Source organism: Ursus arctos, unplaced genomic scaffold (genome assembly GCF_023065955.2).
Source record: "Ursus arctos isolate Adak ecotype North America unplaced genomic scaffold, UrsArc2.0 scaffold_8, whole genome shotgun sequence".
In the NCBI taxonomy this organism is placed as follows: domain Eukaryota; kingdom Metazoa; phylum Chordata; class Mammalia; order Carnivora; family Ursidae; genus Ursus; species Ursus arctos.
Window position 1 is genome coordinate 49591832 of NW_026623100.1, and position 71540 is coordinate 49663371.

Genomic DNA, 71540 nt, shown 5'->3' on the forward strand with positions numbered 1-71540 from the left:
AAGTTTATTCATAAATATTTTACTCTTTTTGATGCTATTGTAAATGGAACTGTTTTAATTTCTCTTTCTGATAGTTGTTAGTATATAGAAATGCAACTGATTTATATATATTGATGTTTTATGCTGCAAATTTACTGAATTCATCACTGTTTCTAACAGCTTTTTTGGTAGAGTCTTTAGAGTTTTCTATATATAATACCATGTCATCTGCAAATAGAGACAATTTTATTTCTTCCTTTCTGACATGAATGCCTTTTATTTATGCCTAATTGCTCTGGCTAGGACTTCTGATACAATGTTGAATAAAAATGATGAGGGTAGGCATCCTTGTCTTGTTCCTGATATTAGAGGAAAAGCTTTCAGCTTTTCACTACTGAGTATGATGTTAGTTGTGGGCTTGTCATTTATAGCCTTTATAATGTTGAGCTACATTACCTCTATACCCAGTTTGTTAAGAGATTTTAACATTAATGGATATTGAATTTTGTCAAATGCTTTTTCTGCATCTATTGAGATGATATGAGTTTTATACTTCTTTGTTACTGTAGTGTATCACATTGATTAATTTGAAGATGTTGAACCATCCTTGCATTCCTGAAATAAATCCCACTTGATCGTGGTGTATGATCTTTTTAATGTAGTGCTGAAATCAGGTTGCTGGGGCGCCTGGGTGGCACAGCGGTTAAGCGTCTGCCTTCGGCTCAGGGCGTGATCCCGGCGTTCTGGGATCGAGCCCCACATCAGGCTCCTCCGCTATGAGCCTGCTTCTTCCTCTCCCACTCCCCCTGCTTGTGTTCCCTCTCTCGCTGGCTGTCTCTATCTCTGTCAAATAAATAAATAAAATCTTTAAAAAAAAAAAAAAGAAATCAGGTTGCTAATATTTTGGGGGGATTTTTGCATCTGTGTTCATCAGGGATATTGACCTGTAATTCTGTTTTCTTACAGTGCCCTTGTCTGGTTTTGGTATCAGGGTAGTGCTGGCCTCATAAAATGAGTTTGTAAGTGTTCCATCCTCATCTACTTCCTGGAAGAGTTTGAGAAGGATTAGTATTAATTTGTCTTTAAATGTTTGGTAGAATTCACCAGTGAAGCCATCTAGTCTTAGATTTTCTTTTGTTGGGGGGGTAGGGGGAGTGACAAGTGTTGAAAATATATGTCCACAATAAAAACTTGTACATGGATGTTCATAGCAGCATTATACTTAATAATGGAAACAACCCAAATGTCTAACAACTAATGAATGGGTAAATAAAATACAGTATGTTCGTACAATGGAATGTTAACCAGTTATAAAAAGGAATGAAGTACTGACACATGCTACAACATGCCTTGAAGATATTATACTAAATGAAAGACGTCCATCATAAACCACATACTGTAGAATTTCATGTATATGAAATGTCTAGAACAAGCAAATCTATAGAGATAGGAAGTAGACTAGTGTTTTCCAGGGACTAGGAAGAGGGAAGAATGATGGGGAGTGACTCCTAACAGGTATGCAGTTTCTTTAGGGGGTGATGAAAATGTTCTAAAATTGAATTGCATACTCAAAGTGGATGAATTATATGGTATATGAATATCTTAACAAAGCTATTATAGTAACAATAAGAAGAAGGAGAAACTAGGGAAAAAGGGGAGGAAGAGTTCAGTTCCCAGAAAGGAAAGTATGGAAATGAAATGAAGAAAAAAAGCAGTGTGACTGAACTACAGTGAGCAAGGGGAGAGTAGGATGAACTGAAGCTGAAGAAGTAGACAAAGGTCAGGCCCTGCAGGGATTTGTAGGACTTTAGCCCGAGAGCAATAAGAAGCCATTAAAGCAATAAGGAGAGCTACTGTGGATACATTACTTGATGAGCTGAAAATTGTTAAACCTACCTAGCTTTCTTTCTATACTTTGTGTCCCACAAAATAGTCCCTCAACTATCCAAAGAATGTAGAAAAGGGTGCAGAACTGGCCTATGTTGCTCAAATTGGGACCAATGAGCAAGAGGCTTATCTGAGCACATTTTAAAGAAAGTTTCATAATAATCAGGGCTTTCTAATAAGGTAAGGCAATTCCCTGATACCAGCAGTATTCCTACAAAGATGCAATACCTAATGGGATCTGTAGAATACTCTAGCACTGGGTGGGAGATCAGGAAAGATAATTTCTAAAACTGAAACCCATTCAATCACTAAGATTCTGTAAAGACGAACAGAACTCACTTTCCTTTTCTGAAACTGTCTGTAAAGGAGCCCCTTTCTTACTCATTAACCAAAAAGGCTCTTGCCCAGCTGCTAGTGTTAACCATTAAGAAGACTCATTGTCCTAGACAAAGAGTCCAAAATTTTCATTAAAATAATTATCAATTGTCATATTTTAAGCATATCTGTATACAATTAATGTAAATGTCGAAATGCATAAATCCAGAAACCCCAGTATGACTCCCTACTAAACTCCCCACTTGAGGCCAAAGTGAAGAGCTGCTATACTAGCTTCATGCCTAGCTGAGTACTCAACTGGTGAAGCAAACGTGGCAAACAGGGACCCAGACATAACTGTCCCTCTCTACCTACCTCCCCAGCATCCAGGAGAGAGGAACCCTGACATGCAGAATACCAGAAACATTTCCCAGACCTCTCCATGAAAACAGAGAATAGTCAAAACAGGGGCAAACTTCGAAGGAAAAAGTTTTCAGGCTGAAGTAAGAGGAATGGGGTGTGTCTAATGACTCAGGAAGACTGGGCTGGCCCCTCATCATCCCTTTCTCAGGTCAGCATATACCCAGGTGATAAGGTCAAAGAAAAAATATGCATTAAAAGGAGCCACCCCAGGGGCACCTGGGGGCTCAGTCAGTTAATCAGCTGCCATCCGCCCAGGTCATGATCCCAGGGTCCTGGGGTGGAGCCCCACATCGGGCTCCTTGCTCAGCCGGAGCCTGCTTCTCCCTTTCCCTCTGCTTGCCATTGCCCCTGCTTGTTCTCTCTCTCTCCCTCTCTCTGCCAAATAAATAAATAAAATCTTAAAAAAAAAAAAAAAAAAAAAAAAAAAAGGAGCCACCCTCAAAGCATGGTACTTCCTCCAAAAATTAAAAACAGAAATACCATATACTCCAACAATACTACTTCTCTATATACACCCCCAAAGAATCGAAAGCAGAGATTCCAACAGGTAGCTGTACACCCATGTTCATAGCAGCGTTATTCACAACAGCTAAAAGGTGGAAGTAACCCAAATGTCCATCCAGAGATGAATGGATAAAGGTGGTACAAGCATACAACGGAATATCATTCATTCAGCCTTAGAAAGGAGGAAATCCCGCCACATGCTGCAACATGGATGAAGCTTGAGGCCTTAATGCTAGGTGAAATAAGCCAGTCACGAAAAGACACGATTCCATTTAAATGCGGGGTCCTAGAGTAATCAAAATCACACATAGAAAGTGAAGTGGTGCTTCCCCAGGCGTGAGGGGAGGAGGTAAGGGGGAGTTCCCCTTTCATGGGGATAAAGTTTCTATTTGGAACCATGAACAAGTTCGGGATTTGGATGGTGGTGAGGGTTGTACAACATTGTGAATGTACGGAATGCCACTGGACTATACACGTAAAACTGATTAAAATGGTAACTTGTCTTACGTATATTTTACCTCAGTGAAAAACAAAAAGAGCAGCCAGACTGCAATACTAAGAACTTAGAGCTTTTAGATTCACAAGAACCTTCACAAGTAGAGCTAATATGCTGGCGAGGTGCCCCGAATTCATCAGCTTTGGGGTTTACCTTACTTTTTCAGAGCTCCTGTGACCTTTAGGGTGTGAGAGGAGTAAGGCGACCCTGCCTATGCGGCCGAGCGAGTTTCCGTAACCGACTCCACTACCGGCCATGCACACGTTCTCGGAAGATACCAACCGGATTCTCCCGCGGACGCGGTCGGAAGTCCCAGCCGCCGGTTTTTATGCCGGGGAGCTGCACGTTCTTCCAATCAAAGGGTCCCCGCGGAGGGTTCGAAGGGCAGAGCCAACCGGAAGGCGCTTATTTTCTTTTGTCCCGCCCTCCCCTGCTTCCTACTGGCGCGTTTCAAACCACAGGAGCCAATGAGAGCGAGCGGACGCGTTGTGCCCCTGCCTTAGCTTCAGGCGCGGACTTTGAAGAAAAACTGTCGCGGAGGCGTCATGGTGCCACCGGGACCGGCCGCAGCCGCGGGTGAGTATGACCGTGAGTCTCTGCCTCCTGCAGGCGCTCCAGCAACGGCGGGGAATAACGGAAGCCACCGAGTCAGTTCTTTTCGCGGAAGGTGCCCGTCCGCTCCCCTGCCTGCCTCGTTCTTCCCCTGGGCGTTTGCAGTCCAGGGAGCGCTGACGGGGAACCCAGGCCCTGGCGCTGGTTGAGACGTCTGACTCTGGGTAGAGGAGAGTAGATGCGGGGCCAGATCCCTCACAGGCATCTTCCCCGTAATTCCTGCAGCAGCTCTGCAAAGAGATGTGATTGTCACCTCGTTTAGGGAGAGAACCTGAGTCCCCTTGCCCGGGTAGCACACCCAGAAGGAAGCCAAGCGTTCCCTAACCCAGATTTTGCTCTAGGCGGAGCCTGGGCGTGGTCCTCTATGCTGCCGTCTGATCTTTGCTGCCAAGAGGCGGGATCTGACCCCAAGGGGGGTAGGGGAATGAAGGGGGGGGGCGTGGGCGCTGGAAGTTGATGGTTAAATCTGCACCCAGAACTGAGGGTCCTGGGTTCCCTGATCTCTTGAATGTACCTGGAGCCCTTAGCTGCCTTTCAAAATACAGCTCAGATGCCGCCAGCTTCCAAATGCACACAGTGTTTTGACAGTTGACTATCTGCTAGGTCCTGGGCACTGTCCTAGGCGCTTTACATAACAGCCCTTAAAGATGGGCATTTCTGTCTCCTTTTTATAGGTTCAGCAGCAGCGAGGTTTGCTAACTTGCTAGAAGCCACAGCGCTGGGATTCTAACCCGGTCTCTCAACCGGTGCTCTCTACACTGCCTGGCATGGCCTAAAATGCATAATCCTCAAAGCTGTCTCCTAGAGATGCATCAGAGCCAGATAGCAAAACACACAGCAACTTTTTTTTTTTTTTTGCCATTATTGAATTTTAGCCTTTTCCAACCACCTATTCCTCTCACTCATTCGCTGCCTCTGAACTCCCATAATTCTTTCTTTGACCCTTTCTAATGATACCTAGATTTTGCCTTATATTGTAATTATTTTATCTTCACTACTAGATTGAAACTTCCTGAAGACAGACATACAGAATTTTCATTCCCTCACAAATGCTTAGAAAGTCACCATGTAATAGATGTTTGCCATGGACCCCCTAACCTGGCCTGTTTTGTCCTTAGGTCCAAAGGAAGCCATGTAAGGGTTTGTTGCAAAAATCATCATCCCTGTCAGAAAAAAACATAATAAGACCAGAGCAAGGGGCGTCTGGGAGTCTCAGTAGGCTAGGCATCGGACTCTTGATTTCAGCTCAGGTCTTGATCTCAGGGTCATGAGTTCAAACCTCATGTTGGGATCCACGCTGGGCATGGAATGTACTTTAAAAATTTTTTAAATTAAAAAAACAAAAACAAAAAACCAGGACTGGTTCACCAGCTCAGATGAGCCAGTAACAGATTTCTTTGTGCAAAGCATAATATGGTGGTTGTGAGAAAGGACTCTAGGGGTTGGATAAACCTGGTTTCAAATCCTAGCTTTGCTACATATTAGCTAGATAACTTGGGCATACCATTTACCCTCTTTAGATTTCAGACTATAAAATACCTCATAGGATTGTTGTGGGATTAAAGAAAATAATGTAAGTATGAAGAGCTTAATATAGGACGTAGCATACAAATGATATCGTTGATATAAACATTAACTTGGAGGCAAATTTGTGGGTTAGGGACTTTATAACATGTGGTCCAAAGCCAAAATTATTACAGAAAAGTGCTATCTTTTAGAATATTAGTTAAAATCTCCAGCTAAAGTTCTGTTGTTTGTTTGCCTGCCTATTTTGCAGAAGAGCGGCAGAGAAAGCTCCAGGAGTACCTAGCAGCCAAGGGAAAACTGAAGTGCCAAAACACCAAGTGAGTTTGTCTCACCCAATTATGCAAGTTTTGCTGCCCTCACTGGTACTAGCAATTTAAAGCCTTTCAAAACATAGCCCTTTTGGGGCACCTGGGTGGCTCAGTTGGTTAAGCATCTGCCTTCGGCTCAGGTCATGATCCCAGCGTCCTGGGATGGAGCCCCGTATTGGGTTCCCTGCTCAGTGGAGAGCCTGCTTCTCCCTCTCCCGCTCCCCGTTTGTGCTCTCTTTCTCTCTCTGTCAAATAAATAAATAAAATATTTTTTTAAAAAGGACATACTCTTTAAAAACAACAACAACAACAAAACATAGCCCTTTTGTTTGCAGTCTACTCGGACTGCGTTGAGATCTTATGATAACTCAGAAAAGGGTATATTGGTTCAGACATGACAAAAAAAACCCGGAGCAGTTTAAGCACTATTATTGTGACAGCCTCTAAAGGAAGGGGGAGAAGGTCCACAGTATTATCTACAATGCTGGAAGCTTTTCCTATCCCTGCTTTTTTTCCTGGGAAAGTGATTCTTGTGAAAGCTAGAAAAGGTCAAGGAGTTGAATGACCCTGGTTCTGTTGTTCCTTGCTAAAATAGGAGAGCCAGTTATAGTCAGTCCTCATAGCTGCACACCAGCATCCTCCAGCCTGACAGTGCTCTTTGGCTATTCTCTTAGCACTTACTCCCAACTTAGACAGAATATGACTGTTTCACTTTTATCTTTTGTCAACATCTTGCCATTGTAATGGTGTTATTAGTCCCTCTTGCTTAACATTGATATATTTTCTCCCCAAAGAAGAGGAACTGAATTTTTACAAAGTTAGTTTATTCTAGTTTCCTTTTACTTTGGGGTTTTACTCAACTCTTTTTTCTTGATTAAATAAATCTAATTAATTTATTCAACAAATATTTAATACCTATAATATATCAGTCACTCTTGGTTCTGGAAATATGGTACTTAAGACAGAGAGGTCCCTGTCCCTCCAGAGTTTATGTTCAAGATGGGGGAAACTAACAGCAAGTCATGATCGAAGTCCTTCTTAGTCTGGCAATTGTTTTTGATCCATGCAGATTGACTCCTTCTAAATTCTCCTCTATTTTCCCATCCTTTTCTGCATTTTCTGCTCACTGGCTAGATTTCATATGTGCTCCTGTTTTTTTAATTATATCTCTCACCCCCGAATATTCATTATCTGAAGATACTTAAAACAAAGAAATTTTTCAAAGAAGCTGTTAATTACCTTACTTGACATTGTATCTCTAGTGCCTGGCATATTGTGGTGTTCAAGGAATGATGTTTGGATGAACAACACTATGTAAATATGAAGAAAACATATGTCATTAATCTCGTTAGAATGCTGTATTTATGCATAGAACATGTCTGAAAGGGTCACAAAAAATGGGTAAGAGTGATGTGGTCACTGAGGAGTAGAATAGCAGGACTAAGAATGGGATAATAAGGGGACTTTATTGAATATAATTTTGAATTATTTTACTATATACAGAAATTCCAATGATTTAAAATTCTAATCTTAATAAATTGTAATCACTATACTTCCCAAGCCTTGCTGATCCTTCTGTACTAAGAATTAATCTTATCTTGTCTTTTATAGGCCCTATCTAAAAGCCAAGAGTAATTGTCTGAATCCTCCACCTTCTAAATCTGTAAGTAGAAATTAGTCTTTTATAAAATAATCATTTGGGGGGTGCCTGTTAGCTTAGTTGGTTAAGCGGCTGACTCCTGATTTCAACTCAGGTCATGATCTCAGGGTCATGAGATCGAGCCCCATGTTGGTCTCTGGAGTTTGCTTGAGATCCTCTGCCTCTGCCCCTCCCCCTGCTCATGCACACTCTCTTTGTCTCTAAAATTAATAAACAAAATAAATCTTTAAAAAATAATAATCATCATTTTGGGGGCACCTGAGTGACTCAGGCAGTTGAGCAACTGACTCTTGATTTTGGTTCAGGTCATGAGAGTGAGAGCCTGTGGTCTTAACCACTTCGGTATGCTGCCATGGAGTTAAATGGCTCAGTAGTCATTAAAAGGGAACACGTATATTGAATCTTCCAAGCTACTTAACAAGATATGCTTCCTAAACAGTTCAGTTCAGCTAGATTATGGATAGAGTGATAAAGGATCCTCACATTTTCAAGGTTTAAATGGAAGAAATTAGCCTTCTGAAAGGCTACACACAACATCATTAGACACTGTGAAGGATAGAAAATGTATATAAGGCAAAATTGGTACATCATGATGTGAACAGTTGGGAATCACTAGGTCAGACTTCTACTTCGAGCAGATCGAACTAGTGTAGCATGCAAGCCTTAAAGGAAAAATCTGCTGGGAAGAAAGTGTCCTCATTCAGAGTTCCCAGAGTTCATTCGGAGTTCCCAGCTTCTCTAGAAGCTGACAATACTGATTTCACTAAGTCATCTCTTAAATGAGGTGATGCCTACCTCTTTTTTACCCAGTTGTGAAGATAAAAATTAAGTGGGAAAACCAAGTATGGAATAGGAGGAACTAAGAAGACTAGGCAAGTAATAGTCATCATTATAATTGTATAATGCCTTACAACTTATAAAAAGTTTATAAAACATTTTCATACCTAATTATAATAGCTAACATTTGAGTATCATCCGGATACTGGCCAAGACACTTTATACACAATATCTCAATTAACATTCAAAACAACCCTGTAAGAAAGGTGGCCTTACAATTTAATGTCGAGATACCTTTGTGAATAAAAGGAGGTACTGTTATGTTGGGCCAACAGCCATAAATAAAAACTATCTTGTGAAAAACAGGACATTATGACACCCTTCCTAGAAGATAGATGTTATTATTGTTATTCCCATTTTACAAATGAGAGGACTGAGGCTCAAGGAGATTATGTACTTTACCAAAATTACATAGCCAGTAAGGGTCAGACCCAGGACTTGAACAAAGGTCTTCTGGCATACTCTTACGAATTATAAACTTTAAAATGGTGAAGTCTATGTGATGCAAATTATATCTCAATTTTATTTTATTTTTTTTTTAAGATTATTTATTTATTTATTTGACAGAGATAGACAGCCAGCGAGAGAGGGAACACAAGCAGGGGGAGTGGGAGAGGAAGAAGCAGGCTCCCAGCGGAGGAGCCCGATGTGGGACTCGATCCCAGATCGCCGGGATCACGCCCTGAGCCGGAGGCAGACGCCTAATGACTGCACTACCCAGGCGCCCCCTATATCTCAATTTTAAAAAAAAGAACAATTAGGGATGCCTGGGTGGCTCAGTGGGTTAAGCGTCTGCCTTCGGCCTAGGTCATGATCACGGGGTCCTGGGATCGAGTCCTGCATGGGGCTCCTTGCTCGGCAGAGAGCCTGCTTCTCCCTCTGTCTGCTGCTCCCCCTGCTTGTGCACTCTCACTCTCTCTCTCTCTCTCCCTCTGACAAATAAATAAATAAAATCTTAAAAAAAAAAAAAAAAAAGAAACAACTAAGGAATAGCACGTTTGGAAACTTTGATACCACCATCCCTGCCTCTTCAGTAAGCAATAATGTGATGATCAGAGGTAGATGTAAATGTCGGGGCTCAAGGAGTAACCCAGCTATAGCCATGTGGGTATCCATCCATCTCCCTGCCTCCCACTTCCAACCCTCCCTTATTCCACCCCCAGCAACACCACCTTACACATACCATTCTAGAGCGGACATCTCTTTGCCCTTAATGCCAAGTGGTCTTGGTTACAGACTTTCTTTACACATTCACTAAGTTTACATAGTAATTCTCAATAATATTACCATATCAAAAGTAAAGAGTGGTAACTCTAGCACTCCCATATCTTCCCCTGGAGACATATAATCTACAAATCTCTGCCCAATTCTCTCTTCTGAATACTTGCTTTTAGTGCAAATGCCCCAGAATCCACAGTGACCTGCTCCAATTATTTACCATACCAATTCTAAACTCCCATCCCTAGTTTGTTAAGTTCTTTATAACCTAGCCCTACCTTCCTTATCCAAGATTAAATCACATGACTGAAACATTTACTTGTTAATAATGTAGAATCTAACCTTAAAACCCTGTCCTGATTAACTTTCTACTGAGATGTTAGATTGTATTGAAAACTGTTCCAAAGTATCTCAGGCCTCCCAGCATCTACCACCTATTCTTGCCACTGATCTCCAGGGACGAGACGAAGGTTCTTGAGTGACACTGTGACCTTTACAAAAGCAGTGTTGTTTAAAAAAAAAAAAATTAGTATAGCAATTTACAGTACTACTAGGAGGAACTTGAGAAGTACCCTAGCATAAGTTTATTATGTATATATCTTTTCAGAGTCCCTAGAAGGACACTTCATTTGGGATATAATGGGCATTCAACAAGTACTTGTTCAACTGAGGCAAATTTATTTTTTTTTTTTAAGATTTTATTTATTCATTCGACAGAGATAGAGACAGCCAGTGAGAGAGGAACACAAGCAAGGGGAGTGGGAGAGGAAGAAGCAGGCTCATAGCAGAGGAGCCTGATGTGGGGCTCGATCCCATAACGCTGGGATCACGCCCTGAGCCGAAGGCAGACGCTTAACCGCTGTGCCACCCAGGTGCCCCAAATTTATTTTTTAAACAACAATTTTTGTATGTTCACTGCATCTCTGCTTAATTCCATCAAGCTAAAATATTATAGTATATTTCTGATAAGAGCTCAAGTTATAAAGATCTTTTAGGGACACCAGGTGGCTCAGTTGGTTGAGCATCCTGACTCTTGGTTTCAGCTTAGGTTATGATCTCAGGGTCATGAGGTCAAGGCCCGCATCAAGCTGCATGTCAAACCCCTCATTGGTCTCCAAGCTCTGTGCTTAGCAGGGAGTCTGCTTGAGATTCTCTCCCTCTGCCTCTCCCCCCACTCACATGCTCTCCCTCTCTCTCTCTAAATTAAATAAATAAATCGTTTCTTAAAAAGGTCTATTAGTGAGCCTTTATTTTCTCAGATTCAGCTTTATTAAGTGAAATTCTAAATAAAATAACTAATTTTTAAATTTTTTTATTTTCTATTTTAAAAACTGAGCTATTGTTATGAATTTACTTTTTTGATATTTTTCTTTATCTTTTTAGCATACTATACCCAAAAAGGATGTTACCAATCGTGTTGCTTTGCCTACCAAAGCTACAAGACCCATCAGCATTAAACTCCAACCCAGACCTGCCAATATCACAGGACTGCAGAAGCCAAAGTTGGAGGCACCAAAACTTCTGGGCAAAAGGCTGACTTCAGGATGTGTTTCTTCTAACTCAAACTGTAAGCCTTCCAGCAATAGTCAACAACAGCATAAAGCTGGATCATCCACTACTGGAGAACTAGCTAGAAAAACTTTGGGGTCACTTAGCATACAAGAATTGAAAACTGCAAAGCAGCAAGTAGCAGATCAAGGAAATACTAAATGTGCAGACTCTGCGGACAATAACCATATTGAAAATGAACACTTGGATAGCTGTCTAAAAGAGATAAACAAAGAGAACTTGCCCCAAACCTTACCAGACTATGAAAGGAAGTCAAATCCTGAATTACGGACAGTATGTAAGCCAAAGACTAACTCTTATAATCAAGTCAAGAGCAGTTTGGCTCCTAAACAAGCCTTGGGCAAAAGTTCAGGGAATGGAGCTGCTCTGAAAGACAGAGTTAATAAACCATTTGTTGGAAAAACACAAATTAGGATCCTACCAGTAGAGTCACAGCAACTATCTAGAGGAACGAGTCTTGCGAGACCAGGAGAAAAACTCCCAACGACAGTTCCCTCTCACAACGTTCAGACCCTTAGTAGGACTCAGGCACCAAAGAAACCAGTGGTCAAGGACATAAAGGATATACAGGTTAATAGGGATAAATATGAAAGACCAAATGCAACTAAGTTACAGTCACACAGTGTTACTGAACAGAAAGTAAAACAAACCAAACCCTGGACATGCCCCAATGTGCTTCAGGGAGACTTTAAAAACAGACGTCCAGACATTAAGCAAGATCAGAAATCCACTCAACCTTGTTTTAGAACTCGGACATCATGTGCATTGCAAAAATCAAAAGCCATAAGCCAAAGGCCTAATTTGGCAGTTGGCAGTTTTAATTCAGTCATTCCTAGCACTCCTAACATAACAGTAAATAGAACCAATGGGAATAAATGCAGCAACAACTATCAACGAAAAGCACAGACTTTGGACTCCAAGTTGAAAAAGACTCTTTCCCAGAACCATTTTCTGAATAAGACAGCTCCCAAACCTCAAGCTGGTAACAAAACCATAAATGGAAGAAGAGTCCCAAATGGGGCCCAGACTAACCCAAATATTAAGAAGATCACAGCAGAGGATCGAAGGTATTTGCTTAATTCCATAATTTTGCAATTTAAGATTAGGCAAATTGACCATCAGGAATACTCAGGCCATAAATAATGGCTTCTGAGTAATTTTTAGCTACAGCCCTGAAAAAAAAAGACTGGAAGCAAATATAACAAATATCGACTTGATAGAGCTGGGTGGGACATACATGTGTTATAAATTATTCTCTGTAATTTGCTGTATGCTTGAAATAATTTCTTTTTTAAAAAGATAGTTAGAAAGAAACAGAATGCTTGAGTAAGAAATAGGGGTTGTAGGTGTAGACCACTCGGTCAGGAAGTACCCTGCAGGGACTGAAAAGCGATAAAAAAGGGCCAGGTGGGAGGAGTCAGAGTAGTGAATTTACATAGCTAGGAAATGGGGAGTTGGTAGTCCCTTGTTAAGCAGACCAGTGGTTAAATCCAGAAAGAAGGAACAGGAAACTTCCATGAGTGTGGGCAGGCCAAGTTTTGAAAAGTAAGCTAAGACAAAGAGAAGCAATGAGTTCACATCCAGAGTTCAGACAGTAGAACTCGGGATCTCAGGGTGCTGAAGGTTCACATTAACATGCATGTAGCTGGAAACCAAGCCAAAGGATTTCACACCCTCTGCACAGGACTAGATAGTCTCACAATGCGGTGACCCTCCAAGGAGAAGCATCTGTGTACACTTGGGTGGGGTAGAAAATAAGGAGATTCCTGACAAGGGTGAAAGAAACATGTAAAATCAGATCGTAGCTAAAAGGTATAGCAGGATGAAGTGAGGGCAGGATCGATTCTCCGAATACAGCCCTGAACACCACCGACAAGCTCTCTGCTCTCCTGAAGAGACAGAAAACAAACCGCTTAATTTAGGGCGATGTGATCGAGAGAGTGAGACTGGGCTGACTTCTTTAGATAGAAGGATCAGGGAGGTACTTTCAACAGTGACATCTGGTCTAGGAATAGGATAGAGACAAAAAGAAGAATGAGCCTTCTGAGCAAAAAGAAAACTGAGTACAAAGACTCCGAGCTGGTGAATGAATTCAGGGTCCCTCCCCTGGTGCTCACAGTCTAGACCAGATAACGGCTGATGGGTCTTTGAGACAGTGTGTGGAGTGCTGACCATGTTTGATTACGGTCAAGAGGAATCTGTGGAGAGGGACAGATCACTCACTCATTGCTCGAGTGTTCCTTCAGCACCTACAGTGTGCTGGGCGCTGGGAGATACAGTGGTGAGCACACAGTCACAGTCTACCTTAACTGATGTCTATATGGAAAGTACTAGAATAATAAAAATCATAGCATTGGGGTCCTGGGAATAGGTTGACTTTAGAAAAAGGTAAAAGTTTCCTCTGGTGTCTATATGGAAAGTACTAGAATAATAAAAATCATAGCATTGGGGTCCTGGGAATAGGCTGACTTTAGAAAAAGGTAAAAGTTTCCTCTTCATTTATGATTGGAAGGAAGGCTGACAGAAGAAGAATGCCAGCAACATAGAGGAAACATGCCAGACATCTCAGCCTCTGCCGTAAAGCCGGTGGTTAGCGTGAAGGTGAAGGGGTCGGGCAGTTGGGGCTGAAATAAGTGCTATGGATTGTGCTCTGGAGTCAAGGAGGGAAACAAGGGTTAATTAGTTAACTGACATTCTGGAAAAAGAAACACCATAAGGTCAGAAAACAGATCGGTGATCACCAGGAGCCGGGAATAAGGAGCAAGGTTGACTACCAAGAAGCATGAGGGAATTTTTGAAAGGAGTATATCTTGATTATAGTTGTGGTGACATGACTTTAGGCATTTGTCAAAACTCGAAGAACTGTACACCAAAAAAAGGTGAATTTTGCTGTATGTTACTGAACATTTGTGGGTTCTAGACACTGAGCTAGGCACTGGGACATTCAAGGTTTCTGCCTTCACAGAACTTGCATTCTAGTGGAGAAGACAGAAAAATCAACATCTTGATGAAATAAAATAGTTACACATAATTACCCCTTCAAAGAGGTATCATTTGAACAGAGGACTGAATGAAGACTCAAGACCCTGAGACAGGAATGAGTGGGGGTCAAGTAACTGAAGGGATACCAAAGCTCCTGGAGGGGAGAGAGTAAGAGGGAAAGTGGTAAGACACGAGGTCGGAGAGGCAGGCAGGAGCCTAATTACACTGCCTTTCTGCTGTGGAAAACATGCTTAATTTTATCCCAAGAGCCATGGGAAGTTTCTGGCAGTGACACGGTCTGCTTTACACTTTAAACACCACTCTGGCTCCTCGGCACAGGATGAACTTGATGAAGGTGAGAGTGGAGCAAGGACATGAGTTAGGAAGGAGGTTGCTACGGCACTTCGGGCAGAAGGTGACAGTGATATGGACCCGGATGGTGGTAAAGAGGTAGAAGCCTATAGTCTGTACAGTGGTGTGTCAGATGTGAGAGAAAGAAAGAACTACATGAAGACAACTCTTAGTTCTAGGTCCTAGCGACTGGATAGATTGGGGTACTATTCATTGATATACGATAAGCTATTTGGGAACCGATTTGAAGATGAAAATCAAGACCTTTGTTTCAGACAGTATTAAATTTGAAGTGACTGCCAGACATCAAATAAAAAATACCAACGAGGCAGTGGGTTTTACAGAGTTTGGGACTCTAGGGGAAAATCTGGCCTGAAATGTACATCTGTGAGTTATAAACATGTAGTAATTTAAAGAAGCTGAAGAGCCGACATTCACATGCTTGAGTCTCTGGATCTTGGCGCCTCTTCCAACAGTAGTCTGTTGACTGCTTAGAAGCAGGAGCAGAGAATGTGAAAGATGGAGGAGAGTGAGAACTAAGATTTGGCCACCATCAGAGCCTAGCTACTTAAGACTCCTGAAATTGTTGATCTTGTTTAGGAAGAAAGGGGGTCATGTATAGTCAGGAGAGGGCTAAGGAACTGGGCAAAGTGCTTCACTCTGGCCAAGAACCTACTAAGGGCAGAATGCAGGTTCGGCTGGGTTCGGCTGAGTGGCAGATAGAGAGCTTATGGTAAGAGAAATGGAGTGCCAAGTTTGTGATCTCAGAGATGGAGGGATGTTTTAGGAAAGCAAGTGCCAGAAGTAATACACAGGTGAAATGAAAATTTTTAGAGAAAAATAATGAAGAATAATCATGAAGATGAGGAATTTGAAGACTGAGATCCTAGTAATCCCTCTGCAGTCTGCCTTCTGAAGGGTAGGGGCAACCACTGTTGCCATTACCCATTTGTCAATTGTTTTTAATTCCATTCTCCTGACTTTGTGTGTAGTTGAAGGTATTCAGTGGTACTCAATCCATGCATATGTTATACTTTGAAAGTGTGACTATATACAAAAAGAAACCTAAAGAATTTTCCCACCCCCCCACCCTTAATTTTTTAACAGGAAACAATTGGAAGAATGGCAGAAATCTAAGGGGAAAATCTATAAACGGCCTCCTATGGAACTTAAAACAAAAAGAAAAATAATAGAGGAAATGAATATTTCATTCTGGAAGAGTATGGAAGAAGAAGATGAAGAAAAGAAAGCACAACTTGAACTGTCCAATAAAATTAACAATACTCTAACACAGTGTCTGCAGCTCATTGAGGAGGTAAGGAGGATAAGCTCCCAAAGCTTTGGCCTAGAGTCTTAGAGCTTTTAAATATTTTTCTTAAATATGGTGTAAGAGAGATAACCTTGGTCTAAGCAGAAATTCAGCTGCTCTTTTTAATATAGAAGAAGATGGGGAGCCTGGGTGGCTCAGTCGTTAAGTGTCTGCCTTCGGCTCAGGGCGTGATCCCGGAGTCCTGGGATCGAGCCCCACATCAGGCTCCTCCACTGGGAGCCTGCTTCTTCCTCTCCCACACCCCTTGCTGTGTTCCCTCTCTCGCTGGCTGTCTCTCTCTCTGTCAAATAAATAAATAAAATCTTTAAAAAAAAGAAGAAGAAGAAGAATAGCAATAATAATGACGGCATGCACTTAAATAAAGGCTCTTATATGCCAGGCACAGTTCTAATACTTTACTCATATGATCTCATACAATTATCATAACAACTATTACCATGCCCACTTCACAAGTGAAACTGAGGCATAAAGAAGTTGGAAAACTAACCCAAGCTGTCTGCCTTTCAAGGGATCCAAAAGGAATTTTGCCTTCTTTAGGCATCAAGGTCAAGGTGTAAATACTTGACATTTGGATATGAAGCTGAAGTCAAAGGCAAGGTCATGTGTAAAATTAGATTATCCTGATGACTCTGGATAGCTATAAATGGCATCTAAATTGTATCTTGGATTCTGCAGGTAAGGATAAAGGAGATGGTAAGCAAAGGGTATGATCCCTAGGTGATGCCGTGAAGGAAAAATATATTAATAAAAAATTGTGTAGACATCTATACTAAGGTCCTTGCCGAAGCAAACCCAATTCTGTCCTTTGGCTGGTGGTGTTGAACAGCAACAGAAAAAGTGAACCTTCAATTTAGGTCTACTCCAGGTAATTTTTTCACAAAATTCAGTTAAACATTAATTATTTCTCCTTTATGGAATTAAAGTTCAATTCTTTTTTTGTTGTTTCTCTTTCTTTTGTTTTCGTTGTATTAAAGAGAATGCATGAACATTCTTTAACAATTTTTGTTTTAGATTTTATTTATTTATTTGACAGAGAGAGAGAAGCAGGGGGAGCTACAGAGAGAGAAGGAGAAGCAGACTCCCCACTGAGCGGGGAGCCCGATGCGGGACTTGATCCCAGGAACCTGGGATCAAAAGCTGAGCCGAAGGCAGGCGCTTAACTGACTGAGCCACCCAGGCACCCCCATGAATATATTCTTATTATTAAAAACATTTCAGGGACAACTGAGTGGCTCAGTTGGTTAAGCATCAGACTCCTGATGTCAGCTCAGGTCATGGTCTCAGGGTCCTGAGATTGAACCGCACTGTGGCTGCGCCTGCACATGGAGCCTGCTTAAGATTCTCTGGCTCCCTCTGCCCCTCCCTCCCCCTCTCTCCCTCTCTCCCTCTCTCCCTCTCTCTAATAGTAATAATAATAATAAAATTAAAAATAAAAACATTTCGAACAATACAGAATATGACTAGACCCCCCACCGAGCACGCCTGCGCACGCACACACGCCGGTTATGCATCCCAGGCCGCTCCTTAGAGCTGACCACTATTGCCATTTATCCCTCCAGACAGCTTTTATGCATGTACATACCATGTGAGCACGTAGAGAAATGAGGTACATAGTTTTATGAGCTGCAATTATTTTATTTCAGATTTTTATATATGTTCTTTGGTTGTCTTTTCTTGTGTTGCCCTAATATTAGTATTATTCTGGCTTTGTCAAATAAGTTGGGCATTTTCCTCTTCTATACTCTGAAAATAGTTTATACAACATGAGAATTATTTTTTCTTTGAAAATTTAGAACTTGCTCATAAAGTTATCTGGACTATGGGGGATAGTTTTGTGTATATCTTTTCAATTTTTCCTGTGATCACTGGTCTATTTGGGTTTTGTATTTCCCGAGCTAATTTTAGTAATTTCATGCCTTTTATTTAAAGATTTCTCTATCAATCTTTTTAAAAGGCCATCTTTGGGTTTTATTATTTTCTTCTTTTGCATCAATGTCTGCATCTATTTTTATGTTTATTGTTTTTAATTAGCCTCTTTAGTTGAAAGCTTAAATCATTTAAGTCAGTCTGATTTTCTTAAAAATACATTTTAATGCTATACATTTGCCTAAGAATTTAGCTTTGGTCATATCCTTTATGGTTGTTTAGGTAATATTCTGTATTAGTCAGAGTCCACTCAGAAAAACAGAAACTGCACCAGGTATCTTAATAGAAAGAATGTAATGTAAAGGTTTCACAATGTCTTATGTAAGTTCCCTAGAAGCAAACCCTAAGAGGAGAATTTGTGTGAAAGTAATTTATTAGGAAGAGAATCCCAGGGAAAACATAGGGGAGTGGGGATGTGGGTCCAGGAAAGGAAAGAGGACAAGTAGGATGTGATATCAAGCAAAATCCATGGACTATAACTGTGGCACAATCCCGCAGGGGAGCTCTGGAGACTGGATCAGACCTCTCAGAGTCATCCTGATCAGGGGCAAGGAGGCTATAGTATTAATACTTCCATGGTCATTGATTAATGGCTGTCCCTTGGGAGACAAAAATTCCCAGGCACCCTGACTCTCTGGTACATACAAAGAGAAGCGATTCTGGCTGTTGGACATGAAAACACTTTGTGAGCCTGCATGCACAAAAATGGTAAAGGGACCATCAGAGGAAATATGGGTACTACACACAGGGCTGACAGTAAAAGGGAACCTGAGGTAACAGAGACCCTAACTTCAGGAAGCAGCTATCACCCACTGGGTCTGGGGGGAACAAAGAGAGGTTGAGGGTATCAGAATCTAGAAGCTAGGAGAAACAAACTCCAACTCAAAGGAGACCATACTACCCAGCAGATGCTGGTACCAGACACTGGAGGAGGGGCCCAGCAGGGCTGGGACTCAGACCTTGAGGAAAGGATGCTACCCAGTTGGTGCTCTTGTGTCTGAAAGAGCGCAGTGAGGCAGGATCTATAAGTGCCCGGAAGAAAGGTGGAGGCCAGAACCAACTATTGCTGCCAGAGTGAAGGACCATTGCTGGGGTGGGAAAGCAAATGGGGGAAAGGGAAGTCCCTCTCCTCTCCAACCCCACAATCTCCCTCTAGCTCCTCATACTGGCAGAGCCCAGCAAGGAGCTGCTGTGAAAACAGTGAGTGAGTTACAGAATTCCAGCCCCAGTGTCTCAAAGCAGAGGATAAAAGGTGGGTTTGGAGCTAGGAGGCCATAGGTTAGTAATTGACCTGCATACTCATTATTGTTCATCTCTAAATAGTTTGAGATTTCCATTTTGAGCTCTTTAACCTGAAAGTTATCTTGGAAGAATATCTTTTAACTTCCAGATAGAGTTCTGTTTTGTTTTTCCTGACTATCTTTCTTCCAACTGTAATTATACTGCATTGTAAATGTAGCCTGTATGTGTCCTGCTTGATAGAATTTGTTGAAATTAACGTCTGGCCAGTTGTGTTGAATGTTGCATCTCTTAGATGGGTGTTGGAATTCCTGAGTAATAGATATTCCCTCCAAAACTCAGCTTTTCTATCATACTCTTCATTTCTTTGTTCTGTCGCACTGAGTTCTGGGAGAATTCCACAGCCAAATCTTCGGCTCACTGATTTCTTCTTCAACTCTGTTGAGGTTTATGCTTCTTTCATGTAGTGTTGGTTTTCTCAAACATCGATGATTCTTGATTGTGGGCTTACCTTTGGGGCTTCCCCACCTCAGGAGGAGTAGGAGGCACTGCCTAGCTGAGTGCGCCAGTATCTGGGTTTCCGGTCATGGTAGCTCCCATATTCCTCCTGTCCATGTCACTGCCCGCTCTGGGTACAAGCCAGAAGGGGACCAAATTAGTGAGGACATTTTAAAGTGACTTTTGTGAGAGTTAGCCCTTTTTATACAGGCTGCATGAGTCCCCAAAACACTCACATATACACACCCCTGTGACCTTTCTTACCTGTGCCATCCTTCATACTTTGTTAGAGACATAGGAAAATTCTGTTCACTACTCAGTGTTCACATTATTATGAATATGTAAGAAATATATGGATGTTGATTACTGTAGGGTTTGGTTTGGAGTTTGGTTTTGCATAAAAATGTAAACATATTCCTTACCTTAAACTATGAAAAATATTTTACTATTTGGTCTCATTTAACTCTTAAAATTGAATGACCAGTGTCAAAACTCATTGAAATATACTGTTTAAATGAATGCATTTTATTATATGTAAACTGTACCTCAGTAAAATCGAATTTTTTTAAAAATTAAGAAAAAGTGATCAGACTGATTTCTGCATAGCTGCTCTGATGAATATTAGATGTGAGAATAACAGCAAAATGGCAGTAATTACCTCTGGGTATTTTTTTTTACAGGGTGTACCATCTAATGCAATATTTGCCATATTGTCCAGTATTCCTGAGGTCGAAAAATTTGCTAAATTCTGGATCTGTAAAGCAAAGGTGTTGGCAAGTAAAGGCACCTTTGATGTTATTGGGCTGTACGAAGAGGCCATTAGAAATGGGGCAACAGTGAGTATCTGTCTTGGGTGGGTGACTTCCTGAAAATTCTCTCATGCCAGTTGTCTGTTGTTTGCAATATGGCAGTCATACAATGTCATGTTAAATTTCGAATTCATTTCATAACGTATACACAGATTATGAAGCATAACATGTCCTTTATGTACATTTAATTAAAAATTTATTTGCTAGAGGGGCACCTGGATGGCTCAGTCAGTTAAGCATCCAACTCGTGATTTCTACTCAGGTCATGATCTCATGAGTCATGTAATCGGGCCCCCGTGTTGGGCTCTCCATTCTCCACTCAATGGGGAGTCTGCTTGAGATTCTCTCTCTCCCTCTCCTTCTGCCTCTCCCCCCCCACACACACTCTCTCTTCCACTCTCTCTCAAATGAATAAATAAATCTTTAAAAACATTTTTTTTAATTTATTTGGTAGAAAGTAAACTAATAGAATCACTGTTCTTGTCAAGTGAGTGTGACTCACTTTACACTCATTGTAGAAATTTGCACTTGTGGAAAGTAACAGCATGGAAAGTTACAACATCAATATGCAGTACTTACAAAATCTTACCTCACCATAAAGAACCTAAAAATACATTAAGCCCAACATATCAATATTCATAAGGCACTAATTCAGAGCCAGTACATGAAAAAAAAATTAATTCTAAAACCTAGTAAAACCACTGTCTCCATATAACTTTTTTTAACAAAAACCGCATCCAACAGTTTTATAACTCTTTTCACTTAAATGTCACTTGTCATGTCATTTAATATTCTACCGTACCTCTTCCCATGATTGTTCAAAATCGGAGTTGTACATGCACATAGTTTAAACAGTCATAGTCAAAATCATTCAATAAGTTTCTTTCCATAAGGCCTCTGTCCCTCCCCTCCCATTTCCCACTTCCCAGAGCAAACTGATTATTTTCATATTTACCTGGATAGTTTCAGATAGTGTGCTTATATTGCTATTTCTTGATTTTTCAGTTTTAGACATGATTTGTAGACTTCTAACTATGCAGGATGAGGATTTAACCCTCTTTCTGACACACACATATATATGCATGTATCCCCAAGAGACACATGCCTGCAAATTTTGCCATCCTCCATATTTCCATTAGAGTTATATGGAAATCCTGGTCACTATTGTTATGAATAATCTATGCTCATAGTTATGAATATGTAAGAAATACATGAGTACATTGAGCCATGTAATATATACTATAACTATTCTGCCTTTCAAGCATGACTTTCTACTTTTCCTGAAGTTAATTATTGTCGTGTTTTTCCTTTGCTTATTTTTCTGAGTATTTATTACTATGTAATTGATTCCAAACTTTTCTCTAATTGTCTAAATTTCTCAATACTTTTTTTTTTTAATTCAAGTTAGTTAACATATAGTGTAGTATTGGTTTCAGGAATAGAATTTAGTGATTCATCACTTACATGTAACACCGAGTGTTCACCACAAGTGCCCTCTTTAATGCTCATCACCTATTTAATCCATCCCCCCACCCACCTCCCCTTCAGCAACCCTCAGTTTATTCTCCATAGTTAAGAGTCACTTATGGTTTATCTCCCTGTTTTAATCTTATTTTATTGTTCCTTCCTTTCCCCTATGTTTATCTATTTGGTTTCTTAAATTCTACATATGAGTGAAATCATATATTTGTCTTTCTCTGACTGACTGACTTCACTTAGCATAATACATTCTAGTTCCATCCACGTTGTTGCAAATGGCAGGATTTCATTCTTTTTGATGGCTGAGTAATATTCCATTGTGTATATATACACCACATCTTCTTTATCCATTCGTAAGTCAATGGACATTTGGGCTCTTTCCATAATTTGGCTATTACAGATAGTGCTGCTATAAACATTGGAGTCCATGTACCCCTTTGGATCAGCACTTTTGTATCCTTTGAATAAATACCCAGTAGTACAATTTCTGGGCCTTAGGGTAGTTCTATTTTTTTTTTTTAAGATTTTATTTAATTATTTGACAGAGATAGAGACAGCCAGCGAGAGAGGGAACACAAGCAGGGGGAGTGGGAGAGGAAGAAGCAGGCTCATAGAAGAGGAGCCTGATGTGGGGCTCGATCCCATAATGCCGGGATCGCACCCTGAGCCGAAGGCAGACGTTTAACGACTCTGCCACCCAGGCGCCCCAGGATAGTTCTATTTTTAACATCTTGAGGAATCTTCATACTGTTTTCCAGAGTGGCTATACCAGCTTGTATTTCCAACAACAATGCAAAAGAGTTCCCCTTTCTCCACAGCCTCACCAACAACTATTGTTTCTTGAGTTGTTCATTTTAGCCATTCTTACAGGTGGGAGGTGGTATCTCATTGTAGTTTTGATTTGTATTTCCCTGATGCCGAGTGATATTGAACATTTTTTCATGTGTCTCTTAGCCATTTGTATATCTTCTTGGAGAAATGTCTGTTCATGTCTTCTGCCCATTTCTTAACTGGATTATTTATTTTTGGGGTGTTGATTTTGATGAGTTCTTTATAGATTCTGGATACTAACCCTTTAACAGATATGTCATTTACAAATGTCTTCTCCTATTCCCCTGGTTGCCTTTTAGTTTTGTTGATTGTTTCCTTCTCTGTGCAAAAGTTTTTATCTTGATGAGGTCCAAAATTTCTCAATACTTTTAAAACATCAGATATCCTATCGATTTCTTTTTCTTAGAGACCCTTCTCCGAGAACTTTCTGACATGTTCCAGTCTTAACAGGTTGCTCTTTACCACTGTCTTTGCCTGTCATTCTGGGATCTTACACCATCACCCTCACATTCCTGTATCTATCTGCATTGTCTGTTTTTCTTCTCCAGTGCTTTGCTTCTCTGTTTTTTGTTGCTGCTGTTGGTTTTATTTTGGTTTTGTTTTATTTTATTTTTTTTAAAGATTTTATTTATTTATTCAACAGAGATAGAGACAGCCAGCGAAAGAAGGACACAGCAGGGGGAGTGGGAGATGAAGAAGCAGGCTCAAAGCGGAGGAGCCTGATGTGGGGCTCGATCCCATAACGCTAGGATCACGCCCCGAGCCGAAGGCAGACGCTTAACCGCTGTGCCACCCAGGCGCCCCTGTTTTATTTATTTAATTTTATTATTTTTGTTTGAAAGAGAGCGTGCATGTGTGCATGGGGGTAGGGGCAGAGGGAGAGAATCTTCAAGCAGACTCCCTGCTGAGCACAGAGACTGACTCGGGGCTCAGTCCCATGACCTATGAGATCATGACTTGAGCCGAAACCAAAAGTCTGACACTTAACCCACTGAGACACCCAGGCGCCACTCCAGTGTTTTTCTTCTCTCTCTGTTTTGTGTTATTGTTGTTGGTGGTGGTGTTTTTATTTTCCTTTGTTTTCTCTTGTTCATGAAAGGCTTTACTCAGATGCCAGTAAAAACTGGGCTGTATACAAAGAGGTGATTTGAAAAAGTTCTGGACACATGGATGAGGTTTTACCATAGGGTGATCTGGCCGAGCCAATTGGGTGAAGAACCCTCAACAGCAATGTCTTCAGATCTTTCTAAAACTGGTCATATTCTCTAAAGAAGGATCTTCCAATCTCTTCCTGGGAGCTGGAAATCAGACTACCAGTGTTGTGAGGGAGTAGAGAGCTGGCATCTCAACCTTCAGCATGGAAACTTTCATTTATCCCTTTTTTTCAGTGGGGCATCCCCACCTTCAATTGTGCATGATATTCCCCAGAGACTTGGAAAATACGTCTTCAGTTGTCTGTTAGGATAAAAACTTGGAGGGGCGCCTGAGTGGCTCAGTCGGTTAAGCCTCCGACTTTGGCTCGGGTCATGATCTCAGGATCCTGGGATCATGCCCCACATTGGGCTTCCTGCTCAGCAGGAAGTCTGTTTCTCCCTCTCCCTCTGCCTCTATGCCTTCCCCAGCTTGTGCTCTCTCTGTCTCTCTCTCAATTAATAACATCTTTAAAAAAAACAACAACAACAAAGAAGACTTGGAAGTTTGACTGCTAAACAGATGCTCAAGAATCCTCCTGATTTTGACCCCACCATTCATTCTTGAGCCTTTCAGAAAGGCCCTGTGGTTGAACCATGTTGTTTCTCAGCCACATTGCTAGCTTAGGATTCAGCTCTTTCAAGCTGGTTAAGTTGGTTACCTCTTCCTTCTACATTCTAGCTTCCAAATCTTGTTGCTATTTCTCCTATTCTCTGTAGTCATTGCCTCCTTTAATCCCATTATCATTTCACTAGAGTTTCCATAGGGATTAGAAATAAATGTATATTCAATCCATCATCTTTAACTAGAAGTCTATAAAAATGTAAAATATGTTGGGGCGCCTGGGTAGAGCAGTCGTTAAGCATCTGCCTTCAACTCAGGGCATGATCCCGGCGTTCCAGGATCGAGTCCCACATCGGGCTCCTCTGCTGGGAGCCTGCTTCTTCCTCTCCCACTCCCCCTGCTGTGTTCCCTCTCTCGCTGGCTGTGTCTGTGTCACATAAATAAATAAAATCTTTGGGGGGAAAAAAAAAGTAAAATATGTTGATAAATGTTTTATATAATTCAGACTTTTTGCAATGTATTCTGTACATTTATTCCCATTCCCTCAAGCTTAAAGCACATTAGACTTTGTGAAAATGTATAAATAGCTTTGCTTTTATGCTCTGTTGTCAGTTCACATCTATTATTTATGTAATACAGAATTCCAGATCAGAAAGACCAAGCTCCAAATATAATATTCCTATCAGAAATTACAGTTCATTTATGGTATTCTACTTCATGGCATAGTTTAAATACTTTGAAAAAGGAAATCTATCTCAGATAACTTTACCAGAAAAGTACTTTTTAATATTTTGCCAGAAAGGTACTTTAAATCATAATGGCTCTTTTCTAATGTTTTATTTTTTATGTTATGTTTAATACTGTATTTTATATGTTATGTTTAATGTTATGTTTTTTATGTTACTAAATAAAAGAAGAAAGAAAGGAAAGGCTAGGGAAGATTATCCAAAATACTAACTAAAGGCTGCATTTGGGTGATTGGATTACGGGTGATTTCTCTTTTTAAGTTTGACTATTTTTCAGTTTTTCTGTAATGAGGTATATGACTTTTATGATAAAAACAAAAATTCAGTTAAGACAACGCTAAAAACATATGCTGCATTTTTGTATAACTAACTTTACATCTTGGGGCCAGAATCTTTATGTGGGGACACATCTTCAGTGGGATCATAGAAGTCAATTAAGAAAATTAACTGACTTAGAGAAATGTCACTACAGACAGCTTTCCTTAAGCACATTTCTTCGTTAAAGTCAAGCATGCCAGCATTTAACCAACATTTTCTTTGTTCTTTCATTTTTCACATAAAGCAATAGATCTGAAACTTTTTAAATGTCATTTATAGTTAGATAAGAGATCTTTTAAAAGGAAACATTTTTATTATAAAAAGAAGCTCATTTGATGTTAAGCAAAGTTCCTTAGATCATTTTCTCCATGAATGTTTTTAATACTCTTTATGTATTTTCTTTCTTCCAGCCAATACAAGAGTTACGGGAAGTTGTTCTTAATATTTTGCAAGACCCAAACAGAACCACAGAAGGTACTGCTGTTTTTGTATTTAAATTCACTCCCTCCAGCCGCTCAAGTAAAAGTCATCGAGAAACACTTAGGGGAAAAAAGAAAAGAATTCTAAATCCCCTGAAATCCCTCTCACTTCTTGGTTTCCATAGCCTGGTTTTCTCAGCCGTCATCATCAGCTGATTTATTTCTATTATTACAAGTAAATACACTGCTCAACACCAAACATAGGCTGTTTTCACAAGAGCAGTCTACACCAGGGTGTCTTGCTTCCCTGGAGGGCTAGGTGGGAGAAGACAAGTGGCTCTTTCTCAGACAAGACTGAGGCAGAAGGGAGAGATGCCTCTGTGTCATAACAACCCACCAGGACTCACACATCCAAATTCACATTATAGCCTTCAAAATTGGAGGCACCTAGGTGGCTCAGTTGGTTAAGCGTCTGCCTTCAGCTCAGGTCATGATCGCAGGGTCCTGGGATCAAGCCCCTAATCCGGCTCCCTGCTCAGCAGGGAGTCTGCTTCTCCCTCTGCCTGCTGCTCCCCCTGCTTGCGTTCTCTCACTCACTCTCTCTCTCTCAAATAAATAAATAAAATCTTAAAAAAAAAAAAAAATGACTGGAGTAGGAACATTTTCACTTAGCTAACCATTGCTGTCATTGGTCAGAACCTTTAGAAAACTCTTCTATGAAAAATACTGTGCCAAATACAGTGAGTGGCCCACTGTAATTGCTTATATTTGTTATATGAATGGCATGAAAAACAAGCTACTTTGAAAAAATAAAACAGATTATTTTTCTGATCTTAGAAGGTGACAAATGTTCTTCCTTTAAGACAGATTGAATTTGGGGGAACAATCAAGTCATGTGGAGTGATAGCTAACTACCCCATTAGTTTTGGGAAAATTTTGGGAATAAGGTCACAGGGTAGATATACTCAATGTTACTCTTATACTGGGAATGATGCTACTATTCAGATATTTGTTTATAATTCATGGCATTGTTCTTCAGACGGATAAGAAAAAAGATAGGAATTCGTGCCTTTCCTACTCCTTGGCCCATGTTGACCTCTTTTAGGGTCTTAGCTTCCAACCACAATATCTGCCTATCTCAGCTAATTTCCTTCCCTTCCTCTTGGTTGTTGTGATTGAGCTATCATGTATATTGTGTTAACACAAGACATTTTTTCACCCACTGCCCAAGGTAATAGTCATGTGGTCATCCCTTTTAGGAAGGGATTGGAAGCTCAAGTGAGTTAACTCTAGTGAGTCAAGGAAATTGACCCAAGGTTGGTCAAAAACAATGATTAGTCCCTAAGGGAACCTCTCTCAAGAGCGAATAAGAGATGGGGATGTGTTCAGAATGTTGAAAAGCTATCAAGGATCCAACTCTAGGGGCGCAGAGGCTCAAAGGCTGTCTGGAGGGCTGGTTAGGAGGATGGCCTGGTGTAGCAGGGCCTGGCTAGACGGCTGGGCAGGAGAAACCATACATCTCACTTCAAATCAGTTACTCTTTTTTCAGTTGGGAAATCATTGTATATATTGATTTTTCATTTTATTGACTTTCAGTTTCAGTATTAAGTTGCTAAACCTTACTTTCCTTCTTGACCTTGCATACACAGGAGTTACCCCTGACTCTTCAGTTGCTGAGACAAATATAATAGCAACAGAAGAACTGGCCAATAAGACAGAATCTGAAAAGTCTTGTCTTTCTCTGAAAGAGAGAGACCAGGTTACAGCAACACCCCACATAACCAAGGCAGAAGAGGATAACCATCCTGGTATCAAATTACAGATTGCCCCGATCCCTAGGTGAGCAAACTCTAAAGTAAGCTTTGTGTTTATGGGCTTTATTCAAGACCTGTTCTCAGTTTCACTTCCACAGATCCAGAGCACCAGCAGTTTGTGGACACCCCTGCGACATGTGAGGACCAGGTGGTCTAATCCATCTCTGGCATTAAGGAAAGGAGCTGAGGGTGAGGGGAGGGTTGGAACCACTGACAGGAAGACCTGTGCCCTTTCCGTGCACACACACCGTCGCCCTCACAGCACTCCAAGGAGACCTGACCCGCCCTGAGGAAGGTGGTGCTGGAGTCTGGAGACAGGCTAGAACGGATTTCCCCTCCCTGCTGGATTGGGTCCTGCACTTACAGATCCCACGCGCTTTTCCTCCCAGGCCCCGGGGCGGGGACACCGAGTGCCAAGCAGGGGCAAGCTCTGTAGCTGTAGGAGGGAAGGGACAGAGAACAGCCCTATAAAAACAGGCTGTGCAGTCGGGTGTGTACTAGATAGAAGCTGCTCGTTTTATTGGAAGTGTTTGGTGTTTGAATAAGTGTAAGTTTAAGGCAGAAGTCATGGGAACTGTGTCAGGATATCAGTGCCATTTCCTAGAACATTAATATAACATCAGTCTCTATTCATGATCTTAAAAAAGACTTCCAAACAAAAGCACCACGACCACACAGTTCTATATTTTAGTTCCCTGGAAAGCACAGCTGGGCCTCTTCCAGTCCTAAACCCCTCTCTCAGTGCTGCCATTACAGCCGACACAGAGAAGGATGAAGGCAAGCAGGTGATCCGAAACCACTTCTTGCTGGCTCTGGAATTTATTATGAGAGTTTTTAGCATGCCGGCCTGCTAGTTTTGCTTAGGCTCATGTAATCAGTGGGTTTGTGAGATGTAGACCAGATTCACTACAGGGAAAGTTCTCTGCAAACTATCCTCAGGGCTACTTTTTATTGGACACATTAAAGTTCACAAGGAAGACGCCCAGTTTGTTCCAGTTTTAATTTGTGGCTTGGTCCACCATCTTAAAAGATGGTTTTTGAATAATTTTCTGTCAAAGCGAGGAGAATCTTAGAATTCATTTGTCCAACCCCATTTGGTGTTAGGCCCAATTTCCTTAAAACCTATCAACTCTTTGAAAGTTTATGAATAAACAAACACCAACCGCTAAGTGTCTAATAAAAACCACACTTAACACTTCATTCAATAAATCTCTGTGCTTATACCATCCAAGAGCAGATAGACACCACCCAGTTCATTCTGACAATCAAGGAAAAGCCATCTGAGGACAGGAGCTGCTGTACGCGCACTCTTACATCAACTTTCATTGAAATGTCTACCATGTCTTATTAGGACAGAAGAAAAAATTCAGAACAATAAGAAGAATTTCCAAAGCAGTTATAAGGCTCTGAATGCATCTTTCTGTCCCACAGAGTAAGCGGAATGCCGGAAGTACAGGACATGAAGCTCATCACCCCTGTGCGGCGCTCGGCAAGGATTGAGCGGGCTGTGGCCCGCTACCCGGAAATGCTGCAGGAACACGACTTAGTAGTGGCTTCTCTTAACGAGCTGTTAGAAGTGGAAGAAACAGAGTGTTTTATATTCCGTAAAAATGAGGCTTTGCCTGTAACATTAGGGTTTAAAATCCTCGAGTCATAATTTCTTAATGCCTTTTTTTTTTTTTTTAAAGGTGTTTCAGAGACTCCGTGAAATACCCTTGGCCAGGTGACCTGGGCAAAACTATATAACGGACAGGCAGACTGTGGGCCCTTAGGATTTAGTCACTGGGCTTACTCTCGAATTTAATATCCCCACGGGACTGTCTTTGGTTTATTTAAGACTATAGTTTGCCACAGTTTATAGTACATAAATTTTAAGCTATTGAATATTCATTTACCCCACAAGTATGGTAAAAAATGTTCACCTTATTGACCTAATTTACTCTCAGTGTAGTTCTTTTTTTCACATCAAGAGGCTGGTGCCGCAGGATGATGGACTTTCCTTCCTGCATCCGCCTTAGCGGAGAGGGCGAGGCCTATCTGCCCCGAGGGGAGCTTCGAAGCTAGCCTTCTGGACCAGATGCCATGCGACAGACTGTCTGATCAAATCCCCTCATTTTACGGAGCTGACGCTAGCTGTGCTTTTGCTCAGAGATCCCAGGTGACTTTCGTATGCGACTCTGACTTCTGTCACAGCACCCTACAGATGAGGGGTAATTCCCACCCTGGCTGTGCCGGGGCTTCTCCAGTGGAACACAGTTCTGAACTGCGGTAGTCGCCTAGCTTTTATATCCAAATCTAATTTTGCATTTGTTATTCAGAAGTGCTTCAAAGAAAAACAAAAGGGAGCAGGGGAGAGGGGAGGGCAGGGTCACTTGCTTCTTCACTTCAATTCTTTGCTACAGGACACCTGACCTGAGAAGACAGTACAAGCCCCAGAGACTATTATAGGTTGCCTTTCCTTCTTCCTGGGCAACTGTTCTTGGAAAGTTAAAATTAGAATCATTATGTAAATATAATGTATAGAAAAACCTAGCCAACATATTGTGAATTTTAAAATTTTAGCTTTCTTAATATTTAAGTATTATCTAAAACAAAAAAATTAAACTTTGTTCATTCCTGCTTATCCATTTATTTTATTTATTATTAAAAAAAAAACAGTGATGATGGCTTGGCCTAGAGAATCAGGGTTTTGTCCAGGGAAACTCTGCTAGGCAATCTCAAGAGGCCTCATAGGGAACAGTCATTACCATGGAGAACTCACCTTGATCAAGGGTCTGCCCATCACCCTCACCCAGGAGCTAGATTTTATCACAATGAGGGAAGCACCATCTTTCTAGGTCAGGTTTATAATGACAAGGTTCATAAAACTGAGCTATCAAACCATAAAGTTGATATACTAATTTTCAATAAGAATAGATGGTCACCACAACCAAAATGCAGGACTCCACACAGCCAGCCCTTTCCTTCCCTTTGGACAGCCTCCCTTTATCTGTGAAGCCAAATAATGCCCAGGGAGCTGCTGAGAGATCACGAGATCTGAAGGCCAGTTTCAGTTAGGTTTCTGTCGGTTGCTAGGGGAGAAGTCCCACACACACAAACACTTGTGTAGGACACTGTCATTCAGCGCTTCCTCTGGCTGTGTTCCATGCATCTTATCTCACTACATCTTCGCAATAGCCTTATGACATAGGTATGGAGACGCTACTTAGACGGTCAATGATAGGGCTGAAATTTCAGACTCAGGGCTGTCTGGCGCCAAGTCCAGACCTTTCAATCCCCGCCTCTATGCCAAGTAAGGACATGAGGAGTAAGAAGGCGATATGGAAGAAGAACTTCTTGAACTGTTCCCATTTACCAAACAGGAATTGCTATGAGAGCCAGAGTACGGTTGTTTATTCTACAAATGAGGTACTTGATTACATTTTTTACCACCAGGCCGCTAACTCAGGGGCGATGCTTCCATTCCCTTCCTTTCTGACTGCTCAGGGCTGGATGTCAGAATTAGGGTATCGATTGAGCTGCTGTAACTAGTCCCAAAGGGAAACGTGTCTCTCTTACATCAGTAGTTCAAGTGAAACTGTCCAGTGTTTGGTGCCAAGGCCAGGCCACATCTGTCTTACGGCTCTGCCATCCCCGGGATACAGCCTCATCCATATAACCAGAGATGGCTCCCCAACCAATGTCACATTCCAGCCAGAGGGACCCGGGAAGAGAGGAGATAGAACACATGCCCCTCTCCTTTTTAAGGTTACAACTTGGAAGATGGACACATTATTTCTATTTAGGATTGTGGGGCCATTGAGCACATACACTTATCTTCAAAGAAGGCTGGGAAACGTATTTTGGGTGCCCACATGCCCAACTAAAAATTCTTCCCGAAATGGACTATCAGTGTCTACTATAGTCTTTGGAATAATGGGGCACATTTCCAACTAAAGTGTAGGTAAATGAGTACAGAGGTAACAATAGGTTTAAAAAAAAAAAAACACCTGCATTAAATGAACAGCCCCAAATAGAAGTATCTTCCACCCTACCATGCCCCAGCTGACTTCCTACGAGCTTAGCAGAGTTCTCATCCAAAGCTTTCTAGTCTTTCCCCACTTCCTCTTGTCTTACAATCTATCTTTTGCCCCACCCTTTCCCCTGCAATGTAATAATAAACCAGGTGATGTAGTTTACTCAGTGGAACACACAAGACACCGAAGATGCCAGAGATGCAACAATGAGCCACGTGACCTGGCCCCATGAAGCCAAGAGTCCAGCGGGACACAAATGTGTGAAAATGGAATAATCCCCAGAAACCAAGGTCTCTAGGATGGGACCAACAGAAGGACCTGATCCAGTCACAGGGAGGTGGAGAGGCCCCTCGAGTCTGAGGCAAGAGCAGGTTTAACAGGAGAAGAGGTAGGGGATGCTTCCGGCAGAAGGAAAAGCATGCGAAAGGCCCTTTGGCCACCGCTTCCCCCTCCTCCTCCCTCACTCTTCCTCAGACCCCAAGCGTTCTTCTGGTGGCTGTTCATCCCCAGCCTCTCTGCATTCTCACTCCCTAGCAGGGAATTCTAATGGTTGAGTTCTGTAGTATTAGCTACTGCACCATATTTCAGCATCTTTCCAGAAAAGTATGGGCCCTAGAGTCTGAGCAATTTTCCTGATAAAATTCTACCCCGTAGCCCTTGAACAAGAATGCAGTGTTTGAAGACGCAAGGCCAGGGATACCTGGTCTCTGCTTGGAGAAGCCGCTTTACCGAACAGGCCCACAAGTCAAGCCAGGAAGAAGAACGAAAGGCCTTGGCAGGGCCAGACCTAGCTTCTGAAACTCTCTCAGTACGTGGCCTGTTGGCCCTTATTTATCCTCAGATATTCCAAATGTTTCCCTTGATTATCCACAGAAAGAGAAACTAGCGAACTGTTTCACAGACCTGTTCCTTTGAGAGTTTGTTGTGTCATTTCAGTTACGTAGGTATATTCCTTCTAAGCCTCTAGATGATGCCAGATGATGCTACCAACAGACGAAACAGGAGCCCTATAAGCGAATTCAAATCAGTGACATCAGAACAACGAAGGGCCCGGGCTTAGTGCCACAGAGCAGCTCCTGCCAAAATAAAGTACCAAGTCTTGAAGTCATGAGTATGACTTTGTATGTGTTTTAATGCATGTATACCTCCAGCTCAAAGATGTTCGGGCTGTCTCATTTACCATCTTTCATGGTGACCCGGAGACAAAGAACAGTTAATGAAGTCATCCACGGCCAATCTACTATTATTGTTATTACTAGGAACAGAACCAAAGTGCACAAAAATACTATTTTTTTTAAATGTGTAGAAATACAACTGGATGTGAACGATGATGCAGGTCATGGGAACTGGGTAAAATAATTCCACTTGTTATGCCCATTTTCAAATGGTTCAAAGGCCACAGGGGGTGTCTTCTAGGATGATGACGATACTCCCTCCCCTCTAAAAGATGTGTTCTTGGGCCTCAGATCTGTTACATTTATATTTCAATATGATTGCTTTTTCTCTCTTCCATACTTTGCCATTTATCTGAAAGCATCTCAGGTAGAGGACGACCATGATGCCAGCCCACGTCCAGGACTCAGTCCTCCTCAGTGCAGCCTTCCTGGTCCTCAGCCCTCTCTCTGCCCTGAGCCTTCTAAGAAACCAAGAAAGCTGGTTATGGAATCCATCCTCCCGAGCTCATACAACGGCTCCAACCCCAGGGTAGAGAATGTGTCAAAATGCCCTGGTCTGGTCTGGCCTAGAGATGAGGGGTAGAGAAATCGAACCACACACATCCCCAGAGAACCCCCAGTTCCTGATGGGAATGTGTCCAGCCCTCTGGTGGGCTGAGATGGAAACCTAGCTGTTAGAGATGGAAACCTAGATTGTTAACGTGCTTGAATTGTGAGCCCCTCCCAGGCAGGAGTAAAGTAGCTTACGAGGTTTCTAAATCACTGGGCAGGCAGGATGCACTCCGTAAACACTGGCTGAAAAAACGCACACTGAGCCTGGCACCGCCCAGCAGAAGGAAGCCTAGGAGATGGACATTTTAAAAATCAAGCCCCATGAAGCCTCATGCAGGGCTCAGGGATGCAGAACCAGGCCAGGAGCCAAGTCTGCCACTCAAGAAAGCTGGAGTGTCTACTCACAGGGGGACCAGGCAGCACAAAGTGACAAGGGAGCTGAAGCAGAGCCCCTACTCATTGGGTTTATAAAGGCTGTCTGGACAGGAATCCTAGCTTGGAACAGCACGTGTTCTGCAGCCTTTTCCAGAGTGGGAAGCTTCCTGGCCCTGGGGGACCCGATGCCCCATTTTAAAAACAAACATTTAATTTCTTCTTTTCTCTCCTGAATTTGAAATTCATAGATAATATAATTATTGTCTCTATAATTTTAAAAATCAGTGTAATACTATAACATAGGAGAAATACAAAGAAAAGCAATTTACGATAAAATAATAAAATTTCAACACAAATACTCGGGAATGATTACACTTGAAGACAAGATGCCCCCTCAGTTGAACACCATTCCAGGGGGAACCCCTCCTCGAGCACATGGTAGCCCCAGATGGCTGCGCTTCCCCAGCACAGCCAGCTGGCTCCTCCCAGCTCCACCATGGGCAGAAGCAACCTGCCACCTCCTAGCCCTGCACCCTCTGGCTGTAGGAGTGGAGGCAGGAGCAGGGATCCGGGTGAGCTCGTTCCTGCTCCACAGCTGACTCATGGGGCGTCTGGAAAGACATATGCAGGTGGAGATGGAGCTGCTCCCTCAGTGCCAGGGCTTTCTGGAAGCCTTCAGTTATGAATAGACGACACCCCCCCCCCACAACCCACGACTTCACTCTGCCCACAGCTACTGGCTTCCTGTCCAATGATGCTGTGGAAGAGGAAACCCTGGAGGGTCAGCCGGAGAAGGAAGGTTCTGGCAGATGGACATCCCTTTCTCAAAAATCCCAGGCCAGCACAGTCGAGTAAAGCTCAGGTCTTGACATGTTTCACTTTGGTGCTCAGGCTGCTTTTTCCTCACCTGTCTAGTCACTACTTCAGCAACGATGTCTAACGATGCTTCGGACCCCCAGCTTTGCCTGGAATTCTCCAGCCCTGCTCATCTGAAAACCTGGCAAGGAGATGGGGCTGCACATTGGGAGCTCGCTCCCACCCCTCGCCAGCATGTGGCAGTGTGGTGCGGGGGACAGAGCGTGTCCCCAGTTCTTCAAGAGCACTGGGTTCCAATCCTAGCCCTGCAGCCTACTAGCCATGTGACAGCAAGGTACCTAGGTTCTCTGCACTTCCATTTCGCCAATGGTACAATGAAGATTTCAAAAACTACTCTGGTGGGTTATACTGAGCATTAAGCAAAATTACTTAGAAACAAAAAAAAGAGGCTCCTAGCCAATGCAAGAAACCCAGGAGACACCCACAAAATGGTTTTCCCCTCTCAAGCATCTGGAAGGCAGCTGAGACTGGCAAGGAAAGCAGGAGGCAAGGAGCCCCAGAGAATCCTTTCAAGTCCAGATCCTTGACATGAGACTCCACGTTGTAAGATGAAAATACTGACTCTTCGTTGGGAGACCAGACACGCGGGCTCAGGGAAGCACCGCTTAGGTCCATCTCCCGGCTCCCGCTAACCCAGTGACATCATGGCCACCCCCCCCCCGCCCCCACCCTCGACCCAGGAGCATGAGCAGATGTTCTAGGGGAAAGCCAGCTGAGACGTTTACTGTACCCTCTGCCATTTCTTCTGAAGTCCCTGTATGTTAACTGAGGGGAGAGGGGCTGCAGCCTTCCTGCTAGCATCTGGTATCCTCTCTACCAAGGAAACAGAGTTAAGGTGGTCTCAATTTAAAGCAGGTGTGAAGGCTGGGCAGGAGCAGAACTTCCCAGCACCGGTGTCTTATCTCTACCACTAATTCCTCCTGTGCGTTTTTTTATGTCGCCCACAGTTCCCTGCAAGGCCTGGACCCACTTGCACCTGGAGGTGGAAGACTGAGACTGGTGACCTCGAGAGCTCTTGGCAGGGCTGGGGACCAGCGGGTCCTTCTGGGGCAGAGGGTCTGGGATGCCAGGGAGGCTCTGCAGGGACTCACCAGCTCTGGCCGCCCGATGCAGCGAGCTGAGCGGGTAGCGCAGGATGTCGAGGCAGGTGGCGGCGTAGAGGCCTGCGGAGCGCATCAGCTGGTAGGAGAGCGTCTGGCGGAAGCCGCCGCGGAACAGGCTGCCCACGTGCTGTTATGTAGCGCGGGTCCAGCTCCCGGGTGACTCTCTGGCAGAGGAGAGATCCCATCCCAGCTGGACCTGCATCACCCACAGCCGATCCTACCCTGCTGGGGCCGGGCCCCACTCTGCCCTCCCTGAGTCTATCACCGGGGACCTTGGGGCCTCTGCCCCGGGTGGGAAGGAGCTGTTCTTTAAACCCAGAGGCGGCCCGCGGTGCTCTGGGAGGGGGGGCAGCTCTCCGCTTTGCCCCTGGCCCCCTTCCCTGCTCTCCTCACAGTTACCTGCCTGGACCTGGGGAGTGACCACCCAGCCTAAAGCCTCAGCTTAACGTAGCTTCTGATGCCCCTACAGAGAGCCCGTGCAGAGGCGCACACACCGGGCCCCACGCCTGCCCCCTTGCAGGCCCCCACCTCATCACCAGGCCTTGCTTTCAGCGGCTAGAGAACCGGTCTGGACATTTACTCCCAGAGAGACCAAACGCATGCTATTCCCCCTCACTGGGCCTCCGTTTTCTCATCTGTAAAATAAAGGTAACTGTCCCTGCCCGGCCCACTTCTCGGGGCTATGGAAAGATAAACAGAATGCAAGGGCTTTGCACCCTGCAAAGGCTCTGCAGAGATCCCTCATTATCGGGCCCAGCTGCTCTGTGAATGCCAAACGGCCTGAATCCCGCGGACGCGGCCTACGGAACTCTCCCCGCCGTGGGGGCTGGTCAGTGGTGCCACGGGGCGTTTTCCGTCCTCCTCTTCCCAGGACCCATCAGCTCGCTGGTCCTAAATCCCATCTTCTGGGGAGGCTCATCTAGCGGCCCCCGGACGCTGATCGCAGCTGGCTGGGCAGACACATGACCCAACCCGACGGGCCCGCACCTCTCAAGGAGGGCGAACGGAGATGCAGACAGGCGCTGCAAACCACCCCACAGGCTCCATCAGCCCTTCTGCGGCAGGGCCCTGCCGTCATTTGGAACACGGGCCAGCAGAGGGCGCCGGCAGACAAGGACAGGCGTGGCTCTGCGGAGGTCGGGGAAAGTTCCCGAACTGGGCTCAGGAACCTGGGACTGAGCAGATGGCGCAGGCAGCCTGGAGGCCCACACCCTAAGCCCCAACCCCCGCTGGGGGTCTCCTCCTCACTCAGCATTCACTCGTACCTGAATCTCCCTCTTGGTGAAGGTGCAGCCCATAACTGCTCCCATCCTTGTGCCTGCTACAAAAATGGCCACATGACCCAGGAGAAAAGGATCAGGGCCTCCAAGCTCCAGGCACGACCTCCGTAGATCTCATGGGGGTCAGAGGGCACTCCACGGGCACCCAGTGAGGGGGCTGGGCTGGGTGTGCACACATGTGTGAGAGGATAGGCCTCCTGAGTCCGTGCTGAGTGGGTAAGGAGGAAGGACCTAGAGGTCACAGTGTGACCCAAGGGGTCAGAGGGATCCCAAAATCCAGTTTACTAGGGAAGGCCAGGCCCCTCCATCCCTCTCCCCTCCGCAGGCTGGGCTCTCACTGGTACAGCTCTGCCAGGCGCACGTCCAGCCTCTTCAGCTCCTCCATTTGCTCTGAAGAGTGGACAGGGGACAGCAGGGGGTGAGTGACAGCCCTGCCTACCTTTGTCTGCCCCAGGCCCGGTTCAGCCATGTGGTGAGGCTGGAGCGGTCACCAGGGGTCTACACACCCCAAGCTGTGTGCATTACATCCTTCACCCCTTCCTTACCTCAAGTGACGCTCCACCCAGAGCGAAGCAGAGACGGCAGAGGTCCTGTGCGACACGTGAGGAAGCCGGTCAGGGAGTCAGGTGACCCGCCCAAGGTCACAGGGGAATGACTCAAACCCAGCTCTTAGAACAAACCCGAATTGTTTGGGCTCATAGCCACTCCTGACCCCAAGGATACTTCGAGTCATTCCCAGGTCGGGAGTGGACCTTCCCCTCTCTAAGAGTCCTCAGGTGAGTGGGGAGGAGAGAGTCAGGCGAGGAAGGAAGCCTCAGACTACAGAACCACCACAGTACTCCGGAGTCAGGAGATAGGAGTTTGAGTCGGCCTGGCCCTTTCTGGCTGTGTGACTTTGGGCAAGCTGCTTAACCTCTCTGGATCTCTCTTTCCTCATGTATAGAGTAGATCCACTCCTATAAACCACAAAGTGAACAGTATTACTATGGTCACTACCAACCCCCAACAGGAAAGAGGGCAAGATGGCAAAGGGGCAGGCCTCTGCACTAGTGGCCAGCGCCCCCCTTCCTGGCCCTGACCGCTCCGCACCCCACCCTTTTCTCGGGCCCAGATGCCCAGCTCCCAGGACAGCTCAGGAATCACCAGGCAAGTCTGCCAGCCCTGCTGCTTCTTAGACTTGAGGATGTCCCCAAAGATGTGGTCCCCGATGTACAGGATATCCTTCCCCCGCACCCCAAGCAGCTTGCACACCACGTCCAAAGAGCCTGCCCCACCACGAAAGGACAGGCTTGCTCACAGCCCCTCCTGCCTGGTGGGCAGGTTGGGGACATGGGCTCCTAGTCAAGGTGGGGTGCCTGTGGAGGCAGGGGGGCCAGGTGGGAGCTGGTACCTCCAGAGTAAACTGCACAGTGCTTGTGGGGCTCTACCACGTGGAGCCTGCCCACATCCTGGAGGGGCAGAGGGGCACCCTGGTCAGAGAGAGCAGGGGGCTGGCAGCGGCAGGGGTAATCATGGGGGCCTAGGTGGAAGGAGGTGGGGGCGAGCCCTGAAGGAGTCCCCTGGTTCCCTGTCTCCAGGGACAGACAGAGCAGCAGAGAGGCAGCTGCCAAGGGCAGGTCAGCCTCAGGGGCAGGCTCCCTCCCCACAACATGGCCCACCCTGTCAAGGTGGATGGGGCCTCAGCCCCCGCCATTACCGCCATTCCCGTGTCGACCTGTCTCAGCACTGTTCCCTCAGCAAAGAAGCAGGGCTTCTGTGTGTCTACCACAATCGGGTCGAAGTAGGACCTCCAGGGCCTGGCTGAGGCGTCAGCCTGCGGGGCAGGCATGGGACAGCATGTGCAGACATGCACACGTAGTCTGGAACACCTGACCCTGACACATGTCACAGCTCCTCCCTAGTCACCCATGCCCTGGCCCGCCTTGCTTGGCGGGGGTGCCAGCCCACAGTCGGCCACACTCCGCACTGGTGAAAGCTGGCCAGCGCTCCAGTCACAAGCCATCCTTGCGCCCTGGTCCTGACTCCCAACCCTGTGGCACCCCCGCAGGTTGCGGGAACTTAGGGGTCTGGCTCCCCAGCATCCTTGACCATGACCATGCTGGCACGAGGAAGTGCTCAAAAGGTATTTGTGCAAGCAGGTGTTGGGTATTGTGTGAGCTCACATCAGCCTCCAGTGCTCCTCTCAGTGCTCGGGCAGAGACCCAGGGACACAGGGGCTGAGCGCGGTGGCTGAGTTCGAGCCCCGCTCACCCATTTGCCGGCCAGTGACTCCTGGTCGCACGCGGTGCCGCAGGGTGGGTCACACACTCCCCTCCCCTGGGTCTGCCACAGCCTGCTCCCACTCCTTGCACCTCACTGAGCCCCTCCCCAAAAGTCTGATTGCCTCTTCATGGCCTCCTCCAAGGCTGTAAGTGGCCCTCCCTTGGCCTGGCTGAGGTCACTGGCCTCCCACCCCCTGCTCTCTCTGACCACCTCCAGCAAGGCCCACGCATGGGAAACGCCCTCTCCCACACTTAGTTCCTCTTCAGGGGAGGGCCAGACACGGGAGAGGCCTTCAGCGCTGCGGACTGGCCTGGCCCCCCCTGCCTTTGGCACAGCCCACTCCAGCCAGGCACGTGGCACTCACCTCACCAAGGCCAGCACGTAGGTCCTGATGGCCTGGCAAAGACAGGGCAAGGGTCAGAGCACCCAGCTGGGCTGGGCCAGAGGCCACTGCCTGCCTCTGCCCTCCCCCCACAGCACACACTGGGGACCACAGTAGCAACATGGTGAGAAATTGATCAATCCAATGAGACCTTAAAAAGCCAAGAAATGGAACCCAAAATGCCAAGGGAGGGTAGCAGGGTCTTGGCTCCTCCTGACCCCTCATTGTTCCTACAGGGCCTCAGTTTCCTCCAACGGCCAAAAAGGAGGCTTTCTCTGGACTCCGATGGTCAAGCCCCTCCCCACCCCGCCCCCGTCCACACACTCACATCCGTGTAGTTGTAGGTGCTGCTGGTGGCCAGAAACACTTTCCCAGCCTCCTTCATCTTGTCCAGCAGGAAGGGGATTCGCACCTGGAGCAGAGGTAGAAGTCACTTCCAAGCAGACGAGGCCCCCCCAGCTGCCCTGGGATCCCCTTCTAGGCTCTCAGCCTCCCAGGCACGGGGCTCCAGGCCAGGCAGGAGAGTCTGTGGGCAAGGCTGGCTGCAGAGCTCTGTCCACATCTTGAGGGGGAAGCACAGACACAGCCCCACTGCCCTGGGGAGGAGGGGACAAAGGGACAGGCCTGGTCATGACTCACTCACGTCCTTCTCCACGTATTTGTCCAAGTCCTTCAGGGTCTTCTTCAGACAGCCCTGCCGGCGGGAGCAGAGCCGTGTGTGTGCGTGTGTGTGTGTGTGGCCGTGCGCGTGCACAGGTGCTTGTATGTGTGTGGGCAGGTGTATGTGTGTGACCAAACTGCCCGCATGCCTGGGTCCAAGATGCAGGGAGCCCAGAGGAGTGGAAACTCTATGGGGGCTGGAGCCCTCAGGGTTGGCCCAGAAGAGCCGAGGGCAGACAGGTCAGGGGTCCCGGGGTCCTGGGCACTCCCCGACTGGTGGACGTTATCCATGGCATCACTCGCATCCTGGAAGAGGCTTCGGAAGGACATGAAGAGGTTCCCATGCTGGTAGCCAGTGTCACAGCTGGGGCAGGCTGAGAGGACAGGGGAGGCTGATAAGGGGGTCTGAGGTGACCACCAAACCTGGATCCTATATCAGAGTCACCCCTGGAACCACAGAGTTTATGTCCCAGCTGTGCTGGAAGGGGAGTCCCCGTGTGCTGCCGGTCATCCCTTGGGGGGCACGAGTTACAAGGTTGCCCCCTCCCCGCAGTGAAAGCTTTCCCACTGAGCTCCTACAGCCCTTTGGGAGGGGTCTTGGCAGGGACTCCAGTTCAGGGCTGGGGCCCTGGGCAGTGGCAGTGTCCTGTTGGTCACCCAGGGCCGGACAGGACACAGGACACACTTGGTGTAGTGGGAGCAGACAGAGAGGTCCACAGGCAGGAGTACAGGTAGGTCTCGGTGTGGAGAGGCCAGTCAGTCGCTGGCCCAGAGATCCAGGCAGCAGCCCATCCAGGCCAGAGCGGGGCACCCCGAGGACCACCTCCCACAGCCGCTGTCCAGCCCTCAGCCGACGGTGGAAGAGCGTGGTGAGGCTGTGGAACCTCCACAGGCTGTCCCTCTGAACGAACTTGCTGGGGTCGACTCAGATCTCTGCCCTGGGGAGGGAGTGGGCTGGGTGCCGTCGACGCCCCCTCCCTAGTGCCTCCTAGCGGCCCATTCAAGCCCTGCCGTTCCTTCCCGCCCGACCCACCCCTGCTCGCCCTCTTTTATCCAGCGGGCATTGCTGAGCCTCTGCTGTGTGCCTGAGTCTCTCCTCCCCCTCCTTCTTCTTTCCTCCAGCGTCCTTGCCCTCCACCCCTGGTCGCTTACTCCGAGAGGAGGGTGAAGCCATGGGTGCCCAGCAGCACGTTCCCCCTGGTGTCCACTTCAGCAGGTTTCCAGAGAGTACGTCAAACGCCAGCCCCCTAGGGAGAGAGCACAGAGGCTGTGGGTGGGGGTGCCAGGACTGGGAACGGGCCACAGCCTCCTGCCCCAGCCAGCTCCCGCACCTGGTGGGGAAGGAGAGGTTGTCAGTGTAACGCAGGATGTCACGCAGGGACCCGATGCACACCAGGCGCTCCAACAGGAACTCGAAGGCCCGTGCCTCATAGGGGGCCTGTAGGCTGTGGGAACCCAGCAGAACCAGGCTGGTTGGTGCTCCCACCCCCTGCTCCCTCCCTCCCGCCCAGCCAGGGTGGAGTCCCATCAGAGCCAAAGCAGCACCAAGCTGGGGTTGACAAAAATTCTGGAGAGGGGGGAGGAGAATGTTGGAATCAGCCCCCCAGCTCCCCAAGCCTCGTTGGGTCTGAGTGTGTCTGAGCACACGCGTGTGAGCGTGTGTAAGCACGCGCAGGGAGCCTTGGAGAAGCGTCTCGCCACGCAGGAGTGGGCCATGGCGTCCCTGGGAGGGAGGATGTGAGACTGTCCGAGGGGTGGTCATTTTCCTGAGGGGAGTCACCGTGTCCAAGTTCAGAGATGATGGGTTTGTCACGAACAGGTGGCGCTGTCCGCACGCGGGAGGGAAGGGAAGGCCACTGCCTCCCTGCCTGTGTGTATACTGTCAGTGTTTCCACCTGACAGCCCACCCCAGAGAGGGGTCCCCTTGCTAGCACAGGCGTGTGTCAGTGCTTTGAATGTCACCCTATCGGTGTATTTAAAGGAGTCACTCTTGGGGCTGCTCTGTTGTAAGGAGCATCAGGAAATGGGGTGTTTACAGGCTGAGGTGCCTCCGACCCCCCCCAAGTGCCCCTCTCACCGCTGGTGCCAGTCCTGCTCCGGGCCTCGCGGCGCCCCTCGGGGCTCCCTTCGCTCTCCCCTGTCCACCCTGGCCATCACCACGAGGAGTGAGCAGGAGGCCACAGCCCCTCCCCCAGCCTCCTGCACTATCAGTGGGAACCCGCAGCTTCCTTATCCCTCAAACACTTGCGGACACGACTGACCCAGCCAGCCCCACCCTGGGCCCCCATCTCCTCTGTGGGGGGGGAGTCATCCATGTGAGTCTCTGGTATCCATCCCCTCCCTTCTTCAGAAAAGAAAGCAATTATGATCAAGGAAGAACAATTCATCTGTATTACGCTACCCCCATTTCTAGGGCTTATGCATCCAAGGACTTCAACCATCTGGATGAAGCACAGAGGGGTCACAAGGCGGGAGACTCATGTACTTCAAAAAATACGAGTCTTTAATAAATACACAAAGAACTCAGGGCTCTTGCTTTACACACAATTCTAACACACTTATCACTTTGCCAAGCCCAAGGCCCCTTGAAGAAGTGACTGCTTAGAAGTATGCCAACAGTTCTGGGAAGTGCCAGATGAGCAGAATCTCAGAATCGGAAAAAAGTGCAACAGTCAGTGTCAAGAGCAGAGCAATCGAAACCATTTAGTGTCGAGCTGCAAATAGCGCTGAGGGCCCGCAGTGCCGGTTTTACAGCAAAGCACTCTGACTGCCATTAGAGCTTTGACCTGGATCATCTGAAAAGATGGAGGGTGTAGTACGCCCTCTTCTGAAATGGAAGACAAGTTTACGATGCACTTAAAATCTCTTTCTAAAATGACTAAACTAAATGCAATCAGGCACTCTTAAAGGGATAAAAATTATCTGGCGAGAGGGTATTTCGATGGAATAGTTCTCTCCTTGGCAATGCCAGACGAGCAGCAGTTAGTAGGATGAAGCAAGAATATGGAGGCTCAGGAGCTATATTCCCTCACTGGATGGATCTGGATGGATGGATGGAGGGAGGGATGGATGGATGGATGGATGGATGGATGGATCTGGATGGATGGATGGACAGACAGACGGATGATCGGATGAACGGATGTTTGGGTAAATGAGTGTGGGGAGGTGGATGGGTGGACGGAGGATGACCAGACAGTTACAAGAGCAGACGAGTGAACAGACAGATGGACCATAAATGGCAGGCGTTACTGAGGTGTCAGAGGAATATCAAACCTCAGAAATCAGGCACGTTTCCAGAGTCTCTTTCACCCATTATCCTGTGCTTTCTGCTCATGTTGGGTCAACCTTTTAAAAAGCGCCCTTTCTGGGGCACCTGGCTGGCTCAGGCGGTTGGGCATCCAACTCTTGATTTCGGCTCAGGTGGCCATCTCCGGGTCATGAGATCAAGCCCCACACCAGGCCCCACATCGGGCTCCATGCTGGGTGTGGAGTCGGCTTGAGATTCTTGCTCCCTCTCCCTCTGCACCTCCCCCTGCTCATGCTCTCTCCCTCTCTCTCTCTAGATAAATAAAATCTTTAAAAAAATAAAAAGCACCCTTTCCCATATTGCATGGTTCCTCTCTAGCCAGAAAAAAGATGGGGGGCGGGGGGGGGGCAGGAGGGAGACCTGGTTATAGGAAATCACTGGGAAGTTCCTAGCCCTCCCCCTGGCCGTTACCATGGCAAAACTTGCTCTTCTACAGCTGAACTTGGGGTTCCATCCCAAGCGTCCCTTTCACCTGAGGACAGGGAGGCCACCCAGTGACATCCAGGTACACTCTGTCACTTTAGCCTTTCCTCCGGCCACTTCTTCAAGTGTGCTCCTGGCCACCGCCTGGGGTTGACTGCACCATGTGGGGTCTATGCCTGGTCGTGCATAGTTGGTAACTAGTGTCGTCCATCACTTCCCATTGGGGCCAGCTGAGACCTGCACTGGGAGCCTCCCTGCTGCCGTCTGCTCAGGTGGCCAGTCTCTGCTCCCATCCCAGGGTACGGAGAGCCCCTTGGCTCATGGCAGGTCCAGCCGGGGAGGGACCTCGGGCTGTCCAGGGCCCCCCTGCACCCCGACCCCGGTGCCACTGTCACACTCATGAGGCTTGCTGCATTTCAGAGCCCCTTCGGGAAGAGATGTGTCACCGTAACAGTAAAAGAGTCCATGCAGGGCTTACCGTGGGTCTGGCCTCCCGCTTTTGCGAGTTTACAGATGACCAGATGGAGGCACAGGAGTTTAGCATCTTGCCCAGAGTTACAAAGCTAATAAACAGCAGACCAAGGACCGCACCAGAGGCTAGGCACCAACATCTGTGCTCTGGTCCCCACCAATGTTCTTTTTTTTTTTTTTTCTAAGATTTTATTTATTTTGTTTGACAGAGAGCAAGCACAAGCAGGGGGAGCAGCCAGACTTCTTGCTGAGCAGGGAGCCCGACACGGGACTTGATCCCAGGACTTTGGGATCATGACCTGAGCTGAAGGCAGACATTTAACTGACTGAGCCACCCAGGCTCTCCCTAACCAATGTTCTTATGACAGTGCGCCAGTCAGGGCTTCTCCAACTGTGAGACGCATTGGAATCTGGGGTCTGGTTAAATGCAGCTTCTGATTCAGCAGGTGCGGAGTGGGGCCCAAGATTTTACGTTTCTAACAAGTGCCCAGATCACCACCGGCGCGACGCCGGCCTGCACGACGCCTGAATAGCAAGGGCGGACAGGAGTCGGCCGCGCCAGTCACCCGGAGAGCCAGAAACCTTCTGTTTCGTGAGAATCAGCCAGGCAAGTGCAGGTGGGGGGCATTCAAGCTCAGGGGGCCACGGCCAGTGCGGAGTGACAGCCTGGCAGGTGGACGGACCTCCTTCCTCTCTGAGATGCACGTGTAACTGGTCCAGAGTGGGACCTAAGCATTGGGCATTTTTTATTCCCTGGGTGAGTCTAACGTACAACAAAGTCTCAGGACCTCACTTTAAAAAGACATTGAACAGGGACGTCTGGGTGGCTCAGTCCGTGAAGCGTCCGCCTTCGGCTCAGGTCATGATCCCGGAGTCCCGGGATTGAACCTCACATCTAGGGCTCCCTGCGCAGCGGGATGTCTGCTTCTCCCTCTCCCCTGCTCATGCTCTCTTGCTCTCACTCTCTCTCAAATAAATAAATAAAATCTTAAAAAAAAAAAAAAAGACTGTCAAAGTCTATAAAAAATGATAATAATAATAAATAAAAAGACATTTAACCAATCAACTCAACGCTAGACACAGTGGGTGCACATGGAGGCTGGAGCCACCCCATCCTTGGGCCTTGGGAATCTCCTCCCTCATGGAAACATCTAGCATTTTTCAAGAACTGTGTCTTCCCTTCATTTTCTCATTTGATGTTCATTTTCTCATTTGGTGTGCTGTGGTTGCTACCACTATTATTACCATCCTCTTCTCTTTCTAGAGGAAGAAGTGGAGGCTGAGCCAAGTTAAGGCCTTGCTCTAGAAACCTCTGTCATTCCCTGGGCCTTCACTTTTCCCTTCACTGACCCTCCTCTTAAAGCCCTGCTACCACCACACACAATACCACCACCAGCTCTCTGGGAAGGTTCTGGGGGAAACATCCCCTTCCTGCTGCTTTCCCTGCAGTCTGCCCCGAGTCTCAGTCACAGCCCCATCCCAGTGGGAGGGGGCGGTGGAAGAAGACAGTCACTCCCTTCTGTGTCATTGGTCCCTCTCCCACTTGGTCCAGTAGCCAGATGGAGGCAGGGGAAAGAACAGAAATCCCTGGGGCGCCTGGGTGGCTCAGAGAGTTGAGCGTCCGACTCTTGATTTCGGCTCAGGTCAGGATCTGAGTCCTGGGATTGAGCCCCACCAGGCTCCACGCTCAGAGGAGAGTCTGCTTCTCCCTCTCCCCCTGCCCCTCCTCTGCTCTCTCTCACAAATAAATAAATAAATCTTTAAAAGAATTTTTTTAAAAACCTAGAAAGCCCTACAGTTGCACTAGGCCAGGAGCTCTGCTCCAGGTGGAAAGGCATGGAGAGCAGGAAGGGAGGGGTGGGCAGCCAGGTGTTTTTGCAGGGCTGGTAAGTCCTCTGCAAGCCTGGCCACTATCTGTTGAATCAGGCAGGACGTGGAGAGAGCATGGGACCTGGGCCTGTCCCACGGGCCACATTCCAAGGATGACAACGCCATCCACACAGTGTGTGTGGTCAGCGGGCACTCCCCTGAGGGAAACCAGGCTTCACACAGATCCAGTCACAAGAACGTCCATTTCCTTTGAATTCTCCAGTCCCGAGAATCCATCCTCGACAAAGTCATCCAGAAAAAGAAAAGGCTAAACGCACGAAGATGATTCATGAAAAATCATCGGCCACCTCGGCGTCCAACTGAAGAGCACATCTGTATCTTTCAACGGCTGGACAAACCTGACTAATTGTGGCTAAGAAGACGAACCCAAGGGGCGCCTGGGTGGCACAGCGGTTAAGCGTCTGCCTTCGGCTCAGGGCGTGATCCCAGCATTATGGGATCGAGCCCCACATCAGGCTCCTCCGCTATGAGCCTGCTTCTTCCTCTCCCACTCCCTCTGCTTGTGTTCCCTCTCTCGCTGGCTGTCTCTATCTCTGTCAAATAAATAAATAAAATCTTTAAAAAAAAAAAAAAAAAAGAAGACGAACCCAAACACTGCTTAAGACAGAATGCCACGGGGGCCCCTGGATGGCACAGCGGTTAAGCGTCTGCCTTCGGCTCAGGGCGTGATCCCGGCGTTATGGGATCGAGCCCCACATCAGGCTCTTCCGCTATGAGCCTGCTTCTTCCTCTCCCACTCCCCCTGCTTGTTGAATAAATAAAATAAAATCTTAAAAAAAAAAAAGACAGAATGCCACACGAGAGAAAAGGCAGGACACACAACTGCTTTTGCAATGGTGTGCCAACCGTTTACAAAATGCAGACACAAAAGGACTGGAGATAATAACTCAAAATAAACAATGGCTTAATGTGCGTGAGTCACCTGGGGGCCTGGTCAAAATGCAGGGTTATATTTAATTTCTTGTCTTCAGTATCTCAATTTTCTCATAGGCAGCTTGATAATGAAAAATAAACTGCATGAAGTGACATAGGAACTCAAGAAAGACTTATGCCAATTGAGAATAGCTGAATGCAAAGTGCTATATAATTAATATTTAGTGTTTTAAGTAAAACATTTTTTTTTCCGCATTTCACAAGCCCCTGCCCTGAGCAATGAGCAATGAGCCCTCTGATGGCACCATCCACCGCATAAGCCAATATCTAGCACCCCTGTCCCGAGCCCATGATGCTACCCATGAGGTCCAGAGGCAGCCAGCCAGAGGGACAGGGGAACTCATCCATCAGGAGTCAGGGTAGTTTCCAGAAGAAGGTGATGCCCGCCAGATATTAAAAAGAACAGGAACTCCCTGGACAGATCATGTGAAGAATTCCCACAATTCTTAAAAGGGGAGGGGTACAATGAACCCACAACTCCTTCTGGGAGACCCAAAGAGGTAGGGGAGGAGAGCAAGGCCAGATCAGAAAGGTCCTACGTCCTACTAAAGAACTTGGCCTTGGCCGTGAAGGCGGTGGGCAACCCTGGCAGCATTTTGAGCAGGATGAGGATGTGATCCCCTGTGGTTTAAATCTGCTTCTGGAACCAGTGCCGAGGACTGGCCGGCCAGGAGAAGGAACAGCTACAGGGATGTTACTGCAGCAGCCCGGGCAGGGGCTGTGTCGTGCCTGGATTAACAGGGAATGGAGAGGGGAGGGCTGACCAGAGTCGCTGCATTAGTCAAGACCTGGGGCTGATTAGCTGGAGGTGGTCCTGAGGAAGGAAGAAGCTCAGATCCTAAAGAGCGACCCACAGGAGAAGGGGCCACCAACCCAGAGATGGCAGCAGGAAATGAAGGGGCTTGTTGGGAGGCTATGAGGTGGGGAGTGAGGTCTGGGTCTACAAACCCTCACCTGAAGCCTGTGGAGCCAGATGTGTTTCAGAATTCAATATTTTCTGAGTTTAAGAAAGTAATACCTGGGGCGCCTGGGTGGCACAGCGGTTAAGTGTCTGCCTTTGGCTCAGGGCGTGATCCCAGTGTTATGGGATCGAGCCCCACATCAGGCTCCTCTGCTATGAGCCTGCTTCTTCCTCTCCCACTCCCCCTGCTTGTGTTCCCTCTCTCGCTGGCTGTCTCTATCTCTGTCGAATAAATAAATAAATAAAATCTTTAAAAAAAAAAAAAAGAAAGAAAGTAATACCTGATTTACTGTATATATGCACGATCATTCCCTTGGTGGGTCCGAGACAACAGCCCATAATCAAACACATTGACATTCCTGCAGCCAACACATGAATATTCATTCACACAAAGTGGTTATATAAAGACGATAAACAAGCTCACGTCAGGGCCAGATCAAGGCTTGCCACCAAATGAGTTTGGGAAATCCTTTCAGTTTCGGGATCTAGGGATTGAGGAGGAAGGAAGTTATATCGGTATCTATGGTAGCTAATGACCCAAGAAGGCCCTTCAGAAGAGAGGAGAGCTGGGGACAGAGCCCCAGGAACAACCACGTGGGGATGGAGACAGGAGAGGAGACAGCAACGGAGGCCGAGAGGGAGCAGCCAGATTTGTAGGAGAGCAGTAGAAAAGGGGGAAACCATGGGTAGGAAGAGAGCTGTGAGCAGGGACAGTGCCACAGAAAGGCCAAGTTGCAGAAGCCCCAAATGTCCCCTACACATGGCAAAGGTAGGTCACAGGAGAGCTGGACCAGTGGGACGTCAGTGGCAAGATGGCGGCCACTGAGTGGGAGCAGAGGGTAGGGAAGCAGGAGCAGCATGGGAGAGGCTCCCCTTGCAGGAGTCTTGACCACAAAAGAAATGAGATTGGGCACAATAGCCAGACTGATGGAGAAGACACATGGTGGGGCTGCCAGATTGGGGTGTCAATGAGCAACAAAGAGGGCAAAGGATGGAAAGTGCATTATAGACACAATGTGTGTCCACCAAAAGAATGGACAAATCCATGGTGATATGTCCACCCGATGGAATTGGCAGAGAAGAATGAACCACGCCGTCCACAATAACAGGGCCGAGTCTTACAGACCTATGAAGCGTAAGAAGCCGCACACTTTACTGCTGGTACCTTGTACCTCAATTTAAAAAAAATGAAGGATGATGGAATTTAAGGTTGCAATGCGGAGCGGTCTGGGAATGACAAGGCCAAGTGCTGCCTTACGGGGGGCAGCTGAAGCAGGTCCAAGGAACCCTGATGCAGTTTGGGAGGGGAGGGACCTCTGTGCTCCACGGACAGAGAAATCACTCAACAGTTTACACAGACGATTGTGACACGGCTCTGAAAACTGTTCTTGCAAGTGGATCGCGCTGCAGTAAACTCACGGGCTCTGCTCCAGTGAGGCTGCCGGTCCCCGCTGTCCCTTCCCTGAGCGCACGCAGATCTGACCCCCAACGCCACTACAGCTCCCCCGGCCGGACCGTGGACACCGCGCCCGCCACCACTCACGCACAAGGGCTGCACCCGGGTGAGGAAGTTAGCGAAACCATATGAGGGGAGTGGCCCCTGTTGACCCTGTTTATAGTCAGCCTCCCTTTTCCCTTGGATGGCCTTCCCAAACCCTGAGACTTTGGGCTCTCATGCAAATGAGATTTCTGAGAATTCTCCCTCCCCCACCGGGCCCCCAGCCAGCCACGCCAGGGCCTGCACCTTCTGACACAGAGCTTACCGAGCAGCCCCCGCCCCCTGCCCCAGGGAGCAAGGAACAAGGGCTGCCTGGCCGAGCAGCTATTATCATCCCAAACTGCTAGCAACCCAAAATGATCAGAATGTTTACTTCCTGAGTCTTACTTCTCTCTTCCATAAAGTAGCGAGGTCTACACTACTTTTTAAAGGAGACGTGCTGGAGGGACGAGAGGGTGGCTGGGGCACAGATGTCTCAAATCCAGACTAAGCTAAATGCAGGCGGAGGCCAAGCAGCAGCCCAGGAGGCTCCCCGCTCCAGCCGAGATGCGAGAGGCGTCTCTGGGGTTCTGCGCAGCGCCAGCTGAGCTCCTTGCGAAGATTCTAGGGCATCAGGAGACTGACCTAATTAAACAGCCGGCCTTATTCTTAGACAAGGAGCCCCAGTTAAGGCCCCTGGGCAGCCACGGGCAAAGGCACAGCCCTAGAGGTGACCAGAATAATTCTTATTTTAAATAGCAGTTACTTCTGATTATAAAAGTAGTCCGTCCTCATCGTAGAACATGTGGAAAATACGGAAAGCACAGAAAAGAAAACGTGAGCCAGAGAGAACCACTATTTTTGCTTATTTCCTCACAGTCTTCTTCTATACATATCTACGTGTTGACACTTGGCGGAAATGGTTATTCACATGATGTAAGTGAAAAAAATACACAAAATGATTGAGAGCGTGATCCCATATTTGTCGTATACATTAGGATTGTCCTATGGTTATAGTTCTGTATCCTGTTTATTTCACTCTACTAAAATGTAAACATCTCCCCCATGCATTAAATATGCAGCTACTTGATTTAGTATAAACTATTACCCTGTAATGGGGCATTTAGGTCGTTTCCAATTTTTCAAATAACGTGATTATGAACCTCCCTGCATATCTCCAGTTATTTTCTTGACCTAGATTTCTAGAAGTAAAAATTATTTTAGGACTCGTTATACATTGCCAAACGGCTTTTTGAACGTTCGAGCCAACTGGCACTGCCGCTAGAACGTATGGGATTTCGTAGTGCCCATGGCGTATCTTGGTTCCAGTAATAACAACCAGAACTTCTTTGTCAATTGGTGGTCAATCCAGACCAAACCCAAAGGCCACTGTCAGCAGGGAAACCGTTCCCCGGAAGCATCTTGGACCCTGTGACGGCGCGCAGCCCTGTACTGTTGCCGAGCATAAGTCAGTTTCCAAGAGGTGAGGCTCCTGGAACAGACAATCCAGGGCTTTAGGGGCTTATGACAAGCGAGGCTTCTTTTTCACCCGCATTACTCATAAGATGTGGATCAACTGTGACTTTTTCCAAATGTCTTCTGGTTCCGGGACCCAGGCTGACAGAACAACCCCTGGCCCCGGCTCATGTCCAAAGACAAAGACACAGAGCAGAAGCCCACCCTGGTTCTGAAGGCTCTAACTTGGACATGGCAGGCGTCACCCCCACTCACTTCCATTGGCCCAGGGAGGTAATGTGGCCAAGCCTGATGCCAATGAGGGGACGTGTCCACCCCTCCCACAGGGACGCACTGACGGTTACATTCAGGAGGCACAGAATCCCCTAGGGAGTGGACAGGAAATACCTGGAAACAAAATTACAATTGACCACAGCCATGAGCCCTCAGAAACAATGTTGGGTATTCGTCATCACCTCCTGGTACTGAAACTGACATCAGGAATGTTGCGCAACCCGAACCCCTCCTCATACTGGAAAGCCCCATGCCCTAGAAGCCTTCCCCAGTGGCTGATGAAGGGGATCACCTAGGTTTGCCTTTTGTGCAAATACAAGAAAAAATACATAAGTTGGTGTGTGTGTTTAGATGTGTACATTTTTAGGTAGCTCCATTAAAAATAGTTAAGATATATTGTTAATTTTTTAAAGGCCAAAAGAAGTGGTGCCCGGCTGGCTCAGTCAGAAGAGCATCCGGCTCTGGATCTCAGGGTCACGAGCTCGAGCCTCATGTGTAAGTATAAAGATTACTTAAATAAATAAATAAATAAATAAATAAATAAATGGCAAAAGAAAAGCCTTATGTATAGCAGGCTACCATTTATTTTTAAAAAGAGAAAGAACACATATACATAATACATATAATTTATGCTTATATATGCATAAAAGATCTCCAAAAAAATCAATAAGGAGCTGGTAACAGTGGCTATTTTAGGAAAGCAAACTACAGGACCAATGGTGGAGGGGAGAGGCTTGCTTGTCACTCTATATTCGGTTTTCTACAGTTTGAATTGTTTTCCTTGTGCTCATATCACCTTTTCCCAATCCTTTCTCACACAATGTCACTCCTCTTGCTCCATTGTTCCCACATTAGGATGCCCTGACTCCCATACCTAGAGCTTCAGAAAGCAGAATCTCCAGAAAGCACTGGAAACCCCAAGAAAAATAGCAAGAGTTAACAAAGAAAAAAAAATTCATGCTCCAACAGGCCAGGCCACCTCACATGGTTGTACGGATCATGCTCGTGACTGCCTGCCAGAAAAACCCCTTCCAGGAAGGTGAGATCAAAAGATAGAGCCGAACGTCTCTTGCATGAGTCAGGAGTCTTGCTCCTGGGAGGAAGGTAGACAGACGGCGAGAAAAGGGGACAGAGGGAAAGCAGCAACATTTGCTGAGGAAGCCATTGGGGCCCCCAAGATGGGGCACTTTAAAGATGGGGCTGCCTACTGGGCCACTGGCTGCCAAGACCCTTCCTCTGTCTTCCTCACATCCCCACGTGTGCTCCCAATCTTTAGAAACGCCTCCCATCCCCCACATGCTTGGTGTGAGCAGGTCCCTCTCTGCAGAACTACAAAGGGCTGACATTTTCCGTCTGGATGAGAGGAACAGAGACAGCACCCGTGGGGGTGGGAGCTGAAGTCAGAGATAACGTGAAAACCCAATCCTCAGGGTATTGCTGAGGACGCCGGGGAGTGCTTTGGATCTCTAGAGGGCCTGGGATACGGGATTCAAATCCAGCGGATGTCTGGCTACGCCTGGAGCCCACAGCAATTGCTGGGTTACGCAAGCAAAGGTGCTGAATAGAGAACGTCCTGCATTTCTGGGCGTGGTGAGGGTGGTCCACACCGTCAGGAACCTGCTGCTGGGATCGTCAGGGGAGGCTCACATTCTCAGAGGCCTCTTCCACAACCTTCCATGTGGAATCTAAAAAGCACATGTATTTTAAAAAGAGGGGCTCCTGGGTGGCTCAGTAGGTTAAGCAACTGACTCTTGATTTCGGCTCAGGTCATGATCTCAGAATCCTGGGATCGAGTCCTGTGTCAGAGTCCATGGTCATGGGGGAGCCTGCCTGAGGATTCTCTCTCTCCTTCTGCCCCTCCCCACCGCCATTCTCACTCTAAAATAAACAAAAAAATCTTTTTTTTTTTTAAATGGAAGGAAGGAAGGAAGGAGAAAGAAAGAAACTAAGCCCATAGATACAGAGAACAAATTGGTGGTTGCCAGAGGTGGGGGTTAGGGGTGGGAGAAATGGGAACTGTTTTTGTTGTTTTAATTTAAATAAATTTCTTAAGAAGTAGGCAAGAACTGCAGAAGAATATACTGTAAAAATTAAAAGTTCCCTCACTAAGGTCCTTCCCTAGTCTCACTGTCCAGGGATAACCACTGTTAAGTTCTCTCTATCCTTCCAGACCTTTTTCTTTTTTCTCTTTTCTTTTTCCTTTTCTTTTTTTTTAAGATGTTATTTATCCATTTGACAGAGAGGACAAGCAGGAGGTCAGAGAGGGAGAAGCAGACTCCCCGCTGAGCAGGGAGCCCAATGTGGGGCTCAATCCCAGGACCCTGGTATCATGACCTGAGCCAAAGGCAGACACTTAACCAACTGAGCCACCCAGGCGCCCCCAGACCTTTTTCTATGTACAACTACATAGACACATGTATGCACATTATGTGTGTGGAATTATGGGATGCAGATCATTATCCAGTAACTTAAATCATTTGTTAACTTGGACATTCTTCCATGTAAGAGCATAGAAATCTACTTCAATTTCCTTAGGCCCATGATTTTTAAAACCACATTAGAAATGCTTATCATTTGTTATAAAATTAATACATGCATATGGTAATAAAAAAATGTTTTGGGGTACCTGGCTGGCTCAGTCACTTAAGCGTCTGCCTTCGGCTCAGGTCACGATCTCAGGGGTCCTGGGATCGAGCCCCACGTCAGATTCCCTGCTCACCCCCTGCTCGTGCTCTCTCAAATAAATAAATAAACAAATAAATAAAATATTTTTAATGTTTTAAAGATATCAATTTTCATCTATTAGATTGGCAAAAATCCAACAAGTTGATAATCTATCCTGGTGGTGAGGCTGTGGAAAAAGGAACTATTACACATTCTTCGTGATAGGGTGAAGTGGTACCGCCCCTTCCGGAAGGCAATGGCAGCATCAGTCAAAATTAAGAGAAACCCTTTGACCCAGCAGCTCTGCTGTTACACTTAAGACTGACTTGTATACAGCCACACGTACAAGTATGCTGACTGCAACAATGTTCAGAATAGTGAAATAAACAGCATATACACATCCATAGCGGGCTGGTTAAGTAAATAAGCTCCCTCCATAATGGAATTCCTTATATACGCTACGGAAAAGAAGAAAGAAGCTCTCCATCTACTAATAAGGAAAGACCTCCAAGGTATACTGATAACTAGGGAGGAAGAAGAGGTTGCAGAACAATGAGTGCGTGACATTCTGTGTAAATAAAAGGGAGGATAAGAATCTATATTTGTAATTGCTTGTGTTTTATAAAGAAACTCTGGACTAATATATAAGAAACTAAAAATAGGATTTTTAGAGAATAGAGAAGGTGGGAGGAATTAGAGATGGGGAATAAGGGAAAAAAAAAACTTCACAGTACACGGACTCGTATCTTTGAATTATGAGCCACGTAAATTTCTTACTTATTCCAAAGATGAAATAAAAACTACAGGGAAATGATCATATAAAGAAAGCGTGACTACAATCAGATACAAAATTATACCCTGAGCAGAAGTCATCATTAGAATTAAAGATGTATTTTCAACTTAGTGGGGATAAGACCAGTGCATAAGACCCAAACTTTGCAAGATAATTTAAGCGGTATAAACACGCCAAATGTTAATGGAATGTGGAAGTGACAAAGCAAAATGATGACTCTACCCAGTAGTTAGATGCCAGGGAACCAGCTGAACCACCAAACTAGGAGAAATTGTGATGTACATTTCATTTTGATTCCTGTTACGTTACTATGGAAAAGGCGAAGTTTTTGCTTGTCTGTCTCTTAGGTATAAAGAAGAAGGAAGGAAAGAAGGAAGGGAAGGATGAAGGAAGGGGGAAGGAAGGGAGGAAGGAAGGGAAGGAGGAAGGAAGGGGGAAGGAAGGGAGGAAGGAAGGGAAGGAGGAAGGAAGGGGGGAAGGGGGGAAGGAGGGAAGAAAGGAAGGAAGGAAGAAGGGAAGGAAGGAAGGAAGGAAGGAAGGAAGGAAGGAAGGAAGGAAGGAAGGAAGGAAGAAGTGGGGAGGACCTACGAGCCCACTGACAGGACCGTAAGTGATGCCCCTTTTTGCAGGGCAATTTTGCAATATCTAGCAACACAACACACACGTCTTTTGACCCAGGAATGGGTCTGGGAATGTACCCAACAGATAGATAATATTCCCACGGCTATGTAAAAGGTAATTAATGTGGCATATAAAGATATTTAGTGCTGCATAGTTTGTAGAGCAAAAAGCTGGAAGCTACCAAAATCAGCAGAAAACTGCTTCAACTGTGGAGGATTCTAAAATGCAGCCCTCCGCAGAATGAGGCAGGTGCGTCTAGCCTGACACAGAAACATGGCTGCGGTATCGGGCAGGGGAAAACAAGTTGTGGTATAGTCAACAGCATGGTTCTCTCTGTATAAAGACAAAACATGGTGAAGGACAAGCATGTCTAGAGGAAACGTCTGGAAGGATCCACCTGCCTCTGCTAACAACGGGTAACTTTAAGGAGTGAGACCAGGATTGGGGACCGGAGGGAGGGGATGGGGCAGACCAACAGGAAAATGTTTCCTTTCTTGAATAAATTATGCTTACCATGTACAGGGATTACTTTGTTTATTCTTATTGTGTTAAAATCTACATAACAGAAAAATTACCACTTTAACCGTTTTTTTTAAAGATTTTATTTCTTTTAGAGAGAGAGAGAGCATGGCGAGGGGCAGAGGGGGAGAGAGAGAGAGAATCTCAACCAGACCCCCCCGCTGAGCATGGAGCCCAATGCGGGGGTCAATCCCACGGACCCTGAGATCATGACCTGAGCTGAAACCAAGAGCTGAACACTGAACAGACTGCGCCACCCAGACGGCCCCCACTTTAACCATTTGTAAGTGTACCGTTCAGCAGCGTCAAGTACCATCCATCATCTTCCCAAACAGAAGCTCTGTGCCCATGAAACACTAATCCTCATTTCCTCCATCCCCCAGCCCCCGGGAATTTTTTAAATCTCACTATTTTATCTTAATAAGAAAGTCTCATATTTTTCTCTCCTTAAAACTATTGATAGAGTACAAATTCCTGGAGGGCAGGGATCAATTTTTTTTTGAAGATTTTATTTATTTATTTGAGACAGAGAGAGTGAGAGAGCACAAGCGGGGGCAGGGGAAGAGGCAGACAGAGAAGCAGACTCCCCACCGAGCAGGGAGCCTGACTCAGGGATCGATGCCAGGACTCCCAGATCATGACCTGAGCCAAAGGCAGGCACTTAACCGACTAAGCCACCCAGGCGCCCCAGGGATTGATTTTTTTTTAATGCATTAACCACTGTTTTTTAAAAAACCTGTGCCGTCCCTGGAGGCCTTCGTGGGGAAGGAGGGGAGAAAGTCACAAGTGCCTGGGAAGCATGAACTCCTCCTGACCAGACAGCCAGGCGCCCACTGCCCCCACCGCAACCACAGTCAACACCCCAGGCACTCCTCAGGCCCCACGGGCATTCGAGAGCCCAAGACACTAGCTGGCTTGCCAGCTGCCGGGGGCCGAGGCCCTGCTGGCTGCAGCTCAACCCTGGGATCTGCCGCCACGGCTCAGAGTGGGGCTCTGCTTGGGGCCCACCGGCAGCTCAGTGGATTTCCAAAGCCGGCGACCGGATTTCTCGTTAAATAGGACATCTTCTCAGCCCGTTTTGGTCACATGAGTGTCCCGGAAGACAAGCAGGTCTCTCCGGAGGCTACCCCGTTTCACCTGTTCACCTGCTACCTACTTACTGCCGGCTCGCTGTTGCAGAGATGCTGGCTCTTTGCAAGCTTACTGGGTCTCTACTCTGTCCAAACAATAACCACACATGCGTGGGAATGAAAACCCAAGCGCCTGTGTTTGGGTCCAACGCCTAATTTCCATGGAGACACAAGTGGGGGCTTTGAGGAGGGGCTCTTTGGGAATGGGGAGGTGAGTGAGGGGCTGCCTGTCCTCCCAGCTCTGTTTCCAGGTCACTGACACAGCCGTGGCTTCGACCCATTCTCCCAACAGAGCTGGAGGGACCTCAAAACCCGAAGAAGAGTTGGCGGCTGCCAGAGTGTATCCAAGCCTCACCACCCCCACCCCCCCAACCGGCTTCCAGTTCTTCATCCTGGGACCCCTGCTGGCCTCTCCCACCCCATCGCCCCTTCTCCCCTGGCTCACGTTTCTCCAGCCACACCAGCCTTGTGCTCCTTGAAACCATCAAGTCTGTCCTGTTTCAGGCCCTGGCTCTCCCTGAGCCCTCCCAGATCTTGCACGGGCACTCTGCCACCATCTTGTCCCAAAAGGGACAGAGGCTTCCTCTCAGATAGCAGGCAGGCAAGGGTTCATCTGAGGTGCAGATAAAATGGAAGCCGAAGGGGCCTTTCTAGGTGCTTCTAATCTGAGCATTGTGGGCATTCCCCTTTTGAACCTCAGGGTCCATTCACAGCTTTTCAGCTTCGGAATGAACTTAAACTTAGAAACTGAGAAAACCAGAGAGAGTCTGGAAAGCATCAGACAGAACACCGCACAGTACTGGCTCCTGTGGCTTTGATCCTAGGGTTAAGTCACAGGCTCCCAGTCTGAATCCAAATTCCGATTCTTCTTCTCAACCCTGTCTGAACAAGCCCACCCAGAAAAACCCTCCAGCCAAGTAACAGAGAGCTTGTGTCTCCTCCCAGGAGGAAAGTAGCAGCAATGACTAACTTCTGTCTCCTGCTTTAAGCAGCTCAGAGCTCCTCCGGCATTTGATTCCCTGCCCCCTCCCCCGAAGCATCCTATAAGGTAGAGAACACGGGTTATTATCACACCCTTGTTATGGATGAGAAGCTTGGTGTCCAGAAAGTTCAAATATGCTGTGTAGTTGCTCAGTCCTAAGTGGGGAGCTGGATCTCAAGTCCAGATACTCTGATTTGTTTTTCTTTCTTCTTAACACACCTGTGTCTAATCCTCTCGTGCCTGCTCTTTGCGAGGACTTAATGATAAACCAGTTCAAATGTCCAGATTTTAACGGATTCACAATTTCACGATTTTCATGTCACAAGAAATCCAAAGATCCTGTACTACCCCAGGCTGATAAAGGAGCTATAGTGCTGAGTAGGGAGAACTTTCTAGGACCCTCAACTCACAAAAGCTCAGAATTCGCCAGTTGAACCTTCAGGCCCACATTCGCGACTCCTTTCCTTCTTTAGGGGCTCCCGCTCTGTCTCCCAGTGGCTCACCCTCCCTCCACCTTCCCGCTTAGCTGTGCCCATCCACTCCCCGCCCAGCCTCACCACACCAGGACCTTCCTACCTGCCGTCAGGGTGACTGGAGGAGAATCACAGGATTGGGGAGAATTGAGCCCCATCTCTTGGGGTCAGAGGGTTCCAGCATCTAATCTGGGTCAGGCACTGAGGCTCTGGAGAGAAAGCAAAGGCGGGTTCAGGCAGGAGAAGATGCAGCAGAAAGGCCGAGACTGCCTCCCAAGTGGGGTGCGGGAGTGAGGGCGGCAGGGGAGGGTCCAGTGGGGCCTCTGCAGGGAGGAGGAAGTTGGCAACAGTGGAGGGCCCGGGCAGACTGCAGACCCAGAGTGCAGAGCCTGCCGGACCAAAGCAAGGGAAACTGGGCAATCACAGACTCTGAGGACTGGGGCCAGGGGTCCCTGTGATGACTGTCGCAGCCTCACTGCAGAAGCCAGAGGTCAAGTCCAGGCTTGCTGGTTTCTGGCAATAGAGCCAACCGTGGCAAGCCAAAAACAGGCAACGATGAGCAGGTGGGATCACAGAATGAAACAGCAGAAACCAAAGTCAGAAAGGCGGGAAAAAGGGCAGCTGTGAGGACCGGAACAGCAAGCTGGGGCCAGGCATCTGCCAGCGTGCCTCTGGCCCCGGTCTGCACCGGCCACGTGTCTTCGGCTCTCGCCTTACTCCACACGGGAGTCAGAGTCCAGATAGAGTCACTTGCCCTCACACCAGCTCGTGAGGGCCGCTTCCCCCAGAATACACCTGACCTTAAATACGTGGAAGGAAATGGGGTTGCTGCCTCCAGAAAAAAGAGTGAAGGCAAAGGGGACAGAGAACCGAAAATCTTCATTCCAGTTGGACAGTGAAGGACCAGCCTGCAAACCTATCCCTCAAAATGAAGATTTGAGTTGCTCTGTGACTATAAAAATGTCCAAAAGATATTGGGCCAAGTTGCCAAACAAGTCCCAGGCACCTCATCTAATATAACCATTTCTGGGGCTTTCGTCCAAGTCTTCGCGCTCCAGACAAGGGGGCTCGTCATAGTTGAACAAGAAATGTAGCACTCTGCGGATCTAGCTACTGTTTGGGTTGTGACATTTCTCACTGTGGATTCCCTGCGAAGCCTCACTCAGGTGTCTACACCCACCCACAGGCATATGGAGACCTCACTGGCAGCAGCCCCCCAGGGGGCCACCCAGCCCCCTGTAACTTCATGCCCAGGAGTGCTAAGGGCTAGCCAGCCTTCCTGCCCAGTGGACCCAGCCATGTCGCTGCTCACACAGGGGGTAATACACAAGCACGCGGATGCAGCACGGTTTGAATTCCTAAATATGGACGACTTCACGTTCATCGAGAGGGATATATTAAGGGACACCTGGGCGGCTCAGTCGGTCGGGTGTCGGCCTTCAGCTCAGGTCATGAGCTCAAGGTCCTGAATTGGAGTCCCACATCAGGCTCCCCACTCAGTGGGGAGTCTGCTTCTCCCTCTGCCCCTCCCCCTGCTTGTGCTCTCTCTCTCTGACAAATAAATAAAACAATTTTTTAAAAAAGAGTGATGGGGGCGCCTGGGTGGCACAGCGGTTAAGCGTTTGCCTTTGGCTCAGGGCGTGATCCCGGTGTTCTGGGATCGAGCCCCACATCAGGCTCCTCCGCTATAAGCCTGCTTCTTCCTCTCCCACTCCCCCTGCTTGTGTTCCCTCTCTCGCTGGCTGTCTCTATCTCTGTCAAATAAATAAAATCTTTAATAAATAAATAAATAAATAAATAAATAAATAAATAAAAAAGAGCGATGTATTAAGTAAATCATAGTTCGTTCACCCGTCAGCCATCAACACACGTACGGGAGCTCTCTATTTGTATTACAGTGACATGATCTCCGAGCTATGCTTTAGAAAGCCAGGTGCCAACATTGTGCAGAGAATGACATCACTTGTATAAAAAATGCACACGTTTTGGTCCCTCTCAGACGTATATGTGGCCGGGATAAAATTATTGACGTGTAAGGGTTCAGAGTTTCCCATCACCCCCTAAGGAAGAAGGGAGCTCCACAGACAGTAGGAGAAGAAGAATGAGCAAGATGGAGTTAAGGAGATAGTCTGGAAAGAGAGAGAGAGAGACTTTGGGGCACAGATGAAAGAAGACATTTTTAGGGAGTTGTGCAGAGTGGTATTGTAGAAGACGTTTTTCTTCCTTTGGGCCATGCAGGATCTGAACCTCCATGTTAAGGGAACCCCCTCTTTGGAAGGTAGAATCCCCTTCACAACAGAAGCTGCCGATGCCAGAGGCTCCCTTTCCCAGTTCCTTTTGCAGACCAAGTATGAACACACGGCTCCGTCAATCAAATGCACTCACCCAGCATGTGAATCCCACAGCAGTGACGTGAAGCACTCTGGAAAACCCCACCCAGGAGCCAGGCGGCCTTGGTGGCAGCACATTCACTCCCCAGGGCGGCGGTGGCCAAGGCCCTGGCAGCTGGCAAGCTGGGGCCAGAGGGGGCGCTGTGGTGTTGCGAGCTGCGGCCACCAGCACCCGTGGCGGTGGCCAGGATATTTTAACCAGACCAGCTCCCTGGCATGATTTTGGGGGTTGGTCTCACCTCCAGAGGCTTCCAGGTGTGAGTTCTCCAGAGATTATGTGAGCCCCTAATATTGTCTAACAGAGACAGTGGTTTCTCTTGCTTACAACCAAGAATCCTGACAGAGACGTGTGTGTGCCGTGTACCTCTCTCCCCAGGGCTCTCAAGAGACCTTCAGTGAAGACCTACACGATTTGCAAATGCAAGGCCACATTTGTGTTTCTCGCAGACAGATCACTGTGGTAAGGCAAGAACGTGGAGGCCTGTTTATTTGGGTGCATTTTGGACATTGTGAATGTGGGGGGAGATTCGCCCCAGCCTTCCCAGTGGCTGCCCTGAGAAACGAGGACAAGCTGGGGAGAAAGACTTCTCATCTGACATTTCTTCTGTACTTTTGAATCTGGTTTTGCCATATTCATATATTATTTTTAAATGTTTTTACAGTTTAAAATAAGTACCTAAAAAAGAAATGTGATACATCCACAAATATATCAGAGTGTCTACATAAGAAAAGAAATAAAGTAAAATAGGCATTCTGGCAAAAAGGGTAGCCTTTTGAAGAAGCATGTGATGTGATGAGGAATGGGTAGTCTGCTAAAATCAGGTGAAAATCTTAATTTGGTGGGTTGCCAGGAGTGCACATATTTTTTTTTTTTTAGTTTTTTATTTGGCATCTCTTGTTGTTACTTTATATTACTTGTGTAATAAATGATTATTTTTAACATAATCTTCAACAACCAAAAGAACGGCTTGCTCTGCCGCAGACGTGAGACAAAGGTGGCAGCAGGGATAGGGAGAAAGGACTTGGGTTGGCAGGAAGAGGCGGGAGAGAAAGATCCAGTATATATACAGGCCTCCAGTGGCCCCGAGGCCACTCTTGCAAAGTCAAAAAAAAGAGGGCAATTCTAAAACTGGTGGGCTGCCCATACGATGGACTATTACTCAGCAACAAAAAGAAAAGCAGCACCGATGCAGCGGCACCGAATCCCACAACCACACTGAGCGCCAGACACAAAAGCACACGCACGGCTTGATGTAATTCTTTTTTCTTTAAAATATTTTATGGGACTCCTTTTGATAAGCCAAGTACACGTTCATGATGAAGAAGTCAAAGTAGTCTAAATGATATTTAAGTATCTCAGAATTTCTAAGCAGTTTTTTTCCTCCAGGAAGTTGACAGTGGCTCGTACAGGTGAGGGAAGACGGATGGAAGATCCTAGAATCTGCCCCACACCAGGTAGGGGACATCCTCTGCGTGCGCAAGCCAGGGTAGCCGGGGAGAAGGGACACGGCTCTTCCCTTCTCCTCCCGGCCTGTCCACGCAAGTGGTGGGAGCCATTCAGACGTGCCTCGCAGCGCTTCTCTGAGAGGGTAAATTCCAAACTCAGCCCTTCCGTCGCCAGGTTCGTGCCTCAGCTGTGAAAGGGCCCTGCCCCAACTAGGCTTCGAGAATCATCATGCTTCAGTCAAGGGTAGCCATCGGTGCATGTGTAAAAACACCATCGTGGCACTACAGGCCGGCCTGCGAGGATCGGGGCTTCAGGCAGGAAGCTGAGCAGACAGCGCCCGGCCAGCCTCCCCCCTGCTGCAGGGGTGCATTGCAGCGCTCCCACAGCTCCCAGCAACCACTTCATCGCACAAAGAACCGCTTGGTGTAATTTATGTGAAATTCTAGAAAAGGCAAAACGATGGTGACAGAAAGCAGGACGGAGAGAGACTGACCGCAAAGTCGGAAGAGGGAGTTATGTGGTGTGATGGGAATTTGCTCTAACACAATCGTGCTGATGTTTACACTGGCATTTACATTTGTCAAAACTTACCGTACTGCGTACTTAAAATGGGTGCATTTCAGGGGCGCCTTGGTGGCTCTGTCAGTTAAGCATCTGACTCTTGATCTCAGCTCAGGTCTTGATCTCAGGGTCGCCAGTTTGAGCCTTGCACTGGGCTCCACACCCAGAGTGGAGCCTGTTAAAAAAAAAAAAGTGCATTTTATTGTATGCAAAGTATACTTCAATAACCTTGAATTTTAAAAATAGAGGAGGGGTTTGAGTGAGAACGGTACATTTCCTCCGGTGTATGTGCTTGGTGGTATTTATGAATGAATGATGGAGGGGTATGACTCCCATGGTTGCCCATTTGGATTCCGGGCAGGACCAGTTGAGGCAAAGTTTCCAAGCATCAGAGAGAAGAGCAAACAGAGCCTCTATCCATCTCTCCACATCCTCGGCCCACGTACCAAGGGACACCAGGCTCTCCTTACCCTCTCAAGAAAGGAGGGGAGACGTTCTCTTGATTACCGCTCTCAGCAGGGCCAACTGCGTGGCCCTGAGCTCGGGACATGTTCATCAAGAAAACAGCAGGTGTGTGGGCTGGCCAGAGCTTCCATTTTATTTTCCAGATTTGGTGTTCATCCCTACTGGGAAATAGGCGAACAACATCATGAAAAGTAGGACGAAGAATACCCATGACCGCCACTGTCTACTCCACGTTCCATCTCCCTGGGCAACCCACCGAGTGAGCGCGCCTGCCCCCTACAGTTAGCAGCCTGACCCCACTCTGGGGGCGGGGAGGAAAGCCAAGGAGGCCCCAGGCCCTTGCCCTCAACTCACTCACCCGCTCCCTCTTCACTCAAGCGCCAGAGGCCTGCACCCTAGCCTTACCCATCCTTGATCTCCAGGTCCTGGGGCAAGAGTCAGGGCAGCCCAGCAGGAACGGTCTTCAAGACCTGACTTCAAAAGGGGTGGGGGCGCTCCCCGGGGAGCACGTCTAGAAAGGTGGAGCAATACAGAAAAGGTAGGTAAAAACTTCCAGTTATAACAGAAATCAATCATGGGGATAAAAAGTACTACATGGGGAATACAGTCGATAAGATTGTAATGACTTCGCATGGTGACAGATGGTGACGACACCAATCGTGGCGAGCATAGCAGAGTGTGTATAATTGTCAAGCCACCCTGTTATACACCTAAAACTAATATGTCAACTGTACTTCCATTTAAATAAAGTATTTAAAAGAATGTGAGGATTGGGGTGCCTGGGTGGCTCAGTCATTAAGCGTCTGCCTTCGGCTCAGGGCGTGATCCCGGCGTTACGGGATCGAGCCCCACATCAGGCTCCTCTGCTGGGAGCCTGCTTCTTCCTCTCCCACTCCCCCTGCTTGTGTTCCCTCTCTCGCTGGCTGTCTCTCCCTCTCTCTGTCAAATAAATAAATAAAATCTTTAAAAAAAAAATAAAAATAAAAAATAAAAGAATGTGAGGAACACCTTTCTCACCCTGATTGTAAAGAGAGGAGCGGTTGAGAGGGAGAGGTTACGGTGGGTTCTGGCTGCAGCCAGCTCCTGGCAGCGTCCCGTGGAGATAGATATATATGTTAGAAGAAGAAGATGGGCTCTGGGCTGAGGCCAGATTCATATTTTTATCCAGGGAATTTAAGATTGCAAGGGCTTTTTGATGGGAATCTTATCAGAAGCTCCAAAGATTCGTATCAGCTGCAGCTAGGTTAAAAGAAAATGAATAATGCTGATTAAGCACGATGGCAACCTACATGTACTTACAGCCTTAAGATTTACAGGCTTTCACTTAAATTGTTCCACGTTCTTCACGACAACTTTAAAGACAGAGAACATATTGTTGTCCGGGCTCAAGGTCGTGCTGTAAAATTTTATATCAATTCAGAAAAGCACTTGGAGGATCTAATTCACTGACAAGTGCTATTTGGCGCTGTCAGATAGAATTGGCTAGATGATCTGGACCTTTGTGGCGTTCGTGGAGACATCGTGGAAGGTCTCTATGGTGAGCGGTGGGGCTGGTCCCACACGGTATCTCCATTCCCGGCCCCTCCTCTCTCCGCAGCTCCCTCTCTGCCTGGCTAACCCGCACCCGGCTCAGTCTCTGGCTTACACTTTTGAGCTAAGAGTTCATGTCTGGTAGGTAGTTGCTTTTATTGTAATCAAGTATCCTTTAGAAAAATCACCAAAATTCATAGATCACATCAAATAATCTCTTGGTTGGCCACGCCCAGGGAAAACCAGCCTATAGACCACAGTTGGACAGCAGGACCCCGCCATGGGGACGGTCCCCCTGAAGGTCAGCACAGGGCCTGGGAACAGTAGGGGAAGTCCTCCAATACAGGGAATAGTATGTATTCAACGTGCCTCCCAGGAATGGTGGGGACAGAGTACCCTGGTAGCTCTCATCGTATGATAACATGAACGTATCAGCATATCATAAATGCACACGTATGATCATCCTATAATACTAATATTATCATCATTATTGCTATGGATGCCTTCTCGTCTTTCTACTGGGCATTGTAGGTCTCTGTGGAGGGGCCAAGCCTCATAGAAATGCAAAATGCTGTGCATAGATAAACATGAAGACTGGCAGGTGGGTCCTCGAGAAGGCCTCCGGGAATCTGTTATCCCGGCCACTTATCAGGGAGACCTGCTCACCAGAGACCAAGAGCCCAGGCCGTCCTGCTGCTGGGAGATAACCTGACCTGTCCCCTCCAGCCTCCAGGGGCCCTCCCCTCCTCTGAACCCCACTGCACTATCTGGCTTATCGCTAGAACTGGATTGGTTTTGTCTCCCCTGCTTGCCTGTGGGCTCCAAAGAGGCCCGGACTGTGCCACGGGCTGTGGAGGAGAGCGGGCATCATGGGAGAGGCAGCGAAGGAGGAGACGGAAGGCTGGGTGTGTCCCTGCTCTGCTGGGCACACCTGTGGGCCCTCCACACCTCTCTTTTCCCAGCTTTAAAGGAAGGGAAATAAGTCCTGCCTACGTAGAGCTTAGAGCTTAGAGCTGTGCTGTCCAGGACGGTAGCCACTAGCCATGTGGGGCTACCGAGAACTTGAGGTGTGGCTGGTCTGATCTGAGCGGTGTTCTAAGTATAAAATACACACCAGACAGCAAAGACTCTGTACCAAAAAATAAACGTAAATCTCAATAATTTTCTATTGGTTACATGTTAAAATGCTATTTTTGATATTGGCTTAAATCCAATATATTATTCAAATTAATGTCACCTGTTTTTTTTTACTTTTTTTTTTTAAGTAGGCTCCACACCCAGCAAGGAGCTCAATGTGGGGCTCGAACTCACAACCCTGAAATCAAGACCAGAGCTGAGATCAAGAGTCAGAGGTTTAACCGACAGAGCCACCCAAGAGCCCCTTTCTACTTTTCCAAATGCGGCGACTAGAAATGCTACAATGACCCCCAGGCCCGCATTATATTTCTATGGGGCAGGGCTAGTTCAGAAAACCAAGATGGTGCGTAAAGAGCTACTCAGACCGACCGTCATTACAACGCGATTTCTTCTGTTTCCTTCTTCTCCTGCACCTCGCAGCACACGGGCACACCCAGGAAGGCTCAGAAAGTCCTGCAGACATAAAATGTTGGAATATTTCAGCTAAAAGTGTCAGGTTGTCCAAACCCACCTTCCCTCCCCCAGCGAGGAGGATGAAGACACTGAAATCTGAAGCAAATTATCCCCTGATGATCCACCGGAAAGACCAGATAATCCTCTCCCCAGGAGTTCCGGACTTCTCTTCCAGTGGCCTCTCCTGACCGTCTTTTCTCCATTAGCTTTTACATTGATAACACTGCTTTTGTTCCGCCAGTTCACGGATTCCTTCTCCCCTTCATACTCTGCCCAGCTTTCCTTAGTGACTTAATAATAAAGGAGCTCTGCGCTCTCTGGACGTGCAAAGGTCCTGAGGTTAGTAGAGTCCAGGTAATGTTCTTGGACAGGAAAGCATTAAATCTAAGTGATGTCCCCTTCTCTGGACTTCAGCTTGCTAAGCTCTAAAATGGGCCCTGTCACCTCTCTACCTTGTATCTGGCCAAAATTCCAGTGATGGAAGAAACATATTCGTAAGTCTTTTGTAGACAAATTATCTGTCATAAACTTGCAAGGCCCACACTGCTACCTTTTTTTTAAAATATTTTATTTATTTATTTATTTGACAGAGAGAGAGCTCAAGCAGGGGGAGCGGCAGGCAGAGGGAGAAGCAGGATCCCCACCGAGCAAGGAGTCAGATGCGGGGCTCGATCCCAGGACCTCAGGATCACGACCCGCACTGAAGGCACACACCTAACTCTTAATGAATAAGAATCAGGGAATGTTTGGGCACAAAATCCTCACAGGATCGTCAGCCTTGGACAGCAGCAGCTGGCCACGGTAGGCACTGAGTCTCTACAACAGCCCGCCCACATTTTAAAAATGAGAAGACCAAGGCCCCAGACGAGGAGGGAGGGGTCTGGCCCAAAGACCAGAAGCCAAGACTGCAAACCCCTGGCAGAGCACCTGGTTAGGACTCTACAACCACTTTGCTTAAAATTTTCAAATAACATTCATTTCTTATCACAAAATAGCGCCTTTCAGAAATTTCTGAAAATACACAGAAAAAAAATAGTCCATAATCCAGTCCCCTCAACCAGAGATAATCCCATCAACTGCTTGCTGTCTTTACATGTTTTTTTCTACTCACAGGAACATACGTGTGTTTTTTCTTTCTTTTACAAAAATGTGGCACTACTACAAACTTTGTGATTTTTTTTCTCCCTCTGAATAAATAGTAAACATTCTTCCAAGTGAAATACCCTCTACACAATTATTACATTACCATTGATGACTCCATGGTATTCCCTTGAATGGATGTTTAACTGTCTCTTGATTATTGGGCATTGACTTTTTCTCCAGTTTTTATCTATTATAACAGTGCTACAATGAGAAGACTTGCAAGGTTTTTTTCTTTTTTTGCATACTTTCATTTTCATTCTCTTTTTAAGGTTTTTTATAGTATTGACAACTGCCCCCCAAAAGATGTAACTTTACATTTCTTCAACAATACATGAATGTACCCATTTCTCTAACCCTTATCAATGGGAAAATAGGGGGTTATCAGTTTTTCCTCTTTTCCAGTTTCCTAGGTAAACTAAGTACCTATGCTTAAATTTGTGTTTCTCCACCTATTGCTGAAATTAAACACTGTTCATGGGTTTATTGACCATATGGATTTCTTGTCTTAATAACCTTCCTAGTCATCCATTTCCATTACTCATTTTTCTATTGTAGGCTGTTAGTATTTTCTTCATTATTTTTTTTGTAAGTAGGCTCCATGCCCAGGGCAGGGCTTGAACTCACAATCCTGAGATCAAAGGACCTGAGATCAAGAGTCAGACTCTCTACCAACTAAGACACCCGGGCTCCCCTTTCTTCATTATTTCTAATAGTTCCTTATATGTTAAATTTTTTTTTAAGATTTTATTTATTTATTTGACAGAGAGAGACAGCCAGTGAGAGAGGGAACACAAACAGGGGGAGTGGGAGAGGGAGAAGCAGGCTCCCAGGGGAGCATGGAGCCTGATGCAGGGCTCGATCCCAGAACGCTGGGATCACGCCCTGGGCCGAAGGCAGATGCTTAACGACCAAGCCACCCAGGCGCCCCAGTTCCTTATATGTTAATACTAATACCAAAACCAGACAAGGACACTATAAGAAAAGAAAATAACAGACCAATATCCAGTATTAGTCAGCCAAGAAAAAGAGTGAAATGCTGCCATTTGCAACAACATGGGTGGACCTTGAGGGTATCATGCTAAGTGAAATAAGTCAGACAGAGAAAGACAAATAATGTATGATCTCATTTATATGTGGAAACTAAAAAAAAAAAAAAAAAAAAAAGCCAAGCTCATAGATACAGAGAACAAATTAGGGAGTGGGTGGAGTGGGTGAAGGGAGTCAAAAAGTACAAACCTACAGTTATAAAATAAATAAGTCATGGTGATGTAATGTACAGGATGGCAACTGTAGTTAATATTACTGTATTGCATATATGAAAGTTGCTAAGAGAGTAAATCTTAAAATTTCTTAACACAAGAAAAAAAATACTAGCAAACCAAATTCCACAAAGCATATTAAAAAGATCATACATATTGGAACAGAATAGAGAACCCAGAAATGGACCCTCGGCTCTTTGGGCAACTAATATTTGATAAAGCAGGAAAAAACATCCGGTGGAAAAAAGACAGTCTCTTCAATAAATGGTGCTGGGAAAATTGGACAGCTACATGAAAAAGAATGAAACTTGACCACTCTCTCACACCATACACAAAGATAAACTCCAAATGGATGAAAGACCTCGATGTGAGATAGGAATCCATCAAAATCCTAGAGGAGAACATAGGCAGCAACCTCTACGACATTGGCCAAAGCAACCTTTTCCATGACACATCCCCAAAGGCAAGAGAAACAAAAGATAAAATGAACTTATGGGACTTTCATGAAGATAAAAAGCTTCTGCACAGCCAAGGAAACAGTCAAAAAAACTAAGAGGCAGCCCACGGAATGGGAGAATATATTTGCAAATGACACTACAGATAAAAGACTGGTATCCAAGATCTACAAAGAACTGCTCAAACTCAATACATGAGAAACAAATAAACAAATCAAAAAATGGGCAGAAGATATGAACAGACACTTTTCCAATGAAGACATACAAATGGCTAACAGACACATGAAAAAATGTTCAAAATCATTAGCCATCAGGGAAATTCAAATCAAAACCACGCTGAGATACCACCTTATGCCAGTTAAAATGGCAAAAATAGACAAGGCAAGAAGCAACAATTGCTGGAGAGGATGTGGAGAAAGGGGATCCCTCCTACATTGTTGGTGGGAATGCAAGCTGGTACAGCCACTCTGGAAAACAGTGTGGAAGTCCCTTAAAAAGTTAAAAATTGAGCTACCCTATGATCCAGCCATTGCACTACTGGGTATTTACCCCAAAGATACAGACGTAGTGAAGTGAAGGGCCATATGCACCCCAATGTTCATAGCAGCAATGTCCACAGTGGCTAAATCGTGGAAGGAGCCGAGATGCCCTTCAACAGATGACTGGATTAAGAAGTTGTGGTCCATATATACAATGGAATATTACTCAGCTATCAGAAAGAACGAATTCTCAACATTTGCTGCAACATGGACGGCACTGGAGGAGATAATACTAAGTGAAATAAGTCAAGCAGAGAAAGACAATTATCATACAATTTCTCTCATCCATGGAACATAAGAACTAGGAAGATCGGTAGGGGAAGAAAGGGATAAAGAAAGGGGGGGTAATCAGAAGGGGGAATGAAACATGAGAGACTATGGACTATGAGAAACAAACTGAGGGCCTCAGAGGGGAAGGGGTGGGGGAATGGGATAGACTGGTGATGGGTAGTAAGAAGGGCACGTATTGCATGGTGCACTGGGTGTTATACGCAACGAATGAATCATCAAGCTTTACATCGGAAAACGGGGATGTACTGTATGGTGACTAACATAATATAATAAAAAATCATAAAAAAAAAAGATCGAACATATATGTCAATTATATCTCAATAAAGCTTGGGGTGGGGGTCATACACCATGATCAAGTATATTTATCCCTGGGATGCAAATATGGTTCAACATATGCAAATCAATAAACATGATACACCACATTAACAGAATGAAGGATAAAAAAACATGCAATCATCTCAGTAGGTGCAGAAAAAGCTCTTGACAAAACTGAATGTATTGTCATGAGAAAAGGTCTCAAACTGGGTATAGAAGAATGTACCCCAACACAATAAAGGCCCTATATGCTAAACCACAGCTAAGATCATACTAGATGGCGAAAAGCTGAAAAATTTTCCTTAAGATGAGGAACAAGACAAGGGTGCTCACTTGTATTCAACATAGTACTGAAAATCCTAGCCAGCATTAGGCAAGGAAAGGAAACAAAAGCATCCAAATTGGAAAGGAAGAAGTAAAATTGTTTGTTTGTAGATGACATGATATATTATATATAAAAAACTCTAACAATTCCACCAAAATATTTAGAGCAAATAAATGAATTCAGTAAAGTTGTGGGATACAAAATCAACATACAAAAGTCAGTCGTGTTTCTATACGCTAACAATGAATTCTCTGAAAGAGAAATTAAGAAAATAATTCCATTTACAATAGCATCAAAAAGAATAAAATACTTAGTAATAAATTT

At 46.3% G+C, this 71540-nt stretch overlaps 1 protein-coding gene and 2 long non-coding RNA genes across 3 annotated transcripts; 1 reads left to right on the top strand and 2 right to left on the bottom strand.

Annotated features, from left to right (window-relative positions):
- The first annotated feature begins 4097 nt into the window (after positions 1-4097).
- CKAP2L (cytoskeleton associated protein 2 like) lies at positions 4098-30704 on the top strand. The gene is made up of 9 exons (XM_026516513.4): positions 4098-4180; positions 5994-6060; positions 7663-7714; positions 11150-12402; positions 15776-15983; positions 20342-20497; positions 26010-26073; positions 27668-27857; positions 29264-30704. The coding sequence occupies exons 1-9, from the start codon at positions 4150-4152 to the stop codon at positions 29487-29489; spliced, it is 2247 nt and encodes a 748-aa protein (XP_026372298.2). The 5' UTR covers positions 4098-4149; the 3' UTR covers positions 29490-30704.
- On the bottom strand, positions 25559-35440 carry LOC130543124 (uncharacterized). Its single transcript, XR_008958180.1, has 2 exons — positions 32752-35440; positions 25559-29399 (listed from the first exon to the last, which is right to left on the bottom strand). It is a non-coding gene; the product is annotated as an uncharacterized LOC130543124 (long non-coding RNA).
- Positions 35441-62657: 27217 nt separating this feature from the next.
- LOC130543125 (uncharacterized) lies at positions 62658-66944 on the bottom strand. The gene is made up of 4 exons (XR_008958181.1): positions 66806-66944; positions 64175-64280; positions 63775-63927; positions 62658-63479 (listed from the first exon to the last, which is right to left on the bottom strand). It is a non-coding gene; the product is annotated as an uncharacterized LOC130543125 (long non-coding RNA).
- Between the last annotated feature and the right edge of the window lie 4596 nt (positions 66945-71540).

Bases quoted from the DNA above. Each gene is read 5' to 3' on its own strand.
- CKAP2L (XM_026516513.4), top strand. From the start codon at position 4,150: ATGGTGCCACCGGGACCGGCCGCAGCCGCGG. The intron at 15,984-20,341 runs GTAAGGAGGATA...TTTTTTTTACAG, and splicing joins GTCTGCAGCTCATTGAGGAG to GGTGTACCATCTAATGCAAT. The intron at 26,074-27,667 runs GTACTGCTGTTT...TTGCATACACAG, and splicing joins CCCAAACAGAACCACAGAAG to GAGTTACCCCTGACTCTTCA.